Genomic DNA, 60948 nt, shown 5'->3' with positions numbered 1-60948 from the left:
ATAATGCTGAAATATTGCTAAAACCGACGTAAAAGTAAAGTCATGCACTCACTGTTTTTCATGACCTGGTTCAAAATCGCGTTTGAAACAGTTGTGTATTAGATAATGCATACGTAATTATACTTTGAGGTTGGATATACATATTCTGATTTGTTCCTTATGTCGGTTAAACATACACGCACATAACTAACTGAATTAATGTACTGAATTATATGCAACGTATAATAGATGATGACATACCTGTGGTTCCTCTGTCAAAGTCAAGGCCAGAGAAATGTGCAACTGGTTTCAACCAGATTGAGAAACTGCTGATCTGGATGGTCGTTCCCAGTATCATTATCATATGCTTGATAGGATTGTTCTGCTATTGAATAGAGTATAGGTGACTAATGTTGTTAAGTATGAGCAGATAGAGATGGTACATTCGTATATTCGGTTGTAATGAAAATATAAGATAGTGAAAATAGAAGTTATAAGCCCACAAGTGAACAAATTCTGACATTAAGTTTCATGCTTAATATAGTTTCATTCTATGCCAAGTCCGTTTTATGATTGCTTTGGAAAACAGGATATAACTTGATTACATAATAAAAATAATTATCGTGCATGGTTGGTATTTGGTACTTTCTCAGCGCTTCCAAGCCTAATAGATAAAATAAAGCTTGATTTGGACTCCGACCAGGTCCTGAAGCTCACCTCAAGCCAACGCATAATTGACCATTCTCAGAAAATTCACAGAAAACGATGTAATCAGGCCTATTTGTGTTATTTTTAACAGATATGTATTTTACTTTTTCACATGAACCCAGTCTGGAGTGAGATTTTATCTGTTTTGTTGTGAAAGCGTCACATGAGTAAGAAAAGCGTGCGTCTTAAAGCCAAATGCGTGATAATTGGCAGGTATGCTTTCCGAAATATTTTTAATACACATTTCTTGTAATACTTGGTTAAATCAATACAAGTATCGAATTCGACCAAGGACTATTTGATATTAACGGGTAATATTGTCAAGCTTGTGCTCGTGATATATAAATACACTCACAATGCTCTGTGGTCGAAACACCATTCATCACCAAGTTTTGGTACACCTAGACAGCAGACGATAAGTATGTGTCAAGATCACAAAATGAGTGTAATGTCTGTTTTATGTTATATTTAAGGTGTGACAGGTTTGGAGTGAGGACTTGCGAGCAAGAGCAGTGATGTAAGCGGTGAGCGATTGTTTGTGTTGGAGGTGTGGTCTCCCTGTCTAGAGGAGAATTAGCAAAAATTCAGAGAGAGTTTACCATGCTGAATAACACAAGATGTTTTTTCAAAGTCAATATATTTATCCGTCTTATCACTTCAGGACCAAATTCAAATTTATGTAAAACTAGGTTGATAAAATCTTTAGAAACAACAGTGTCAAATGCTTTTTCAAAATGAATCAGGATCAACAAACCAGGAATGTTTTTGTAGTTTTGTTTCGAACATAATGACATATAGCAGTCTTGTATTTTCGCTAATAGTCTTACCTGGTATAAAACAAGTTTGATTACAGTGAATAAGTTCATCTAAAGTAGCTTTTAATCTATGTGCAATACAGGAGCTGATAATTGGTTTTATGGTAAATATGTCTAAATACCTTATCCAGTGATAACTTCCATTCTGATCCTGTTCCGCTCTGTTTCTGGCTCCCAATTTCAATAACGAGTACTCCAACCAGTACGGCCATATCAAAGATGAACCAACCAGAAAGAAGACAGGTCCGCTTTGTGTCACGTTTTTCCATTTACAGTGACAATGCACTGAAAAGAAACAAAACACGTTTGATAATCTTAAGAACTCTATATGAACGGTTAACAATACCATAGTGTATGAAGTATACTATGAACGATAGACTATATGTGCATGATAAAAATAACTGTATGATATTGCGCAGCTTAGTACAATAACCAGTTCGGAATTTTGAGACCAATTCATTCAACTGGGTACATAACTTATAATAAATGGGGTGGGTGGGGTGGGGTTGGTTTGTCATGATGTTGCTTGAAAGAGGGTTTGAGGCGTAAAACAACAAATAAGCGACACAGCATACCATTATTATCATACCTTTTACGTTGTTAAACACTACGTCGGGCACGGCTAAAGCAACGCAATTCGCTAATGTCGAGTTGCCTCCCTTTATCGGGTCAGAATGTGATTCATGTGTTTCTCACACGCAGTAAAACCTACTTCACCCTCAATTGGCATGTAATAGTACACATGATACTGAACAAAATAGTAAAAAATCACGAACCTTCACCTAATCAGAACATGAAATAGTTTGAATTGTACATGTAAATAATTCATACTTACTTCCCAGGTTTTCTTTTCTTTGCCAAATCTGCAAAGGGTCATTAATGAAATTGAGACGTATGTATGGCATGTGTGCTGATAGCAAAGCTGAACGTCTTACCATGATTGGTAAAGATACAATCATTACGAATAGTGCCCATTCGGTCACGTTATCCTCAAACAACACGACCTAAGTCGGACTAGAGGCGCTAGAGAGTTTCTGGGACTTCAGTCCTGCCCCACAACGAAGCACATGTGATATGTGTGGTCTCACCCTAGGCAAGTGAGTTGGTGAAAATTGGCTCTGTCCACCCAGCAGTAAATTGGGTACCTGGTATGATAAGATAGTAGCCTGAATTTGAAGCCTGAGCGCCTTGTAGGCGACCGGTTGTATTCTCCACAGGGAGTGTTCTGTACGATAATGCGAGATCGCGAGAAAGCAGGATTTGGCCAAAATCTCGCGTTCTCGCAATCTCGCATTCTCGTGTTTTTGGTACATTGCACTTTTTGTCAAAAGTCGACAACGTGAGAATGCGACATTTGTACATGCTGTCAAATCTCGCAATCTCGCAATCTTGACTTGTCAAAAAAGGCCACAAAAACACGAAATCGCGAGAACACGAGAATGCGACATTTTATTTCTCGTGTTCTCGCGATCTCGCGCTTTAGACACTGTCGTTGCGCATGCGTAATATCATAAGGTCAAGGCGCATGCGCATCTTAGTAGTGCTGTGGTCATGCTTTTTCATGCTTTATATTTCCCAAGTAGCATTTACCAAAATTATGACATAGCTTGAAAATGCTATGTAATTTACATACACGATGTGTAGGGTAGTGTATATAAGCCCGCTCCCTTTGTTACAATTTCCTATGTACTTAAACATTCTCAACGTGTTAAATTTTATTTAACAAACGAAATTGTGAATGTGAATGTCAGTAAAAGTGAAAACTTGAAAGTGTCCGGAAGCTCTAAAATATATTGACGTCAGTGAGTGATAAAACAGTGCTTAAAGCCGCATCAATTCGCAGCTACACCGTCAGTTATAGAAATAATCACAGACCAGTGAGTTTGTCCATGATGCAATATCATATACGGCTAGCATATTCATTCAAACAAAATTCTAACAGGCCAATTTGCAGCAGTCGGCTAAAATGAGCGTGTCTGATGTTTTACTCGACACCATATTCGCTACTTCAATAGATTTTCTTCCGCACAATAATGCTTTATGCCATTCTTTTGTCTTCGAGTTCCAAGATATAAAAATACATTTGTATCTCTAATAGTTGTGTTCCTGTGGCAGCCATGATATAGCGGAGTTCCAATGTTATTAACCACAGACTACGGGTTATGAGTGACATATCTGTTTATTTCCATATCGTGGTCGAAGAAGACATCCTGTAATAACAATAATATACACGATATACATAACATAAAATCACATCTGATGAACATGTCATCATAATAAATATAGTGCATAAATGTGCCTGTCAACGATCATACACAGGTATTACGCGATGACTTACGCGATCACGTGTTTACAGTGATATGCAAAATGAGTGTTGGTAAAAAGACTTATAATAATACATAGCATAATGATTAAATAGACAATAGATACTATACAAAGAAACCTATCCTGTGGGTGACACGAAAGTGTATCTGCACATCCAGCAGCCGAACAGTCAACGCATGCAATAATCCCATATAAGTACCATACACTGATCAAATGTAATCTTTGTCAAGTACAGTAGTATATACAGTAGCGGTACGAGATCAAGCCTCTGAAAAGCTTCATTCACGAAATAAAGCTTCTGTCAGGCCCTCATCTCTCCCCGCTATTGTATATACCAGTTTTGCACCCCCAGTTAACTTTCTGGTCACTATGACCGTGAACCGACACTTTCCTGATCACGTGGCACTATTGTGATCGCCCTATGTCGTGTTGACCTCAATGAAACAGTTTAATGTGAATCGCCTATGATCTCTTTGGTGTTCGTAATGAAGACTTGCTGGGCTTTTCGTACCCCCTGTTCTATGTACTTTTTTTTCTCGTCTTCGCTGATAGCAGACTTACGAGACTTGGACCGGATTTCTTGTTTCATCTTATGGTACTTGTCGAGTTCAGAGAGGATTGAACGAAATTCCTCCTCTGAGATCTTACTGTCAGTGAGTGCCGTGGAAATACGCTCACTTACCGTGTTCAGCTTTGCTTCGGCTAGAACCCTGATCTCGTCGTGTTTCAATGCTTTCACGATGCAGTCTGCGGGATGCAAACTTAAACACCAACCCTACCACCCTACAACCCCAGCTGTTATTTCAATGCCTAGCACTATAGGTGCAGCCACGATGGTGGCCAACAACCCAACACCTGCCGCCCTTGTCCCATGCTGGTTGTCGTAAGGACAGTATCATCCCTGTCCACGATATTGAAAGCTCTATGGTACTTCTTACATAGTGCTTTCCGCGTGTCGCCGGTCTTGTTCTAGTTGGCGTTTTACATCACATAACTGTCTCAAAGCGGAATCCGTCTACGGTTTCCAGTGTCTTCGCTTCTTCCTCTACCACTGGGTACAGCCCCATCCTGTGTATATAATATATTCTAAAAATATCTTTAAAATGTATAGCATTTAATCTTTGCACAGTGTATTTGAAGCTTATAAGATCATCGTACAGGGGAAATAGGTGAGAGGCCAATAGGTAACATCATCAAGGCTTACTGAGGGCACTATAGAACCCGTTGAGGGTCCAGTCGTATGTATTGTCACCCGGGTAAAAGTTGCCGTTCCATTACTATCAAAATCGTTCCGAGGTGGACTTCTATGGAGAATGCGGAGCCTGGTTTCACAGTCATAAGGTCAAATTGGGAATCGGGTCGTCAAACCTTAATGCTACCACCCAGCCTGAAACTAACATGTTACCCGTGTGATCAGGCATTAGCTGAGTACTTAGTTTATAATTCGGAATGAAAGCCCCGAGCAAGATCCCATTGTTCCTAATTTCGGAGACATACCTATCTTTGTCTTACGAGATATAAGGTGCGGTGAGGGTCATGTTGATCAACCATTTGGGCTCTATAAAGTCGTCTGCCAGACGCCGCCGTATGTACACGCCGTTTTTTAAGTACGCCGGGCAGATCGAACCCCCATGTGTCTCCTAGGCCCCCGAGTGTGATGTTGGGTCGATGATCGCCATTGCCGCCCGCCGATACATGTTGTCTTTCAAGTGTAGGACGTACAAGGCATCTTCCTCGCCGGGCAGATCGAATCCCTCCGTGTCTCCTAGATCGTTAAGCGTGGCGTTGGGTCGATGACTAGTCATTGTTATATTACTATCATAAGATAGTTTCCAACTGTTTTTCTGATAACTTCTCAGGGGTGCACTTCACCCCCATGAAGTGTATATTGTCGGGTAAGAAGATCTTGGTGAGTGATATCGTGTCTTCCATGGTCACGGTGACCCCCTGCAGACTGGTGTGGGAGTCGACGCCCACCCGCACGTAAACAGTGCAAACGTCATACTGGTGTTGTTTCCCCCACCTGAGTTTGATCCCCTTCAACTTCACGCTGTGGTTCCCCTAGGTAGACTTGGATGACCAGCGTGGAGTTCGCCGGTAGACTCGCCAGGATGTTGACCACACCTTCGAATTCAGACACCACCTGCAATGCCACGTTTTGCACCCCGGGCTTGCTCAACAGCATGTGGGCTGCCATACTCGAGAGTGGGCAGATGATTACACTACGTCTCTGCGCCAGGATGTAAGCCACGAGCAGGGTTCCGTTGTTCACGACTTTGTTTAGGTAGTTGGCTTTGTTCTCCGTGAACACGTAGGGGGAGCTGAGACTAATGTTGAGAAACCAATCCACTCGAGAGGGCAGCAACACCCACTTGTCGTCGTCGGTGAAGACGAGCGTATATGGCTTGTTTCGGGCGACGGTCGTGCTCTCAACATCTTCTAAGTCGAACAGTTTGCCTCCGAACGATTGGTATACCGCCCATCTATCATCACCGATGTGGACTAGGTCGAACCGAGTGCTGAGGGCCTCTCCTGAGGTATCTACTATGTCACCTAGGGTTCTACCGATGGAGGGGACTTCAACGCGTTTGTAAATGCTGTTTTTAAGCTGCAAGGCGTACAATTTACCATCTACTCCGGGGTCGTCGAATCCGCGTGTGTCCCCGAGGTCGGAGATCCCCACATTGATGCATTGTTTCAACTTCATTCCGGGTCCTTGAGCGCTAGTCATTTTATGTGCAGCGTTATGCTGAGGTATCCTATATTCACAGGATTAGGCTTTATATCTAAAACTGATATTACCAACTCAGGGATGGTGCCCCGAGTTAACCTCTTGTACTGCCGCGGTGGAAACGACTCTGTTCTGCCGTCGTTGTACTTCTCCGTTTTCACCGGTACGGCTCTCAGTATCATGGAAGGGTGGCCACCTTGAATGTTGTCCGTTGTGCTCAGCTGACCGAGATGAATGCACAGCTCTCGGTACGGTACTAGGTCGGGTAACTTCGTGCCTGTGACGGTAGTTGTTGGTTTTATCTTGTCCGGCGACATCCCGAGTGTCCTCGCCAATGGTCGGCCGAGCCTCAATGGGTTTATACCATTGTTGGTTAACACAACTGTGCAGTTTGAGTCGTTCATCTTGAGTTCAGCTCCCAAGGGTTTGAAGACCTGGTCGCTTAGCGAGCACACACTGTAGTGGCCGTCAGTTATCTGGTTGTGGGCGCCACTGACGAACAGCTTGTTGTTGCTGGCATTGATGTTAGTACATCGCGGTAGGTAGGTGATATCGCAGAGTGCGACTTCGAGTTGGGCCGACGTGTTATCGATCACGTGCATCAGCTGAACGGACTCATTGCTCGTTATTCCTGGAAGTGTTACGTACATGTTAGAGTATATATACCCATAATATAATACTTTAAAAATGTACAAACTGGGAGTATTTTACCCTAAACCCACACATGAAGATCGTGGTCGACACTGCTGGGCTGTATTTCGGAGCCCAGTTTATAGATGTGTTTAACAGGTATAGGTTTTCTGTGACTAACTTCAAGGCAGTCCACGCCTGGTTTAACACCCTATGCAGTTCTGGCAGAATCAACTCAACTTCGCCGTGTGCTAACGCTACAACGACACTGGGTGTGGCTTGACGTTGACATGTACTACCAGACGTGACTCGGCGGGGACGCAGCAACCCATACGATAGATCAGTCTGTGTTCACGTTTCACATGTACTACCAGGTCCAGGCGTATCCTCACATCACAACAAACGAGATCAGACAGTTACGCTCCGCTCCACAGGACAAAGCATGGGATGCAGTAAACAAGCCTTGATTAAAACGTTGACATCGGGCCGACCACCAACACACAAAAATCGCAGGGAGCACGAGGCCTGTGGGTTTGGATACGTGGTCGTCCGATGGGGATTAAACGTTGATTATCGAAAGCTCCCTGTAGTGTACAGGGGGGAAACCGTCCCGACGCGGGGGTCCGAAAAGTTTCTAAAGTGTTTGCAGGAGGAAGAGAAAACTATCAGGAATACACTGTACACAGTAGCTCCCATGCGTATGACTCAAGCCGACCGGCTAGCTCACGGCTGCAGCACTCACTGTCATGTGTGTGATAAACCGCTGAACGGCGATTCGGTGAGGGATCACTGCCATGTCACTGGTAAGTATAGAGGCGCCGCTCACAGCACGTGCAACCTCAAGCTCAGAGTCAACCCCAAGACAATCAACATCCCCGTGGTCTTCCACAACTTGAGAGGGTACGACTCTCACTTGATCATGCAGGCCATCGCGAGGGTTGACGGCAACCTGACGTGCATCCCCAACAACATGGAGAGATACATCTCCTTCAGCTTGAATGGCCTGAGGTTCATCGACTCGGTTCAGTTCCTCCTGTCGTCACTCGACAGTCTGGTCAAGGCCAACGCTACCTTCCCCATCACTGATCGATACACCGACGCCGAGACTCGACCCCTGCTGATGAGGAAGGGCGTGTACCCCTACGAGTACATGGATGGCTGAGCCAAGTTCGACGAGACCCGACTGCCTCCCATCGGCCGATTTTACAGCAACCTGACCGACTCGACAATAACCCCAGACGATTACTCGCACGCGATTAACGTATGTAATAAACTGGGCTGTAAGAATCTGGGTGACTACCACGACCTGCACTTGAGAACAGACGTACTCCTGCTAGCCGACGTGTTCGAGACGTTTAGGAGGACGTGTTTCAAGCAGTATCAACTCGACCCCGCATGGTACTACACCAGCCCAGGTCTCTCTTGGGATGCCTTGCTGAAGAAAAAAGGAGTTAAGCTGGAATTGCTCACCGATTACGACATGCTCTTGTTCATTGAGAAAGGCTTGTGAGGTGGGATCTCCATGGCTGCCAAATGCTACACAAAAGCAAATAATAAATATGTGAAGGGCTACGACTCGAGCAAGCCAACCACTCACATCCTCTACCTCGATGCCAACAACCTGTACGGCTGGGCCATGAGCCAGTATCTACCCACAGGGGATTCGAATGGGCATCACCTGAGATCGATGTTATGAGCATCGCGCCAGATTCGAACAAAGGCTATATCCTCGAAGTGGACTTGGAATACCTCAAGGCATTGCACACATCGCACAACAGCTACAGCCTGGCCCCGAACGTTTGAGGGTTAACCCGGACTGGATGTCTGAGTACCAACATAATTTGCTGGGTGGGCGGGTGGCAGACGTTGAAAACTAGTGCCCAACTTAATGAATAAGACCAAGTACATCGTTCACTATCGCAAAATACAGCTGTACCTGTCGTTGGGTATGAGGCTGACCAAAATACACAGGGTGCTCGTGTTCGACCAGAGCCCCTGGATGGAGCCCTACATCAGAATGAACACGGACCTGCGAAAGCTGGCCACCAGTGACTTTGAGAAAAACCTCTACAAGCTCATGAACAACTCGGTGTTTGGTAAGACGATGGAGAACCTGAGGAAACGCGTGACCGTGAAGCTGGTTCGGTCGAAAGAGGAAGACAAGCTCAGGAAACTGATAGCCAGCCCGGCATTCAAGATAACACCGATGACCTGGTGGCACATGATAAATTCACTGTTTTACGAACTCAAATCAAACACCTGATGTATGACTTTACAGGTGTCAAGAAGTACGCTGTACACGGACACAGATTCCCTGCTGATGGAGATTCGAACCGAGGACGTGTACGAGGACATGAGGAAACGCCTCGATTTGTACGACACCAGCGACTACCCCAAGGACCATGCCATGCACAGCACGGTAAATAAAAAAGTGCTCGGCAAGATGAAGGACGAGTGTGCCGGCACGCCCATAGCCGAGTACATAGGCTTGAGACCCAAGATGTACTCCATCCTGAAGGCCGACAACGGTGAGATCCGAAAGGCGAAGGGTGTCAAGAAGTACGTGGTGAAACAACACACCAAACACGCCAGATTCAAGGAAGCCCTGTTCAAGACCCGCACCTTCAGACATCAAACGAACACGCTGAGAAGCGACGGGCACAGGATATACGGACTGACGATAAACAAGACGTCCCTGTCGCCGATGGACACGAAGCGTTGGATAGCCATCGACGGGATCAACACGTACGTGTACGGGCATGAGAAAATTGAACCAAGAACATAAGTGTATATATACGATGTCACGGAACCAGAGAAAGTTTGAGGCTATTTACTACAGCCTGCGTGGGTACTGGAAAGGAGCTAGCGCCGTACATAAGCAGGCCAAAGTGGCCCTGTGGCAGATCTATTTACCGGCACCACGCTACATGCCTAGAAGGAAGTTCGGCATTACCGTACCCAATAGCGTCCACCAGGCCGACCTCCTGTTCCTACCCCACGACAGGAGGTACAAGTATTCCCTAACCGTCGTTGACGTTGCCAGCCACTACAAGGAAGCCGAACCCTTGACCGCGAAGGATGCGGCCCAAGTAGCCCGCGGATTCAAACGCATATACAAACACAGTCCACTGACACTGCCCACAGAGCTGCAAGTCGATCCCGGGCGGGAGTTCATGGGTGCTGTGTCACAACTGCTAGCCAAACACGATACCAAGGTCAGGCGTGGCGCGGCCGGAGCCCATCGCAGCCAAGCCATAGTCAAGAGATTCAATCGGACTTTGGCCGAGCGCTTATTCGGGCACCAGTATGCGAGAGAGATGGTCAACCCAGAAAAACGATCGACGGAATGGGTAGCGCGGCTACCTCAGGTGGTGTCGGCTATCAACCACGAAACCACCCGTCTCACCGGCAAGAAACCAGCCGACGCTATCAAACTGAAATCTGTGGTGGCTGAGTCGGCTGCACCATCGCGTGGGAAGGAGAAACAGATACCCGATAGGGCCCTCGTGAGGTACCTCTACCAGCCGGGGGAACACTCGGAAACGAGCCACCGATCCGATATGGTCAGTCAAAGCTTACAACATAGATAAAGTAGACATCAAAGCCGACGAGCCAAACTTGTACTACTTGAAAGATGGGCCAGGGAGAGGTTTCGTCAGAGAGGAATTATTGGTCATACCATACGGCACAATGTTGCCACCGAAGGAAAATATTTAACACTTACCTTACCAAGTAATCCCAATAGTATCCTATCACCAACTGTTTCCTATCAACACGACATAGGGCGATCACAATAGTGCCACGTGATCAGGAAAGTGTAGTGACCAGGAAGTTAACTGGGGGTTCAAAACTGGTATATACAATAGCGGGGAGAGATAAGGGCCTGACAAAAGCTTTATGGTACTTTTTACGACCATCACGATTTGAGAATACTATTTGTTGCGATTTCGTAGGCTTTGAGACGTTCATAACGATCTGCTACCTTTTGTTACCGTCTGTTTAGACAAAGAAGGGCGATTAAACACGATTGTAACACGATTCTCGGACAGCATGAGTTACTTTGGAGCCCTTTCCTTTTCCCTTGCCCTTTTTCGATCCCATCTACCATATTTTTACAATGAAATAGTGTGATATGGCTTGCAGTTGGATAACAATGAATTTCTTCTGGCAGCGTGACACAATTTATAGGAAAGCACACCAAACGCAGAAGAACGTGTCGCAGCACAAGAGAGCGTAATAGATCGTGATAGATCGTGGACGCTATTCGTAGTACAGCGTGTTAAAAAGTTCATAGAAATGCATTGAATCGTAATTATTTTTAGAGCTATATAGATTGTGTACAACGTGACATAGAGTAGAAGATCTTAATAGAATCATAACAGATCGTAATAGATCTTTATAGAATCGCAATAGATCTTGGTAGAATCGTGGGACAATAGGACTAACATCTGGTACTCGTTATTACGATGTATTACGATCATCCATACACAATCCACGCTTTCTCACGCTCTTATACGATTTTTTCCATACTCTACTACGCGGTACCGCGTTCTGGAAGCGATAGCAAAAACTATCGGCATGATCGTACCAAAACATTAAACATGTTTAATATTTTGCCACGATTATCATGATGCCTCACGATCATGGATATCTCTTGCGATCACCACGATTTGGATCTGCGATCTCTCACGCTTTATGAGATAATCTATACTGAATACACCCTGTCTTAAACTGCCTGTGTAAAAACAACGTCCTTCCTTCAAAAGATTAACCGCCAATAAGTTGATTGATTGCTCATTATTGGCTAACTAAAGTATTTTTTTTAAAAGAATGGCGGACATCATGCAATTAGTTGCCAGGTGTTCTATCATGGGTGACCAATGAGACTGGTGTTCGGAAAAAAAGTCATGAGACTATACACCAATGTGAAAAACCTGAAACGATATATTGCTTTTTCGCATAATAGACTGTTAAAAGATACATGACATGGAACAGGATTCTTTGTCAGCTGCAGATGAATGGCATATCGTCCCTTTATGTGGATATTGATAGAACATGGTAATAACCTGGCATTGTTGCTGTAACTTTAGTCTATTTTAATTTTAATGTTTGTATTTTGCTTTTATTCATTGTTGTAGCATTCAACAGAATCACTTTTTTCGCCGTGAAGCAAATAAAAAAATTGATTACTCATTTCCTGCTGACTGGATTCCGTCCTATTGCACAACTTAGTACAATAACCAGTTCAGAATTTTGAAACCAACTCATTCGACTTGATACATGATATTAATCAGTATAATTTTTATGCATCTAATCACTTGTATATTAAAACACTATGCTCCTTCTAATCATTGCAAACACGTCGTGCAGCGTGTTCTGTCGTACAGCGTGCGGAAATCTGGAAATCGTGGAAATCTCAAAACGAGGCTCGGCCGCTAGAAAAGTCTGGTACGGACTTGATATTATATCAATCACATTGTTTGTTACAAAAATAAAGTCAATATGTGCAAAGAACACATAACAGGTGTAACCAGTCAGTCAGATGAATTGTGAATCATTGTACGACCTCTTATAAACCAATCTGATTTTGTCTGTAGTAAAGTATGATCCTTCCAGAATCAGGTAGACCTCTGCTGTGACTTTGCACAGATCATTTCTAAACCTAAGTTTTGAAGTACACGTTTCGAAACTGCATATCATGTCAAATTTCGACCATTTCATAATCTGGGTTTTGAAATGACCCTTATTTATGATTGATACAACTTTGTCTTGCTATCACTCATCGTAAAATATCACATTATGAAAATTTCCAATATTTAGTGGCGATAACTGGTTTCGAACCCACACTCTTTTGCTCTCTTGCTTGGCGGATTTATCCACTAGGCTACGAAGGATCGCTGTGAAGAATGAGATTATTTGTCAGTGTGAACCATGTGTTCCTCACAAAACGGGTACTGTGGGCAGTGCACGTGCAGGACACGGGTAGTGCGTGCATTGCGGACTGTTCCATCATTTGTGGGCTGTTCAATCAATGTTCTTCTGCTCAGTACATGAACACAAAACATTTGCACAAATTGAAAATATTACATATTTGTGTTTTACATTCAAGACGGTTCATAAGTTGGATAAAACACTCCTCCTCGGTTTTGGTAGCAAATGTCGACCCGAGGGATTATCCCGACTCTGTGGATTTACATTTGCTACCAAAACCTCGGAGTCGTGTTTTATCCTTTACTTTAAACAGGGACAGTCTGTGACCTCTCAGTTAACGACACGCTGCCTAAACCTCGACATAAAATATAGAAATACGCCTTTTTAAAACTTTAAAATTAAAATTAATTTGTAAATACCCTTTTCTTATGAAAAAAGGAATTGGAATCTAATGTAACTGTAGTTGTTTGTATCGTCATTTTACCTTCACAAGAGAAAATTCGGATCGGATGAAAAGTAGGTCATTGTCAGAATTGATTGATGAAACTCATGTTTCTGTTTGGTAATGATGCAACATACACTAGGTCGCACTTCGGGCGTGTGTGTGTGTGAAATATGATTCACGTTGGCAATCTATACAATGTCTAGATATTCCAGTCATGTTAAATATTCACGATAAGTGTATGCAGATCGTGCGCTTCTTAATAAGTTTCAAAATGCATAAAAATATGATAATAAACTAATAACGATTATAAAACAAAATATAAAGACGTACATTGACTTCGTTATTTTTCAGTCCTAACATTTTTACCACTGGTAGATGGTAAACTGCAAATGTTTTCATTTCTTATCATCATAATGAAGATGACAATATTTTCAAGTAAAAAAGATTTCATCTTTGTTCATCAATTTATACTTATCCCATCAATTGGGCATGCGGATGGCGCAGCAGATACATTTCTATGTCACGATTTTCAGAAACACGAGAACGCGACATTGCGACACTTGACAAATCTCGCGATCTTGCGATCTTACGTTCTCGTGCTTCTGTACCAATTGCCCATACAGTTCTATGTAACAATTTTTGGATTTAGGTCAGGACTATAGCTTGGCCAATCTAATAATGTCATATTTCTGGTCCGTAACCAGGCCTGTGAATGCTTTGAACGATGTTTTGGGTCGTTGTCCTGCTGGAAAATAAAAAAAATCCGTAGTACACGTGAGCAGATGGAAGTAAATGTCCCTCGAGAATATCTGTGTACCACTCACTGTTCATATTCCCTTCAAATACACAGAGGGGCGTTGCCCATAACACAGATATGCCACCCCACAAGTAATATATACAATGATAGTCCGAGATCAAGTCCAACAAAAGCCTCTGTAAAGCTTTATTTCATTAATAAAGCTTTTGTCAGGCCCTTAGATCTCGCCACCATTGTATATACTACTTTTGAATTCCCAGTTAACTTCCCAGCCACACGTGACACTATTGTGTCACTATAACCGCGAACTAGCACTTTCCTGATCACTTGACACTATTGTGCCAGCCCTATGTCGCGTTGACCTCGAGGAAACAGTTTTATTGAGAGCACAAAAATGGTCAGGACTACTAGATTGGTACTACCTTTTGCATTTTTTTCCCCGCAACAGTAGTCGAAAATTTCCAATTAGAGATTTGGTAGTTCCAATGTATAGCACTACATATAGCAGAAGATGGCAACCGAAACGACTTTCCAACCAATGGGCCTGCGGGTCGAAAAGTCTGTAGGAGCACATCTACTCCTAGAAAATACTGTAGACAGCAATCTTGTGTCGAATATCGCCAGCGCCGTCTATCTTGCTGGCCATCTTGGTAGAACAAATCTACAACCTTTGGAAGGTCTACCTACATTCGTAGACGATATTTACGTGTTTGGCTACCTCCAACGCAAAGACTGCATTTGCAAGAACGCCAAGATATCCTGTACGACTGGAAGGGAAGGTTCTGCACAACTCGTCGTTTCCAGAATCTCCATCGCAGTACAAGAGTCTTTGGCAAACCCCAAACATGTGCAAACAAATATCCTACACACGATAGGAATACGAGAAGACAACTGTGGAGCAATACGGAGCACCATTACTAGAATAGAGATAGAGACCGGAAAGAAAGCGAAAGACAAGTGGCAAGAACTATATCCGGAAGAGAAGGCATACGCTCTATTCGTAGGAAAGATAGACGTTTCCGAAATACCCATCGGCAAGCTACAAACATCGATTCCAAAACTAGAACGCCAACTACTAGCACACGGCTATGGGCTATATTCTATCGACTATACAAGAGATTTCTCTGGTGTACTGGACCGCAAGCGACTGGTGGAATACCTTTGGAAGAAACATGGTTTCCGAGAGCAAGGAGACTTGTCTTCTGCTATGCAGACGAACAGTCCAACAATTCTAGACAATACGGGTAGTGTTGGGGCCCACGTCTGTACTTGGGTCGAAACCTGGAATGGCTATACAATGTGAACGAAACTCTACAACAAGGTTGTTTCCAATTTCGAAGCAGGAGAAGTCCTGGAGCAAATCGGAGGACATCTGGCAGACTATGTGGATTGCCCAAACCAACACTTGCGGAAAACTTTCCTGCATCCAGACGTGCAAGCCCGTGGTTGTACTTGCATAGAAGTTTCGCTCTACACACATCCACACACCTCGGAAGAAATAGCAAACGATTTGGTAGAACAAACTCTAGAGATGGTATCTCCTCCAGACGCCAACTTGTTTGTAGTACAACCAGCAAAACAATGGGAAAACCTATCGAAATGTCTAGACCGCTGTCTCGTTCTGGCAGATCGCCCGCCCACAGGGCACCATCTTCGTAGTTTTGTATGCACATTCGGAGATGGGTAGAATTTCTGGGGTCCATATTGCTCCTACAAGAGCAGACGACGATGCTACGTGGGAGAAAGCGATAGAATGGGCTGCAGCAGATTTTGGGGGTACGAGATCACTTTCAAGAAAGGTCGCTGTAAAGCTTTTCTTCATTAATAAAGCTTTGTCAGGCCTTAGATCTCGCCCCCATCGTGTCTACTACTTTTGAATCCCCAGTTAACTTCCCGACCCCACGTGCCACTTCCTGATTACGTGATAGCTCTATGCCGCGTTGACAGGAGGTAACATTGTGCCGTACAGTATGATCAATAATTCCTCTCTAACGAGCCCTCTCCCTGGCCCATCCCTCAAGTAGTACAAGTTCGGCTCGTCGGCTTTGATGTCCACTTTATCTATATTGTAAGTTTTGACTGACCATATCGGATCAGTGGCTCGCTTACGACTATCACCCTCGTGCTCCCCCGGCTTGTATAGGTACCTCACGAGGGCCCTATCTGGTATCTGTTTCTCCTTCCCATGCAATGGTGCAGCCGACTCTGCCACTATTGATTTTAGTTTGATAGCGTCGGCTGGTTTCTTGCCAGTGAGCTGAGTGGCTTCATGGTTGATGGCCGACACCACCTGAGGTAGCGGCGCTACCCATTCAGTCGATCGTTTCCCCGGGTTGGTCATCTCTCTCGCATTCTGATGTCCGAATAAGCGCTCAGCCAAAGTCTTATTGAATCTCTCAACTATGGCTTGGCTGCGATGGGCTCCGGCCGTGCCACACCTGACCTTGGTATACTGTTTGTCCAGCAGGTGTGACACGACACCCATGAACTCCCGCCCGGGGTCAACTTGCAGCTCTGTGGGCCACGTCAGCGCACTGCGTTTGTATATGCGTTCGAATCCGCCGGCTACCTGGGCCGAGTCTTTCGCGGTCAATGGTTCGGCTTCCTTGTAGCAACCGGCAACGTCCCAGACGGTTAGGGCATACTTGTACCTCTTGTCCCGGGGTAGGAACAGGAGGTCGGCCTGGTGAACGCTATTGGGTTCGGTAATACCGAACTTTCTTCTAGGCACGTAGCGTGGTGCCGGTAATAGAGGGCTTGTTTTTCAAGCCACGCTTTGGCCTCCTCCGGGGGTACTCGCGCCATTTTAGCCAGCTTATGTACGGCGCTAGCTCCTTTCCAGTACCCACGTGGGCTGTAGTAAATAGCCTCAAACTTTCTCTGGTTCCGTGACATGTCGCCCAGATATATATACACCTATGTTCTTGGTTCATTTTGCTCATGCCCGTATGCGTACGTGTTTATCCCATCAATAGCTATCCAACGCTTAGTGTCCATCGGCGACAGGGACGTCTTGTTTATAGTCAGTCCGTATATCCTATGCCCATCACTTCTAAGCGTGTCATTTCTTGGGCAGCATCCATCTTGTATACTATTATTATTATTTTTCCCCTTCTTAAATTGGCAATGCTTTGCTGTGATAATTTAGTTTTAATAATATAATACCCGATGCAGGCGAAACACAGCGAAATGAAGGTTAAGTTGCACACGACTAGCACTTCAAAAACAACCATAACTATAACTATAACTGATAAGTGCTAAACGCTAGGCATTTGCTAAGCATTGCTAAGCTTTGCTAAGTATTTGCTAAGCACTAAGCATTGCTAAGCTAAAACACCCTATAGGCCCCTTTAAATTTGTTGTGATAAGCTTTCAACCAGTCCTGCAGACGTGTTTCCGGGTCGACTCTGTGTACATCCGGGACCGTCATCACCCAAGGTCTTTCCGTGTACGTTCTATTCATGTGCAGAGTAGGGCACATGATAATGATATTGTCGAACACATCCCGGTAGTACCCCTCCAACATATCCAGCACGAAAACGGTCTTCCCACAGCCCGTCTGCCCACACACTATGGCGCAGTGTGGGTCGCGGGGCAAATCAATACCGCCAGGCAGTGGCCTACTGCCATCAGTAGATGGCTTGCACGAATCTCCCATTGTCTATATTAAGTTGCGCGTCCATAATAACGTACAGATATAATTTCAACTTGCCCGTGGGTTGAGCCTTCTTGGTTATCTGTATCGTTATCCCCTCACTGCCGTTGGGAGTTTATCGTCATCCGTGGATCGCATGTCCAACCACAGCGCGTACTTGGTGGTCAGGTATTCACCGATCTGCACGGAGGATAGGTCCAGGTCTTTGGTTATGTGGTGTTGTTTGGCCGGTAGCTGGTATGCCCTCATACCATGACTGAACAGCTGGTTGGGCACGCCCCCGATGGTCACTTCCACCTTTTCAATCTCGGGGTTGAAAAACTTCTCGCTGTCCCTTCGGAACGGCTCGTAATCCTCCACGGGGACGACCAGGATGCCTTTCATTGATCGCGCCGGCAAGTTCAGGTTGATATTCCACACAGTGTCGCTCTTATCCCGCACGACCGATCTATGTCTCAGTATGCGGTCGTACAGGATGGCCATCTTCCCCGAGTACTGGTTTCGAACCTGCCTGGCCAGCTCCGGGCTAGTGACCATGTCGAACTCCAGAGAGATGTTGTCAATGGTGTAACTGGCCTAATCGCCGTTCGGCATACGCACGACTTTGCTGTAGTCGTTAAACATGAGCTCGTATTCAAGCCTATCACCCAGCGCGGCCTGGTAAAACGGCGCGTGTTCGGTGAGCAACTCGAAGTCGAGCGGCACGCAGAACCTGTTCCCGTACGCTTGGGCGATGGCCTTTTCAACTTCCGTGATCTTGTCTAGCTGGTCTGCCGTCAAGCTGTATCCCATGCGCAACCGGGTCGATTTGCTGATGCCCTGGTACACGTCATTGACGCATTCTCCCTCGCTTTTCCAGAGGTCCCCGTAGCAGTCAAAGACGTCGCTGTCGTCGATGCTCAGCACCTCGTTACCGCTGATCTTGTTGGTGGTTTTCTTGATGATGGCTCGACCTACATTCCGCACTAGCTCGCGTTTGTCGTTGTCGGAGGTCAGCGTGAGGTTGAACGTCAGTCGAACCGTGCCTGGTACGATGAGGTCATTCTCACCCAGGTTTGGGAATCTAACCAGCAGCGTTTGGTTCTGGTCTATCTTGCTGGGATTGTTGGTGATGGTCACCGACTGGCGCACGGCTCTGATGCCTAGAGGCTCTCTTGATCTTCGGAAAGGATCTAGTTTCCTACCATACATTGTTATATAGATAAAATATAAAAGTTTAATATAAATAATGGCTGAAGGCGGTCATGAGTACATCCCTATGGATGATATGTGGGATGATAGTGCCCAGGCGTTCGGGGAGGATGACACCACATTCACGAACAACCCCTTAAGTGCTGAACTTGTACAGCCGGCCGTCGATGATTATTACGCCGCAGTTGAAAAGAGAGACAACATGAAGCCGTTGGTACGAGACTATGCCAAGTTTACCATCGATAAGAAGGGCACGCTGCGATTGAAGGCTCACCCGGGGGTCGATATCATGAAAAAAGACGGGAAAGGACCGTATGCTTTGTCAACACTCACCAGTCGCCCTGGTGGGAGTCAACTGCTCCGTGATGAACTAGGCTTCATAGATTACGGTGGCGCACGGCCTAAGCTTCCCCCGAAGGTCGTCCAAGATCTGCAAGCAGCCAGGCCCGAACTCAGTAATACTGGGGACGTACCCCAACGTGCTAAAGAAACATCAGACAGTCTCGAAAAAATATTGGCCACGTACCATGCCAACCCCTTGCCGGGCCTCGAATTTACCCTGAGGGAACTGCGAGGCCTAGACGAAGCCTTGAAACATGTACGCGGAGAACTCGTGAACAACATGGGGAAACTGAACGAAGTCGACGAGCACATCGCTCGCGAGAAAATAAAACTCACCGAATCAGGACGGTGATATGAAACGTCGTATCGAGGAGAGAATAAAAAACTTGGAAGACGAGAGACGGACTCGGTTGGAATCCGCTTCCTCGAACCGGGAAGCCCTCCGATCCCAGATCAGTCGTGTACGGGAAACCATCGATCGAGTCCTAAATGAGGACACCACGTTGGCCAACAGGATCCGAATCCTCTTCCGAGAGCAAGGCATCACCATCGCCAGCATTCTGACTGCATTGGGCTTCATCATATCAACCCTGGTCGTGTCATTGATGCCTGCCGGCGGCAGTGGTACACCAACACCACCAAGGTGGTGGCGCCAGAGACTGGATAAAAAAACACCTGAAATCCCTCGGGGAGGCCCTGGCTAAACTGGCTGGTAAGGCCGCCGAAGCCCTGCCCGGCATCCTGGGTAGCATCGTCTCGTGGCTGCTGAGCTCTCTGGCTAAAACTGCCACGTGGCTCGGCCAAAACCTGTGGGCAGCCATCGTCGCCGTGGTGGGGCTGGTGTACGTAGCGGCTAAGGAATTTTTAACCAAATGAGTCCCAAACCGACCGCTACCCCACCAACCACCAGGGCTGTTTTACGATCGATGTGCTGCTGATTGGATTGTGGGGGTTGGGCTGTGGGGGTGTTGGTTGAACCCTGGGCTCCGGGGGTGGTACGACTATACCCGTTTCACCGGTCGTGGGTGGTGGGACGTGGGGGGTGTTAACATCGGGGTTGACGCCCAACTTTTGGTCCGCCGTGGCTATGACTATTTCGTTGTTGTAGCCCACCACTTTTTTTACTCTCAGTTGCATATCGCTCGGAGCCATGTACAGTCCCACGTCGAAGACGTAGTCGACTTTCGACCGGGCGTATTCCAACACGTCTTGGTAGCGTTTGATGGCACTCGGGAGATCAACTGGAGCATTGATAGCATCCTCAACGTTAACAACGAACTGTTTCTGAGCGTCGTAAGCAGTCCCCTTACCGAGGATGTTGGAACGCGTTTGCGTCTGCGCACCCAACAGCGCCCACACGTACGTTCGAATCGAGTCGTTCAATCTGGTGACACCGGCACGAGTAAACCCTTTCGACGTGTCCAGCATGAACATTTTCCAACCGTCTGCGGTTGACTGCTCCACTTTCTGGACGGTGAAAGCAACACCACCTTTAAAGTTCATACGGTCATCCCGCCATTCATTACTCGACAAAGCAAAGTCCTGGCGTAGTACATCTCGTTTCAGTAAATCATCACTGACTTCTTTCACGGGTCGCCCCCCATTATATGGAATACCCAACCCGTGGTTCGGCCCCGGCAAACGCCAATCCGTCTTCGGGTTTAGTTCGAATTCGTTGCAAATACGTTCGTAGGCCCGTCTATCGTACTGGTTGTTTACTGCGTCCCACGCCTTGTCCTGTGGGAGCGGGGCGCTGATCTCTTTAAGGATACGCCTGACCTGGTAGTACACGTGAAACGTGAACACAGACTGACTCAGCGATCCATGCCAAGTGTCGGTCAATGCCACACCACACCCCGTTGTAGCGCACCACACGGCGAAGTTGAGTTGATTCTGCCAGAACTGCATCGGGTTGTTGAACCAAGCGTGGACTGCCTTGACGTTAGTCACCGAAAGCTTATACCAGTCGAACACATCTATAAACTGGGCGTCGAAATACATCCCAGCAGCGACCACAATCTTCATGTGGGGGAAATCTATGTCCAGTTTAGGGTAAAACACTCCCGGGGAGTACATTTTAAAAGTATTATATAATGAGTATATATACTCTAACATGTACATAACACTTCCAGGAATAACGAGCGGCGAGGCCGTTCAGCTGATGCACGCGATCGATAAATCGTCGGGTCAACTCGAAGTCGCACTCTGTGACATCACCTACCTACCACGATGGACTAACATCAACGTCAACAACAACAAGCTGTTCGTCAGTGGCGCCCGCAACCAGATAACTGACGGCTACTACAGCGTGTGCTCGCTAAGCGATGAGGTCTTCAAGCCCCTGGGAGCCGAACTCAAGATGAACGACTCAAACGGCACAGTGGTGTTAATCAACAACGGAAGAAACTCCTTGAGGCTCGGTCGACCATTGGCGAGGACACTCGGTATGCCGCCTGACGAGATAAAACCAACAACTACCGTCACAGGCACGAAGTTACCCGACCTAGTACCGTACCGAGAGCTGTGCATTCATCTCGGCCAGCTGAGCACAACGGACAACATTCAAGGTGGGCACCCTTCCACGATACTGAGAGCCGTTCTGGTGAAAACGGAGAAATACATCGACGGTAGAACCGAGTCGTTTTCACCGCGGCAGTATAAGAGGTTAACCCGGGGCAACATCCCTGAGCTGATAATATCGGTGTTAGATATAAATCATAATCCTGTGAATATAGGATACCTCAGCATAACGCTGCACATAAAATGACTAGCGCACAAGGCCCCGGGATGAGGTTGAAAAATGCATCAATGCGGGGATCTCCGACCTCGGGGACACACGCGGATTCGACGACCCCGGAGTAGATGGTAAATTGTACGCCTTGCAACTGAAAAACAACATTTACAAACGCGTTGAAGTCCCCTCCGGTGGAACAATAGGTGATATAGTAGATACCTCAAGAGCGGTCGTCAACACTCGGTACGCCCTAGTCAGCACCGGTGATGATAAATGGATAGTATACCCATCGTTCGGGGGCAAACTGTTCGACATAGAAGATGTTGAGAGCACTACCGTCGCCCGAAACAAGCCATATACGCTCGTCTTCACCGACGATGACAAGTGGGTGTTGTTACCCGCTAAAGGCGACTGGTTTCTCAATATTAGGCTCGGTTCCCCCTACGTGTTCACGGAGAACAAAGACAACTACCTAAACAAAGTCGTGAACAACGGAACCCTGCTCGTGGCTTACGTCCCGGCTCAGAGACGTAGCGTAGTCATCAGCCCAGTCGCCAGTATGGCAGCCCACATGCTATCGAGTAAACCGGGAGTGCAAGACGGGGCATTGCAGTTGGTGTCTGAATTCGCTGGCGTGGTCAACATCGTGGCGAGCCTACCGGCGAACTCCACGCTGATCATCAAAGTCTACCTAGGGGAACCATCGACGGATGAAGTCGAAATAGTGAAGGGGGTTAAACTCGGGTGGGTGAAACGGCACCAGTATCAGGTTTGCACTGTTTACGTGCGGGTGGGTGTCAATTCCCACACCAGTCTGCAGGGGGTCATCGTGGCCGTGGAAGACACGATATCACAAACCAAGATCTTCCTACCCGACAACATACACTTCATGGGGTTGAAGTGCACCCCTGAGAAATTATCAGAAAAACAATTGGAAACTATCTCGTAATAGCATTATAGCAATGTCCAATCGGCATCGGCCCAACGCCACGCTTAACGATCTCGGAGACACGGAGGGATTCGATCTGCCCGGCGAGGAAGACGCCTTGTATGCCCTACGCTTGAAAGACAACGTGTATAGGCGGGCAGCAATAGTCGATCATCGCCCCAACGTCACACTCGGGGATCTAGGAGGCATAGAGGGATTCGATCAGCTGGCGAGGAAGACACCTGTATCCTACTCTTTAAAAACGGCATACGGCAGTCCCTAGCAGACTATAAAGAACCCAAATGGTTGATCAGCATAACCCTCACCGCACCTTATATCTCATTAGACAAAGATGGATATGTCTCCGAAATTAAGAACAACGGCTTCATCCTCACGTCTTTCATTCCAACTCGCGAAAAGATGATAGTTTCTAAAATACCATTTTACTTGGGCAACGTGTTAGTTTCATCCGGGTGGTCACAGTTAATGCCCAACTGCCCCGATGTCATAGCAGGGTTTAGGACTATGGCCCCAGGCTCCACACTCATCATAGAAGTTGCTTATAAGGGCGAGTTTGATGATTCAGGCCTGAACCCAGAGCTGCGACTTTTAGATGGGGTGAAAATAAGTTGGTAAACCTTCGCACACATCCCCATACGTTGCCGTATCGTTATACTATTGGGGAACCAGCCACTGAGATTACTGCCCCCCTTAATAGACGACTTGAATGTTAGTATACTTCAGAGTTTAGCTATTGATCCTTCCCGTATCTACACATACGAGAATCTAAGCATTATTAGCCTCAAGTACATTGATCAGCTATTAACTGAAGCCCAATTAAAAAATATCTAATAGGATATATTATATGCACACAGGATTGGGCTGTACCCAGTCGTAGAGGAAGTAGCGAAGACACTGGAAACTGTAGACGGGTTCCGCTTGAGACAGTTATGTGATGTAAAACGCCAACTAGAACAAGACCGCGACACGCGGAAAGCACTATATAAGAAATACCATAGAGCTTTCAATATCGTGGACAGGACTGATACTGACCATATGTCAGCCAGCATGGGACTAGGGGCGGCAGGTGTTGGTTTGTTAGCCACCATCGTGGCCGCACCTATAGTGCTAGGCATTGAAATAACAGCTGGGGTGGTAGGGGAGGCAGGGTTGGTGTTTAAATTTGCACCCTGCAGACTGCATCGCAAGGCATTGAAACACGACGAGATCAGGGTTCTGGCCGAAGCAAAGCTGAACACGGTAAGTGAGCGTATTTCCACGGCACTCACTGACAGTAAGATCTCGGAAGAGGAATTTCGTTCAATCTTCTCTGAACTCGACAAGTACCGTAAGATGAAACAAGAAATCCGGTCCAAGTCTCGTAAGTCTGCTATCAGCGAAGACGAGAAAAAAAAGTACATAGAACAGGGGGTACGAAAAGCCCAGCAAGCCTTTATTATGAACACCAAAGAGATCATAGGCGATTCACGTTAAACTGTTTCATCGAGGTCAACACGGCTAAGAGCTATCACGTGATCAGGAAGTGTCACGCGCGGCCAGGAAGTAAACTGGGGATTCAAAAGTAGTAGATACGATGGGGGCGAGATCTAAGGACCTTTCTTGAAAGTGATCTCGTACCCCCATTACTTCTACTACTGAATGGGCTGCAGCAGATTTTGGTTTCCGAGCATGTCCAATATTTCGGGTAGATATACTCTCCACTACAGATACTGGTGTACGGGAGAAAAAGGAATACACAAAGCGATCGGAAGAAGCTCGCAAAGAGGTAGAAACGGCCCTACGAAATTCACAAACGAAAAAAATAGCAGACGTTGCAAATACTACATGGTCCATTCTAGGATACCGCAAACAACCAGAAGGACAAACATCCAGCAGAGTAGTCTTGTTGCAAAAAGGCGTAGAAATGCCTACGGACAAATACGGACGAAAACCTGTTGGATACCAAGAGGCTTGGCCAGCAACGAAGAATACCCTGTTGGCCTGCACATCCACGTAGAACCCACCAGAACTTTCCAGAAAGATGGAAGGACCATATTCTGGAATCCTATTGCCGTAGTAGTTGCCCCAGATCCTTGAAAGCTATCTTCTATAGAAACCGAAGAGATAGAGAAAGACTACAACGACCTGCTAGACGAAATAATGCAAACCATTGTGGTAGAGACTGCAATAGCCCCACTTCCAAAGGATACAACCAAACTTCTAGATGTCGAGCCTGGAAAATACATGTGCAGAAAGTTTGCCGCTGCAACATTCCGAAGGAAAGCAAGAATTGTATTGTATCTGCTGCCAGTGGGGGAAGATGGGAACCCAACCACAGACATCGAAATACCGACTTATGGATACTTTCTAGAGAAGGAAATAGAAAAACTTGGCGGAGTAGAAGCCCTGCGGAAAGGAGACAGCTTGCTTCTCTGTAGAGTAGGTCCAGAAAAGACAACACCACAAAAAGACAAAGATAGACTGGTGTTTGTAGTATACAGCTAGAAACAAATAGTCCCACCAGGAATACAGAATAGAATACCTCTCGCGTACCCAACGATATACATTCTGCTACGATTTGCAAACTGTTTTGCTGTATGTTTGCCAAAGTGGCCTAGTATATGAGCTGGTTGGTCTATTGGGCCTTCCCCAGCCATTTCTCGTAGTTTTTCGTCCACAGAAGAATACTCCACAGGGTCCTCTTTCCAGTATGCAGCCTCTGCTTTGTCGAATTACTCGAATGGAAAGCGAGGTGGATTTCCTCTGCTGTATACAATATGCATGCTCGAGATGTATACACAGTACAGTATATACTTCGAATTGTGCACAATATATTTTTTTTCTAGTCCATGTGGAAGAGGTCCCTATGTTTTGGCGTTGCTGTTGTCGTACTCCTCTCGTGGGCCTGCTTGTGGACCAGCGGTGGTGGTGTGCTGTGGTGCTTCCAGGTCTTGTGGACGACCTTCCAGAGAAAAACCTACCTAGCGAAAGGTAGGTCCACCTTTGGGCTATTTCTAGCATCTGCCGCACCTTCTGGATATCCAGACGGGTCTCTTCTTGTTCCTCCTCGACGTTTTCTATTTCCTGCCGGAGTTCTTTCTCATCGTCCTTGTCCAGCATCAACAAGATGTCGACCAACGTGGTTTGCTCCACACGAGCCGGCAACGTATTTGTGGTTTGCTCCACACGAGCCGACATCGCCGCAGTTTGCTCCACACGAGCCTCGAGCCTCCCCGAGCGGCCGTAGAAGTCCTGACGGTGGGCGCAGTCGACGGTTCTGCAGCAGGCAATACGCTGCTGGTAGACGGCTTGCTGGGGGACAAGATGGTCACAGACAATACGCTGCCAGTAGACCATGCGCTAGCGGGCGAGATGGCCGCAGGGAATGCGTCTGTGCTGGGACTTGATGCCGGATTTGGAGCTTTCTCTCCAGTGGTGTTGGTTCTGTGGCCGTATTCCATATTTTGCGTAGTCGATTGGAAAGTATCCATAAGTCGGTATTTCGATGTCTGTGGTTGGGTTCCCATCTTCCCTCACTGGCAGCAGATACAATACAATTCTTGCTTTCCCTCGGAATGTTGCAGCGGCAAACTTTCTGCACATGTATTTTCCAGGCTCGACATCTAGAAGTTTGGTTGTATCCTTTGGAAGTGGGGCTATTGCAGTCTCTACCACAATGGTTTGCATTATTTCGTCTAGCAGGTCGTTGTAGTCTTTCTCTATCTCTTCGGTTTCTATAGAAGATAGCTTTCTAGGATCTGGGGCAACTACTACGGCAATAGGATTCCAGAATATGGTCCTTCCATCTTTCTGGAAAGTTCTGGTGGGTTCTACGTGGATGTGCAGGCCAACAGGGTATTCTTCGTTGCTGGCCAAGCCTCTTGGTATCCAACAGGTTTTTCGTCCGTATTTGTCCGTAGAGGTCTCCACAAAGTCGTGGTTCTCTTCCAGCACGCCCAATCTTTGTTTGCCCAAACCACAATTGGCATTTCTACGCCTTTTGCAACAAGACTATTCTGCTGGATGTTTGTCCTTCTGGTTGTTTGCGGTATCCTAGAATGGACCATGTAGTATTTGCAACGTCTGCTATTTTTTTCGTTTGTGTATTTCGTAGGGACGTTTCTACCTCTTTGCGAGCTTCTTCTGATCGCTTTGTGTATTCCTTTTTCTCCCGTACTATTTCTCCTAGTCGCTCCAGTTCTTTTTCTCTACGCTGCTCTTGTTCTATCTGCCGTGCTGTCTTTCTGCCTTCTAGGACAGCCCATGCTTCTCTTCTCCATTCTTCCACGCGTGCTGCTTCTTGTATTTCTTGCAATCGTTTTCCTTGACCCCTAGAAGATCCAGAATATACTTCTCTGTCTTTTGCAATCTCTGGTACTTCCTGCAGTTGGAATTTGGAAGAAACCTTGCCTATGGTGCTACATTTGGCTGTTCTCCATTCCCACTCTACTGTCTTGCAAGAAGGCAATAGAATACTTGGATCTGCTCCATTTGGATGTAGCTGGGTCGGTCTTCTACTCGCAGACAGTATCGTTTTGGCATCGGGATCCTTTGTATAGCAACGTAGTGGACCTAGCTCCACACCAGTATCTGTAGTGGAGAGTATATCTACCCGAAATATTGGACATGCTCGGAAACCAAAATCTGCTGCAGCCCATTCTATCGCTTTCTCCCACGTAGCATCGTTGTCTGCTCTTGTAGGAGCAATACGGACCCCAGAAATTCTACCCGTCAAATATCCGCAAGGGGAGATAACTGGTGGGTGATGGTAAATTATTGTTCTGCATGGGCTAATTGCTATATTGGCATGGGGGCGGCATGAGTGTTTCATGGGGGGCATTATGGCGACTGGCGGTAGTCTTTGATGTTTGGTGTTGTTTTGGTGTCCTCCCATTTGTGGGAACTCCCAGTTGTGAGACACATTAATTAATGGTTCAGTGCACACAGGTGGTGCTTCCCCATCCCTACGATGAAAGTGGGAACAGCCCTGTTGCTGAAGAGTACCCGCAGGAGGCATAGTTCATTAATGAGTTAATTAACACAGAAGACATTGTTCGTTGAAGAGCATTTATTGTTTTCAATAGATACTGAAATACTGAAAAAGATTATCGTGAACTGGTGATATATTCTACTTGTTGAAGGCCTGCCATAATGGTGATCGGAAAGAGCAGTCAAAGATTAATAAATACATTTGGATTAATTATAGTTACAACAGTTATTGCTAGATATTTCAAACACGTAAATCTGAGTAGGTAAATTAATTTCTCTTTCAAATGATCACGAAGTTACCTACACAAAATGTTTATTTTTTTAAAGCCATTTATCTGAGTAGGTTAATTGCTTTATCTTTTAGAGTTACATTAAATTACCTCCGCAAGATTTAGTTAAATAGCTAATCCATAATTAGCTGGGGTTAATCCATTCTATCAGATAGGGGAGTAAGGTGTGTTTTCTTTCCTAATTACCTACTCCACTGTCTCACAACTGGGAGTTCTCACAAATGGGAGTAGACCGTTGTTTTAGTAATGATTGTTTAAGGGATTAACGAAAGGATTATCGACTTGACTAGTCGAAATTGCAGTGGTGAACACATTTTAAATGTTCAATGTTTTGGGTGAAAAGTGAATTTTGTCACGTTTAGTTTAAGTATGTGTCATCGTAAGCATATATCTAGTGAGTGAGAGTTAATTTCGTACAAGGGCCACCGACCCGTTATACAATTATAAAGATGACAATACAATCCAGCGCCATATATGATATTAAGCTGTATGCTAACATGTACAATGTCTCATTTAACTTATACTCTATATTCAAAAACTTCGCTCTTTTTGTCAATGCAAGAAATATAAACTTAGCAAGATTGTTAACAGTTGTAGAAATGCAAGACAATAATAAGTTGATAAATTTAGTTTCACATGGATTATTTATGTAGTATTGTGGGAGCAGGCTGTTTCTCAGATCACAGTAAAATTAACATTCAATAAAGAATTGGTACTCTGATTCAATGGTAAGTACAATACATGGAGGGCAGAATCGCTCATGTTGTTTTATATTTACTTTTCGCCCATATTCCAACATTAAAGGATGGTCTGAACAACGAAACTTACTCAAAGCAAAACGAATCGTTGCGTTGCCGTCAATCGTTGCGTTGCCCTCCTTGGGGGTCGAGTGATGGTGTCACCATGCACTAATTTCCACCGGACCCCGTAGTTTGTGCTAAATGGGCTATGTTTGTGAGTGCGAAGCGAGCGTTGTGGAAGCTTGGAACGATATCTTAAATGTGTTTAGATCGCTTCGCGGAAGTTAAAGAATCAAAACTACTTACTAGTTGTTGTACAATAAATATATGATTGATGACCAAAAAGATTTTCCATGAAACAACTTGAAGCATAACGATTTCTTGCTCGGAAGCGAGGTTGTGGTGGAAGTGACAATAATATTTTAAGTAGTGTTATATTGACACCCACCTCGCTTCCACGAGAGAAATTGTTATGTTATAAGATATGTCATGCAAAATCCTATTGGCCATCAATCAAATACATATTTTACTACCAGTAGAAAGTAGTTTTGTTTTTGTAACTCGGTGAAAACAAACCTAAATAGCATTTATTCTCAGATTGGCGGATGTTCGCGACAGGGCGCTGCCATTTTTAATAATCGTAACATCACGGGCTAAAGTCTGTTAAAGAATCAATGAGATTATGGTTTGTTTTCATCAAGTTAGAAAATCAAAACTACTTTCTACTCGTAGTTAAATATGTATTTGAATCATGGCCACCAGGATTTGGCATGACACAACTTGTAACATAACGATTTCTTCCTCGGAAGCGAGGTGGGGGTCGAAGTGACAATACTGCGCAACAAATTTCTTGCTACACTCACGCGGTTAACGTCCACTCACCAGTATGTAGATACTAATCAACGTGCGTCTTTATATTTGGTCTTATAATCCTAATTAGTTTATTATCATACTTGTATGCATTTTGAAACTAAATAAAAATCAGGCGATCTGCCTATACTTATAACTTGAATATCTAGACATTTTATAGTTTGCCAATGTAAATCATAATTCGCACACACGCCCTAGTGTATGTTGTCTGTCTCATTACTTAACGACGAAAACAATGATTCTGTTGAATGCCACGACAAATGAATAAAAATAAAATGCAATTATTAAAATTAAAACAGATAAGAGTTATAAGAACAATGTCAGGCTATTACTTTGTTCGAGGAATGTATCCATCAATATCCACAAAAACGAGTGATATGCCATTCACCTGCAGCTGTTCCAAATGATACATCTAATACATGTTTACGAAAAGTGATAAATCTTTTCAGGTATTTCACATTGGTATATAGTCTCATTGGTCACCCAAGATAGCATACCTGGGAACTAATCGCATAATGTCCACCATTCTTTACAAAAAAGTAATTTAGTTAGCCAATAATGAGCAATCAATCAATGTCTTGGCGGTTAATCCTTTGAAAGAAGGAAGTTGTTTTACGCAGACACCGACACGACAGAGTGTATTCAGTATAGATTAGTAAATCTACATACATGAACACTACCTTTTGACAAATCTTCTGTGTAAGATAAAAGTAATTAATCAATCAGCGTGTTATCGGTTAATCCTTTGATCGATGTTTATAATGTTGAGTATTTACTCCAGACACAAGAAATGCAAAATGGGAACCTTTGTCGGGTTATCCAAGTGGTGTTACCACTAATTATACCTGTTTTAAATTCATTAACTGACCATCAAGTGAATGATGACAAATAACATGTGTAGGTTTATACCACCTAACACGGGTTACAACAAGGGAGTATTAATTGCTGTATTGCATGCAATTTTAATTGCATGTGAAAACCTATGGGCCGACACTATTTTGAGAATACGGACAGAACTTCATTGTTGCATAAGAAATACACATAAGCATTTGCTGTGTGCTAAAACTGTATGTACCTATTCACCTAAGTAAATTTTCAGAGTCTTCTAGCAATGGCAAAGTGGGGTTGTTTAGTTTACGGATTCAAATAGATCAAATGTCATTTTTTAATATTATACGTCATATTTTTAAATGACGTGAATAAATATCGAGGTAAAAAACCCACAGAAATGGGATCAATTATGATCAGTCATTATACCATCCAGGCATTAGAAAACCTGCAAAAGCCCACACTGCTTTGATACTTTAATGCAATCAGACAAGAACTACCGGGGAAATTTTCAAATAACGGCATCTGATGGGCATCCACCCTTCCTAATGTCGCACTGTTTAGGTTGAAGTAATTAACCGTAACCGAGATGAGCGAGGCTGATCATAGATTTCACTATCACTAGCGGCTGGCTCGAACAAATAAGGCCCAACGACACCAGGCAATTACGACAGAATCGTCTATGAAAACAAGTTGTAACTCGGAAGGGGGAGCAGGACAAAAGCCACCCGGACAAATGCCACCCAGTTATTTTACCATTACAGAGAGGACAATTACCACCCATATTGATTTTAATGTTGATTTTGTTGTAAAATTATGTAGACTTTGATGAATAATTTGGGTTCTTAAAAAAATATATTCACTTTGATAAAAAAGTTGATTTTCATGTAAAATTTTGATTTCATAGTAATGTTGACTTTTTAAAATGTTTATTGTGTTGGTGGTTTTATTTTTATTTGGGTGGCATTTGTCCTAGGTGGCATTTGTCCGGGTGGCTTTTGTCCGGGTGGCATTTGTCCTAGGCCCACTCGGAGGCTAGGCAAAGCAGGTGACAAAATTAAATGACAGCAGATTGTGAGAACATATAGCTTTCATTTTTCACAACAATTGTCACGATTTCTGTTCCTGCTGAGCTGTAGGCTCGTTCGATATCTCGCGATGTCATTATCGCGATAATGCACCTAGGAGATCATCAAAGGAGTGGATTGCTTAAAGGTCACATGCAACCCAAAAATCAAACATAATTAAAACACAGTTATCACTTATTTATGGCATATAATATACATTGCTGATTATGAAAAAACATATAAACAAAATTAAAAGCGTACAATCGCAAATCAAAAGTGCAATATTTTGTACTTGGGTTTACTTCCCTAGAAACGAAGCAGCCGGGATACCGAACCCAGTCAGAGCGGGTGGGTGTGCACTCAAGTGTAACGGCTGGTTCATTTGCCGATACCCTCACGGCTCATTGTGTGTGTATATATATAGATGTTAGGTTTTGTAAATACGGTGTCGTACCGGGAAGGCTAAAATGTATTTTTCAGATGTCCCGGGAAGGCTAAAATGTATATTTCGGATTTCCCCGGGAGAGCTAATTAGGGGAGTACCGCCAAAGCTAAAGATACGGTGCCGGGAAGCATAATCCATGCCGGGAGTAGATACATTTCTTTTCAAAACATTGTTATAATAGAGTATTTATCAGAACAGAATAGAACATAGAATTTATTAAGACTTGAACCAGTCTTCTATTCGATTAAGATTTAAAGATAAACAATGGACACATATTATTTCTTCCCTAGGTACATTATGGTATCTTCCAACTTCAATATGTAGCAGGCATCTTTATCTTCTTCGCTTGTTTAGACCTGTATTTAAGTGGCGTTTTTATTTGAGATGTATTTAATTCGAAAAACATTGCTATAATATACTCTGCAAAAAGAAACGCAACGTCCCAGGTCTTCGCCGCGTCTCCGCCCAGACCATCAGAAATCGCCTCAGACAGCACGGGATACGCCCTCGACGACCTCACGTAGGATGCACACTACGACCTCATCATCGCCTGGCACGTGTTCGATGGTGCAGGAACGTCCAGAGATGGAATTGGAGACATTGGCAGCGAATTTGGTTCAGCGACGAATCTCGTTTCCTAACTTCAAAGACACGATGGTAGGACGAGGGTCTATAGACGGAGAAACGAACGTTACGCCCGTAATTGTGTAGTTGAAGCGGACAGATTTGGAGGGGAAGTGTGATGGTATGGGGGCCATTTCTTACAACGGGAGAAGTGACTTGGTGCACGTCCGTGGTAACCTGACTGCAATTCGTTACAGGGATGAAATTCTGCAACGTCATCTTTTACCTGTCATCAACCCTCAACGTCACGTTTTCCAACAGGACAACGCCAGACCGCACGTGGCTCGCATCACGATGGACTACCTGACGAATCAGAACATCACAGTTCTTCCTGGCCTTCAAAATCCCCGATTTGAACCCAATAGAGCATTTGTGGGACCAGCTTGGGAAACGCGTTCGACGTCGTCAGCCTCAACCCCAAACGTTGCAACAACTGTCTCAAGCCTTGCAGGAGGAATGGAGGAGGATCCCCCAAGCACGGATTCAAAGACTGATCATGTCCATGGACAGGAGGTGCCAAGCTGTGTTGCAAGCTCGAGGTGGTCACAACAGGTACTGACCTCCACGCCATCTGTACGCCCGGTGCAATGGTTTCAGAGACAAATGATAGCTGCATGTTGTAAAGCTGACTCTTGACAACATCCATGTGAAATTTTACGTTCGTGCGATCATTAGTTAAAGTTTTATTTGGAAACAAAATAAAGTGTTTACATTCCTGAGTTTTCACCTGTGCGTTTCTTTTTTTGCAGAGTATATTTACACCGAAACTGACACCGAACTATCGTACACATATTCGTGATGGCAGGTTAGCGTTAACTTAATCCTGAAGGGCCTTGTGAACAACATCATCGGGGACATCGCCTACACAGACCACGTGTCTGAACTTCTTAAATTGTCTTAAGCTCGACGTAGATTGACAGAAATGTGATTTACTATGGATAATGACAATTAAATGTCGAATTCAAGAAAATGTATACTGAAAATGAAAACGTATAGCTATATTAATATTTTTGTATGTGCCCAAATTAAACAGCGTCCACGTTAATCCTGTTTTCTTTGTAATTTGTCAGAGCCTCCGAGTGAGGCGCCCCGTGTTCATTTAACCACAACATTGCATTGCAAGTACCGCGAAGGCTACGCTCATTGAACCGAGAAGCGTCACGATTTTAGCCTTCCCGGCAATGAACCGTAAATACATGCTCATTTTCTTGTCTATAACAATTTGCAATCAACAAACATCATAACATGTCATGTGTACAAGTATCACACCTGCCTGTCTGTCTAATTACATAATGTGACAGAGACCGAACTCGGGCCATAAATCAATGCGTTTTGTTTATGGTGTATAGCCTGATAGGTGTTAAGTTCAAATTGCATGTGGTCAGTGATTGAAATTGTGTATTGAATATTGTCATTAGCAGATGGGCAGGCAGACACATGGGTGCCAATAAAACAGACATTGAGTTTTGTCTGTGACAACGACATATCTATATCACAGTTAGAAATTCTGTCGACGCTAAATAATGACATTGCTTTTAAGTATCGAACTGAGAAAGTGACTCGGTAAGAACGTGTGGTGAAATAGACAAATGAAATTATATAAACAGTTAAATCGGTAATCTACTGGTATAACATATAAAAAGCTCGCGCCTGTGAAATATCAACAAAACATTAAAAAAAATAGCTGACACCAAAGCCTTCACCGAGTATACACCGGACAACCCCGCTGCGCGAACCTATTTCATTGCGCATGTGCTATGAGCGCAGCCCAGCTGTTGAAACCACTTTGAAACCACAAAATTAGTGAATCGTTTGAACTCCGATTTCGCGCGTTTTTTTTCCATCGCGTTTTTTTCCAACTTTATAAGTTGAATTTGCATTTTTGATGATTTGTTTCGGTAAGTCCATACCGAAAGGTATCAGAATCTGCAAAGTTGTGTTTTACTTTGCATGTGACCTTTAACATAACGTTAGGAATACTTCTTACCTCTTTTTAAAAGATATTCCTCATTTTGTTACAATCTATTTGAGATTTGATTTTCCTTGACTTCGTTGTGGACAGGTCCGTGGCTGTGGTCTCCAGGGGCCCGTTTCACAAAGCCCTCTTACCGGTACGACCTCGTAAAGCAGGTCGTAGACCACCTCTTACTTTTTTAACCTGTTTCACAAAGACCTCGTATATTTACACTGTGCCGTAAACGGCCCAAAATGTAGGACCCCGATTGACCTGTCGTAAATGCTTTAGGAGGTCGTAAACACTACCAAGATGGCGTCAACGATTATGGCACTGCAAGTGATTAAAACGTGCTAACAAAGAAGACCTGAGAAATTTTGAGACAGGTCGAACGTGCTCGACACTCATGTTGTTTTCTAACTGTGCAGAAAGTTAGAGCCTCAACTGAACAAACCTACAAACCGACCTCCCTGCAAGTGTTGTGTACACAGAGGTATTTGGCAAAAGGGGTTTTCCTCAGTGAAATCGGGGATCTCCATGGAGTATCCCGAGCTAGTGTGTTAAGAATACTCCGCGACACCGCTAGTGCTCTGGCCGTGTATCTGGACTTGATTAAAAACCCCTGGGTGCTACAGGGACATATGTCCTTCCTCTTCAACCCTCACTTTGAAGTCCAATAAAATTCTAAATATATCACGCACACAAATATACTTCACAGTTTTGTATTCTGCGGGAAATTCCCTGTTTCTTGATACCATCCACTAAAATCTCAGACAAAGCTAAAGTGCTTAAAATAACCTTTCAAAATAGGCTTCATCGTAAATGTCGCCATTTTATACACAATACGAAATCACGATTCACAGCATTATTTGCTGTACAGTGTAGACAGTATGTTTTCAAATGTGAAAATCGGATAATTACTGGGAGTACTGAATTTCAAAAATAACATATTAATGATAACTGAAATCAGTTTTTCATGATATCACTAATGATAATCTGAAACGCTGCCGATGAACCTAGAATCGGTTTGGATGTTTTCGAAAATATACTTACACGAACGCCGAAGTGCGCTTTCCGCCTTATTGGATAGTGTTTACAAAATCACGTCTCGCAAAGGACGGTATTGAGACGCCTATTACACCACGTACTAGTATATTTCATAGTCAGCTGCGACAAATGCATCAATAAATTCCCCATACATTTTAAAATCAAATCACAATTGGTCTTTGTTACCAATACCATCTGGATATTGGGTGTGAAAACAAACGCTGTGCTCGGAAGACTGCGCTACTGTAGTTGAAATGTAAAAAAAAAATAAAATCGATTTATACTGCGTAGCAGCTGGCTATTCATTGCTTGCAATGGCTCAATACCTTTAGAATATGTATGGAAAGAGTATCATAGCAAGAAAGAGGAAATTAAAAATAGATACAATGCAATGATTTGATTTGATACTTCATAAGAAATTGTCAAAGTTTCCGTGCAGCGTGACGCCATAACAGACGCAAAATCACGCAGAACGACAACGGTAATTATCAGCATTTCTGGCTTCTTCTCTTACTTACAAAGAAAACATATAACAATACACAGATAGTATGAGTCACTCTGATTACTTACATTTCATATTTATGTACAAACGATCCCTGAAGCAAGGGAAGAGTCCTCGCCAAATCCTGTGTACCCTTGTCAGCGAAGCCGCCATTTTGTAAGAAATCGGTCATCGGTTGTGATGTCACACGTCAACAGTGTTGTAGTACTACATATTAGGCAATATCTTTGAGGTGAAGGTCGGATGAAAAAAAAGTAAACACAATCGTCCTATCCTTCTGATTACACTTTCAGTACTATGATGTATATTTTGCGTATCATTCAGATATTTTTTTTCATGAAACCAATTTCAGTAGATTCTACCTACATTTAGCCTTGTTCAATATCATATCATATGTGGATACAGGGTATACGTTTTTATTCTTTGAAGTTTTGGATTGTTTGAATAAAAGTTACAAAAGAAATTGACACATTTAGAGTATCACACCACATTTTAAACCTTTACACAAGTGTTAGTAGATCAAGCGTAGCCATAACTGCAACATTGACTTTAGGTCCTATAGTGTGCAATATTCAATACATTGGGACTAATATTGCAGTTTCATATGAACAAGTTAATGGACAGCGATTTAATTCAAACCTTATAAGTAAAACTGATAATATTAATGGAAATGATTTATACATTTTATCTTGTAATTTTCAATGAAATTTAGTGAGAGAATCCAAAATAATTCATTTATTGATATTTTTTTACTAAAAGATAACCTGTACATTGAATTAAAAACATAACATTTGCATTGTTATTCAAACTGTATTTCTATTTTGAAATACTTTGGGAATAACAAGATAAGCAGGTGCCCGTTCGGTCTCGCTTTATGCGTTGCTATGCAACAAAGTACCTCTTATACAATGTACGACATGGATTTAGGACCGCGTCGTACGACATGGATATGACGTCTTTGTGAAACGGTCGTAAAGGAGGTCGGAAGAGGGTCGTAAACAAGGTCGTAGGGTCTACAACCTCCTAAATTTAGGAGGCTTTTGTGAAACGCGGGCTAGGAATTTTAGACATTATGTCGTTCAATGTTGAGACTGTTGCTCTGCAGTCTTTCTGACTGCATCTCCATGAGATCCATTCTCTCCTTCTCTCTTGTTCAGAATGAACATATACCGGTAACCATTTACACATAGATATCTTCAACCACGAAAAGTAGGAAGAAACTTCAAGTCTAACTGTGCATTTACCATAACTGAATTTGTGGAAATAATGTTGAAAACTGTCATTTCCAAAATTCTTATAGCAAGTTTCTGCAAGAAAATGAATAACTCACAACTTATGAATTGAGTGAACTAATTTATAAATCAAAGTGACTGTGTGAACTCACTAACATGGATTCAATCTCATACTGGTAGTCTGGTATACATGTCTTATTTCATTCCTTGAGTGAACACGTTTTTTCATCATGTAGAATCCCCTAAAACAACACCGTTGTCAAAACATCAAACATCAAACGATTTTTACCTTGACCCAAATGTCTAACCTACCCTTTATCTCGATATATAATGATACAAGAATGAATATGGGAACCCTTCTCTATGCATCGACAAGAATACCTATCAAACAAGCAAGGAGTTGCTATTGGCGTGGCGTCGTGTTCTCATTGCAGGTTTTAACATTTTCAAACGTATATAATTGTCACCACAGCGACAAACCTATTTTACAGTTTAGTAGAAAACTTAACAGAAGCATCCAACTTGACCTTGCAATGAGTGGTGTGATAATTCAAGACATAGATAATCACAAGCATCTAGACTTGACCCTTCAAAATAACTGTAACTGGGATGTGAACATAAAGTCTATTGACTGGCTTATTATGAAACTAATGTCTTGTCTAAACTGGAATCTTTCAAATGTTTCTTTGTCTCTGGAATCATCTGTGAGCTTGTTGGCTGATTTCTCTTGATCTATAATGAATGTTTTATTAAAACATTCTGTAACGTACTTCTTGTAAATGATCAAATTAATCTAGATACACTTATGATTCAGTAAAAAGGGAATTCATTTGAGTATTTGCTTCAATCCGCACATGTTTGGACAACACAACCAATTTTCTATTGACAAGTTCATGAGATTTTCGTGAATACGCAAATTGCAGAAACTCAAATGGCCTCTCCCTTGTGACAGGTGTTAATTGGAGAATCTATTCTACTACGGTTAGTTCCCATGAAGCAGAATTGTAAAAACATAGGGTGATTACCTCCAAGACCTGCTGATCTCGAACAAAGGCCCGTTAATGTTTTAACAGGCACAAGGTTGATACGAAAAGTTGAATGGGTAAAGAAATGAAATAAGCCTAAACTGATATTTGACATTTTCATGACATAATATATTTGGTGTTGCCACAATTAATCATCACAAGATGAAACATATCATGTGAAATATATCTCAACTATCATTTGGAGGGTCTTTTCAACTATCTTCTTATATCTGCCATGCCAACACGCCAAGTAATAATAAGATACATAATTTGCAATGTATGACCTATTTCAACTTATTACTGACCCTACGAAGGTCACCCAAAACTCTATCACTTTGTTAGATATTAGTAGATTAGTGGATTAATCAATAACTTTGGCGAGACGTAGAACGTATCATCCCCTTAGACGTTGAGTGAACACATGAATCAGTATCATTATAATCTCAGTGAGCTAAACTCAGTAAATTAACTCAGTAAATTCGATCATATTTCAAAACAAGTTCAGAAATTTATAGCACCCAGTGTCTTAATCCCGTATAACAACACCGACGCAACATGAACGAGATTATACTGTAATAACAAAATCCTACTTCACGGGAATACCCCATTACGCCATGGCACGGGTTCACTTTTATGGAATGTAATACACTCAGTCAGTCAGTATATCTGTACACTGTTATATAGTCCATATAGCGTAGGTGTATGGAATTTGTATTCATACGAACATTGAGAGGGGGGATTAAACATATTTGCGCTTTTGTGGATAACAACTAAAACACACACTTAAAACTGACTTTTGAAAATGCTCGCCATACTAGCGGTAAATAGAACAGTCAATATCAATTTTTGACACATAGAACAAGAAGAATGCAGATGAGTGAAGTTAAACTAATATATAGAATTGGTTCCTAGTTGGTCGCATAGGACGGCGAATAGTAAACGCTTAATCTAAACATAATCCCAACTTTAAAAAATGTATCACTTCAAGCGTGAGACGCAGTTGCATTGATATCAAGCACAAAGGGATAATATGAAAATATGGCTTATTCCTGCAGGTTTCATGAATAAACATGTCACATGCAAGATACATTATGTATATCAACAATAAAAACTCTAACGGATCAAAAGATTCGTGAAATAGTTCAGTCTATACACTCATGGGCCGGGGATCCCTGGGAAAAAGGAGAAATTGAAAGAAGTAATGGTAAAATCCTTCCTAAATTTCCAAAAGTTTCCAAGCCTTGGAAACATCATTTTCCAATTTTGGAAATTTTTGGAAATATGATATTTCCAAATTGGAAATTTTTGGAAATCACCATTTTTTTCCTTGTGCTGTACACTAGGGGTTGTGACAACACAGAAAGAGTCTGCACACAAATTTGACTGCAAGGCTTTTACACCCGGTCACAGATGGGCTCGATCCTGACACCTCAACCTAGCTGGATGACTAGCCGGCGCTTTAACCAGCTGGCCACCGCGCGAGTGGTTGTATATTGTGTACGTACATGAATAACAAATCATCATTATCTTATATGAGGATATTATGTATTTAAGTTGCAATTAGTTGTCAGTTCAGCTGCCTCTTGTCTTTGTGTTTCAGTGAGTGAGTGAGTGAGTTTAGATTTATGCCGCACTCAGCAATATTCCAGCTATATGGCGGTTGTTCGGGAGGTTTTGCGCGCCCAAACGCGCCAGATGCGTTTCCGGGTGTAACGTGTTGAAAAACACACCTTGCTTCGCGGAAACCACGTGCTTCTCGTGGGGAAACCGTCGACGAGAGGACACGTGACTGCCCGCGAGGGTCAGTTAGATAGCAGAGCTTGTCAGTGTAAGAACTTACTTTGAGACAGCTGAATAAAGTTTGAAACTAACATGACATTTTGGCTTTTCCTTATTATCAGCGGTTGTCTGTAAATAATCGAGTCTGGACCAGACAATCCAGTGATCAACATCATGAGCATCGATCTGCGAGATTGGTAACCGATGACATGTGCCAACCAAGTCAGTGAGCCTGACCACACGATCCCGTTAGTCGCCTCTTACGACAAGCATGAGTTACTGAAGATACATTCTAACCCGGACCTTCACGGGTCTCTTTGTGTTTCATGTACAGTTCTTGGTCACAGTTTGGTCAGAATCAAAGGTTAGTTATTATACATTTTAATTGTTACATCCATAGTAAATTAAACCCTTATATTAATCATTACACAAAATAGGTATAAATATGCCCATGATAACAAAATAAAAGTCAATACACAGTATACCATTTAACTTGTATGAATGTGCTTATGGTTTGTTTTCTATATGTGTAGTCAATATGCTGGCTAGTAGTTCTTGTTTGGTAACTATTTTCTGTATCATGTAAGATTGATATATCTCATCTATCGTGTATATTGTATGTACTTGACAAAGATTGCATTTGTTCAGTGTGTGGTACTTATATGGGATAATTGCATGTGTTGACTGTTCGGTTGCTGGATGTGCAGATACACTCTCGTGTCACCCACAGGATAGGTTTCTTTGTATAGTATCTATTGTTTATTTCATTATTATACCGTGTATTATTATAAGTCTTTATGTCAACACTCAATGTGATATTGCATCGCGTAATACCTGTATATGATTGTTGATAGGCACATTTATGCACTATATTTATTATGATGACGTGTTCATCAGATGTGATTTTATGTTGTGTATATCGTGTATATTATTGTTATTACAGGATGTCTTCTTCCACCACGATATGGAAATAAACAGATATGTCACTCAAAACCCATAGTCTGTGGTTAATAACACATTGAAGCTCCACTATGGTGTGACGGATATGTCAACCCGTCATATGTATTTCTTACTAGAATACACAGGTTTTGCTCGGTTAAGTATGTTACTTGTCCGTTTTTTATGATGAAAAGGGAGAAACCTCCGGCCAGTCTCGTGGTGAATTGAGAGTTTGGCGCCATGTAACACTCACTGCGAATAAAGAAGAATGTTTAACTCCCCAAAACGGGTTGAGGTTTATGTGTTCACAAGTAAGACAGCAACACAGCTGTCACATATATGGTGGAGATGCCAACGATCCCGATAATTTCAGTATGAAGGACTTTGATTCACTCTGTTTACGTTAGTAAACCCTCCTTGCCTTGTATATCTTTAATTGCCGCCATTTTCCCAAGCATGCCGCCCAAGAAATCCAAAGATCAAGAAATTAGCGATGAAGATAATGAAACATGTAAAACCACTAAGCCCTTTTCTGGTGTAGGCAATTTGAAACCGCATTGTTTTACCGGGGATGTGTCAGAAGACCCTGAACTATGGTTGGAAAAATTCGATGCATGGCGCCAACTGTCCCGCTTATCTGACAGTGATACACCAAATGTTTTTCGTCTTGTGCTGGACGGGAGGGCAGTTCAGTGGTTCAAAACCCTGTCGAAGGATGACAGGAAAAATAGAAAAACTCTTTACCATCGGTTTATAACAAACTTCAAGAGTTCTCAACAACCTTGGTTGATTGAGAAACAATTATTTGAAAGAGTAATGGGTGAGTGTGAACCACTGGAGGACTATATAAATGCCATTGAAAGCAAATGCAGCACACTGTCTAAACCGGACGATGAAAAGATGCGTATCTTTGTGAGAGGCCTCTTGCCTCATTTACAAACATTTGTAATTCAACAACAACCCACAACATGTGGCTATAATAACTGCCGAATCTATCGCTTATGGGAGAAACACCACCCCACAGGACCAAAGCTCATTTAAACTTAAAAAGTTAGAGGACCAGGTGAACAAGCAGGACCAAACTTTAGCAACCATGCTGGACCTTATCATGTCCTTGAAGGGCAAACCCCAAAAACAGTGCCCTGTGAACATGGTGAATACCGTGACCTCATCCACAGTTACGTGTCAACTGTGTCTCGAACTTGGCCACACAGCGAGAAATTGCCCTAAGTACATGAAAAAACCAATGGCGAAAGTAGTTTTTCGACGTTGCCAACAGAATGGTCATTTCGCAAGTCAATGCACTTCTAATCAGGAAAACTTACAAAGTCCACCCAGAACGATGGGTCTCTAGGTGGACTCGATGAAAACAATGATACCATTAGGCTATCACCGATTAGCTATCAGGCTTTACCTGTCTTAAAGAACTTTGTCCCAATTTCCATTGGTCAGAACAAACATTATGCCCTCCTTGACACTGGTGCAGATTTTTGTGTAGCAAAATATGAAACCATTGCCAACAAATTATTTCATTTTGCACAAATTCAGAAATCAAATGATGAAAAGGAAGAAATTCAATGGACTGTTACTTTGCAGGTGAGGTTTGGCCAGACACCATTAAATGTAAAGTTTTACCTTGTTCCAGGTTTGAACACAGAATTTATTTTAGGTCTGAACTTTCTGTCAAGTCACAACGCACTGCTTGAATTTAGCAACAATAAACTGTCTATAGACCCTAGGAGACAGACTGTTGCAGCAGAAAATGTAACTATCCCTCCACGCTCAGAGATAGTTATTCTTGTGAAGCTTAAAGGTAACCCTCTTCCCAACACTGTGTTAGGCATTAGTGAGACTGGAAATTGTGCTTATGCTGAAGGTGTTTTATGTGCCAAAGTGTTATGTCATGTACATGACAATCATGTATATCAGCGCCTAGTGAACTTGTCTGATGAACCAGTTGGGATTTCAAAGGGAACTTATATAGGAAAGTTTGTGTGTCTCAGCAAGGATGACAGTTTGTACTACCTTGGAGAAGAAGGTGTGGATGAACAAACGCTTAGTGTAAACAGAGTTGCGAATGAAACTATACCTATCTCTCATCGTGATAAAGGTTCAGATAAAGCTTCTCAGTTCGTCAATCTTCCTCCAGACAACAGTGAGATAACCGAACATCAACAACAGGACCTCACATCTTTGATTGATGAATACTCGGATGTGTTTGCTCTTCATGGTAAAGTTGGATCATGGGACATTATTACCCATAAAATTAGAGTGAAGCAGGAGCAAGCTCCAATTAGATCACGATCATACATGCATCAATGATTTGAAGGATCATGAAATTATTGAAGATTCAGTGAGTCCTTGGGCAAGTCCATGTTTTCTTGTGACAAAGAAACAGAAGAACCAATACAGATTTGTTGTCGACTACAGGAATTTGAACTCTGTCACAGAGCTATTAGCCCATCTTTTGCCAACCACCGATGAGTGCCTTGAAAGTCTTGGTCATGCACAACCCAAGTTCTTTACCACCTTAGACTTACAAAGTGGGTTTTACCAGCTCATGATCGACTCTAAATCCAAGGAGTATACTGCCTTTACTGTCATCTTGGACTATTCCAGTTTCGAAGGCTTCCTATGGGGCTCAAGAACTCTCCTGCCTTATTTCAGAGAGTGATGGAAACAGCATTGAAAGGCTTGACATGGAAATCATGCCTTATCTATTTAGATGACGTCATCATCTTCTCAAAAGACTTTGCTCAACACATGACTCATATCAGAGAGGTTTTAGAAAGATTGCGAACTGCAAACCTGAAACTGTCTCAATCAAAATGCTTCTTTGGTCATAATAAAATACAGTATCTTGGCCATATCGTCACTCCACAAGGCATCGCTCCAGACCCTGACAAGCTAGCTGCTATTCATGACTACCCTCAGCCAACTACCTTGAAAGATCTTCGGACATTCTTAGGCCTCAGCGGTTATTACAGAAAATTCATTGGTGATTATGCAAAACTTGCTCATCCTTTGAACCAGTTGACTAAGAAAGATACACCATTCACCTGGACTACAGAGTGTCAAACATCATTTGAAAGTCTCAAGCAGAACCTCATGAGAGCACCTGTAATTGCATATCCAGACTACAATGCCCCCTTTGTATTATACACAGATGCCAGTTCCTTTTCCGTTGGATCAGTTCTGTGTCAAGAACAGCAGGGAGTGGAAAGAGTCATTGCATATGCGGGCAGGTCTATGAACAAACCTGAGCGAAACTACACTATCACAGAAAAGGAATGTTTAGCCGTTATTTTTGCAGTAAAGCATTTTGATTATCTGCTTCGACATGCTCAATTCACAGTGGTAGTTGACCACTCAGCGTTAAAGTGGTTATTGTCTGTGAAAGAACCAACCGGTCGCATTGCGCGATGGGTAACATACCTTATGGCTTTCGATATGACTGTTGTTGTGCGACCAGGAGTAATGCATGGCAAGGCTGACGCCATCTCAAGACGAACATATTCATATGCCGAAGAATCCCTGGAGAATGAGGAAGGTGATCACTCTATCCTTACCTGTGACGTTCCTGATAACACATTAGACTCGCCCATGATTCAAAAACAACCATTGCAGGAAATCAAACAAGCTGCAACATATGAGGTACATGTCAATGTACTGGAAGCACGACAGGAAAACCCTGAACGTCTTGTGAAAGGAATTCCTCAAGTAGCGACAACTGGATATACTTTTTAAGTTGAGCCCCATCCAGGATTCGAACTCACACCCTCAGAGTCCGGCACCTAATCGCCAGCACACAAATTCAGCCGCCTAACCCACTCAGCTACCGCGACCCGGAATCCCGGATGGGGCTCAACTTAAAAAGTACTAGAATTTGTACTTTACTAAGAAGGTGTAATCCCAAATATAACATTTGTGACATTTCACCACTTTCTAAATGGCATTGTGTAATCATAGCTTTCGGACGTGGGAGCCGTGCCAATTAACACTTATGAGAGGGGTACACAAAGCCCGCAGTCTAGACTACCAGTTGTCCGACTTCCATTTTTGTGAAGTAAAAAAGTACTAGAATTTGTACTTTACTAAGAAAGTGTAATCCCAAATATAACATTTGTGACATTTCACCACTTTCTAAATGGCATTGTGTAATCACTGACAAGGATAGTCAAACTGCGTGTGACACTCCACAAACAACCAAGAGTGCCCAGGACACTTCTGACAATCCAAAGTACTATGCGATAGAAAAAATCATCTCCAACAAATATCAACATGGACAATGGTATTATCGCGTCAAATGGTTATCATTTGTCCAATCCTACAACTCTTGGATTTCATACAGTGATCTTTCTCCTGATTGTCAGAAAATGGTGGATTCCATACATTCTCAGTTGAGAACAGATAAAAGAAGCCAGCGTAAGCAGTAATACTGAACTCTGAACTAAATAATCATTTGTGAAGTTATTTCAGTGATGTGAACAGACATGTGTATGAAGTGGCGAATTAATCATTAACTGTTAACCCGAGAAACCATTTGTAGTGTTACTTTAGTAGTTCATTCAAAATTACTAGTGTTAGTTCAATTATTGTGTTATCTTATTCAATTGTTGTTGTTTATCATGCTAGTTCAAATGTTGTCATTGCAACATTAGTTTGCAAGAAAATACTGAAGTGTGAATTTAAAGGTATATTCATGTTTTAATAATTCTCGTGTTGAAAAGGAACAGAAAAAAGAATTATAAACACATGAGTAATGATGAATTGGTTTTCCCTACCCGAAACACAAAGCTAATGAATGGTATTTTGAATATGTGAAATCTTTTTTCTCAAAAGTCTATGACTTTAAGACGAATATGATGGTACAAACAAATACCAAAATCAGCGTTGTATTTTGTTTTCTTGGACCACAGGGACTAACCATGAACATATTGAAACCTTGTGAAAAACTGCAGTTGTGAACAATTTTGGTGAATATTTTATTATGTTATACTCTGTTAGTCACCTATGCATCTATCATGATTCTGGTTACTTATACAGTGTATGTTCTACATTTTGGTATATTATGTGTCTAGTCAATTTGATTCCTTTGAAACGAAACACTATCTCAGGATTTTAGTACATGGTATTACTCCTTTTAATAGTATTATTATTCAGTATTATTGTTATTATTATTATTCAATATTCAGTATTAATCACTTTGACTTTGCATTTTTATGCATACTTGCAGTTTTACTTCAAACATGTAGTTTAGTTTATTACATATATCACATATTCTTCGTAAAGGAAATTTCATAAATATATTGCATTCAGTTAAATATTTCAAAACATTTCATCGGTAATTCAGCATGTTTGATCCATTTATGTATCCTACTTATCTCACAGTGGTGCCAGGGCCCTGCACTGTTGTTAGATTGGTATCATACTTACCATTTATTATCAAAATTTTGTTACTCACAAAACCTTTCTTTAGGGGGAGGGTGATGTGACGGATATGTCAACCCGTCATGTGTATTTCTTACTAGAATACACAGGTTTTGCTCGGTTAAGTATGTTACTTGTCCGTTTTTAATGATGAAAAGGGAGAAAACTCCGGCCAGTCTCGTGGTGAATTTGACGCCATGTAACACTCACTGCCAATAAAGAAGAATGTTTAACTCCCCAAAACGGGTTGAGGTTTATGTGTTCTCAAGTAAGACAGCAACACAGCTGTCACAATATCATGGCTGTCACAGGAACACAAATATTATTGGTACAAATGCATTTCTATTTTTGGGGACTTGGAGACGAAAGAATCATGTAAGACAAAGTGTTTTGTAGTCAGGCGGGAGCGGAAGAAAATCTATTAATTAATATTTATGTCCTAAACTAGCGAATATGGTGTCGAGGAAAACATCAGACACGCTCATTTTAGCCGACTGCTACAAATTGGTCGGTTAGAATTTTGTTTTAATGAATATGCTAGCCGTATATGATATCGCATCATGGAGAAACTCACTGGTGTGTGATTATTTCTATAACTGACGGTGTAGCTGCGAATTGTTGCGGCTTTATCACTCACTGACGTTAATATTTTTTACAGCTTCCGGACACTTTCATGTTTTCACTTTTATTGGACATTTATGTTCACAATTTCGTTTGTTAAATAAAATTTAACACGTTGAGAAGTTTTAAGTACATAGGAAATTGTAACAACGGGAGCGGACTTACATACACTACCCTACACATCGTGTATGTAAATTACATAGCATTCTCAAGCAATGTGTTAAGTTTGCTAAATGCTACTTGGGAACTGAAAAGCATGGAGGAAGCATGACCATAGCACTACTAAGATGCGCGTGCGCCTTGACCTTGTGATATTACGCATGCGCAACGACGGCGTTTAAAACGCGAGAAAATGAAATGTTGCATTTTCGCTTTCTCGCGATTTCGTGTTTTTGTGGCCTTATTTGACAAGTCGAGATTGCAATATTGCGAGATTTGACAGCATGTACAAATGTCGCATTCTCGCGTTGTCGACTTTTGACAAAATGTGCTATGTACCAAAAACACGAAAATGCGAGATCGCGAGAACGCGAGATTTTGGCCAAATCTCGCGATCTCGCATTCTCGCACTTTTGGCATTTTTAGCTTGTTTCCAAAGGTCGAGATGGCGAAAATGCAAGACCGCGAGAATGTCCCTTACAGTATTCCATAGTTATAGCAATCCCCATTATCACTCATATAACATGTTTGATACATTAATCTCACACTATTCCAAGATTGGGAACTGGTCTGAGATTTGGGATTCCTAGATGTACTCAGATTAATTACTCATGTGATAATCAAGACAGATAAATATAAAGTTAGATAGTAAATTAGGAAATAGTAATTAGAAAATTAACCTCCACAAACTCATGTACAATGTGGACAGCTACTGATTCAGTATGTGCAATAGTCAACGTGGGTTTGTTTCCTCAACATTGCCTTGTTTATCACCCATTGAGGAAATGAATTAACGAGAGGGAAAATATTCTGACTTTTAGATTGTTATCTTTATGGGTTTACAATCCAATAACAACCAGGAAGGCCCAGTACTTGCCATAGCTATCATTACTGTAAACTGTATAATTCAAATCCGCAATTTTCACAATCTAGATTATGTTACTCGGGACGTACCATTCGTCACCACTCGCCCCTTTCCGTGCGTTTGTTGACATAACTGCTCTCGTGGGTCCAACTGAGTGTATTTCTGACGATCTTGCGGGCTTGTTATGGAGATTGTACGTGCGCTTCGACCAATTTTAGGAAATGTAATTATAATCGCTACGAGTTTCAAAACAACAATATCGTATTTATATGTAACTAATCAACCTTAATCTTTAATATTGGGCTTATATTTCATAGCTCTGGGGATATTTTAGTCTGACTGTTTTTTGGTCATTCATATTTTTTTTCAGCAAATTCATTTAAAATTCCACCAGGGTTGTGACAGCAAGGTCACATGAATGTTCAGTTTGAGAAATATTTTCAAGTCATTTTTGAGTATCTGCTTTGGGATTTAATGTAGATGAAAAAAATATTATTTTAATGGAATATTCAATAAGACAATTTCCATTTGTGATGATTAAACCCTATTAAGAAAATTAACATAATTAGAAATATAAGGTGAACAGCTGGTCATAATTACATTAGAATATGTCTTTAACATATATGTTTTTCTCCTTCTTTTAGTTGTATCAAAGAGGTTTAATTCTTTAAAATAAATAAGTAACAAAACCCCCAAAACAACAACCTAGCAATGCAATGTAGATGTGCTTCGGTGATTTTTAGAAACATTAGAATCAAACAGGGATAGAGTTATCGTTCTTGTTTAAAGTAGTTCTGATGTTCATGCGCCAATATGAAATCCTTCAAGAGGGGCACGGGTCGCTATTCGGCATGTCCCGCAATAACACGAGTTGGTCACGAATGAGGACGTACGAAACACTCGAACGCAACATGGATACGTGTCAAAGTACATGGAACTTCATTGTTACAGGAGCAGCTATTAGAGAAAAGTGAAAGTTGAAGATGACGTGGTTCGTTATAGTACAGGTTCAGGGGTCATGTTACAACTTAGTCAGTGAAATACTTCTCTACACCAGCATACATCTGAGCGCCTTTCACTATGTTTCATGATGATATGTTGTGCGAAGTCAACGCGTCTGCATAATCTGAATCCTGGGGTCAGCCATAAGGTATGTACTTCTAAGTGAATGGTGAGTGTTGAGATATTTATTACTCACCTGTAACACCTCCTCTCCAATGTAAATGTAAATGTAAATGATGCGAAGTAGTGTTCATGAAATGTAATAATGTATGAGACATTAATAAACATAATGTTATCACTGCCAGCTATAGTAATAATACCTGCTATATTAGGTAACGCTACATGCTGTACGAAGATATTTCAACAGCTGACTTGTATGATGTATGTACACATTGTTGATAATATTATATACACATATATACATATATCCTTAATGATGCAATGTGTGAAGTCAATTGTCTGGTGATATTGCTGTAGTATTGCCAATACTGCTTAAATGCTTAAACCACTAGGTCATCCCACCGCCCCAAGTCCTATTTGTTTAAGAATGTATATCAAATTACAGCCATTAACACACCTATTTGACTGTTGATTTAGGAAAGAGATTTACATTCAACACTCATATCAGCTATACGATGCACTTTTCTTTATGAGGGACGTTAAGGTAGCCTAGTGGTTAAACCGTTCGCTCGTCACACCGAAAACCCGGGTTCGAAGCCCATTTCTGCTGTCCCCCGCCGTGGTATTGCTGGAGTGCGCAACCCCCACCCCACCCTTTTGTGCTAAAAGTTTGTTAAATGACAATTGAAACTCGGGTGAAATTGAAGTGTGCATCCCTCCTTTTCTCAAAAAGCTGTATCCGCCCTTGATCTGGCATTTGTAACTGAAAGTGGTGACTACAAACAGCGAAAAGAACGTTTCAATAATTGCAAGAAATCTATTACCAAAGGTCGCAAAAATCGTTTAACTTATATGGTGTCGACAACCGGAAGTTCATAGTCTGAGCGAAACCCGACATTTGGCCTTGGTATATATCACAACTGACCAGCAAATTGGGACGCCTCAGAAAAGTTGGCCCCATTCCAGGATAAAAAGTAGGGTTCAACTCAACTCCTGCTCTGTTACAAATTATTTATTATTATAGGATATTTATATAGCGCACATATCCAAGCAACTAGTACATCGCCCCTAGTCCTAATCACTGGATTTTTCACTAGATCAACGGATGTCATTTTAGCTGGTATTGTTTTAACCAACTCAAATTCTTCATCACAGCTATACAACAGCAGACAACAAACCCAAGCATCACGTTCAGAGCACATCCAGAAGCATGATACAACATATAGTATTGCAACAGCAGTTATAAAATAACATGTCTTTAAGCTGAAAATCCAAATAGCTGTCTAAATGAAAGCATTGAACCCTTGTTATAACCACGTAAAAACGAGGGGGTACGGGGAACGTTTCAGTCCCTTGGGCGTCGAAGAAACCTACATTTTGGGGTCCGAATCCCAGTTAGCCCTGACTGCTTCTTGGTTTGTCAGCATTATACCCTTCCTTGTGCCTTTCGGGCGGTGGGGTAGCCTAGTGGTTAAAGCGTTTGCTCGTCACGCCGAAGACCCGGGTTCGAATCCCCACATGGGTACAATGTGTGAAGCCCATTTCTGGTGTTCCCCGCCGTTATGTTGCTGGAATATTGTTAAAAGCGGCGTAAAACCAAACTCAGTCAGTCAGTCAGTCCTTGTGCCCTTTCACCCTAGTGGTACACGTCTGAAACCTGCATCACTTTGGCCTTTACTCAAACACTGAGTAATAACGCGGAAAAAAATACAATACAGTTAAAATCGTGTTAACACACCCACCTGACAGTCACTCACACTGAGTGGCATGATCTGAACATTATCTCAAAGTCTCTCTCCCCTCGATTACGATGGAAGACAGAGTACAGGATGAAACGTTTATTCAAGCAGCCAACATTACACACTTAAGCATTAAACATGGCTGTGTGTTAATGTAAAAATAATAATAATATATCAATATGAAGCAAATTCACGTTACATTTATCCCACACAATTTATATGAAAACGACAGAACATGATGAACAGGAATATAACAGTAAACGTTAGAATGTTACGGGATAGGAAACATGCCATATTTACAATTCACAAACATATCCTTTAAATAGACGTTATATACAACAGAACATAATGAACAGGAATATAACAGTAAACCTTAGAATGTTACGGGATAGGAAAAATGCCATATTTACAATTCACAAACATATCCTTTACATAGACGTTGTACACAACAGAACATAATGAACAGGCACGTTCCACCATGGCTATAACAAAGGTTAGAATGTTACCCAATAGGAACAATGTCAAATTTACCCTTCACGTACAATTGGCTTCTTCCAGTTGTAACTGTATTAATCACCAATATCCATGGTGGTTGTTAATCAGTCTCATGCATACCCTTATGTTATTTTTCCTACTCCCAATTAAATGTATATAATATTATAGCTGTTGTGTGCTAGATTTAGACAGAAAGTTCTGGAAGCTGTTATAGGGTACTACAACCTTATGTGTCGTAGTAGCAATTTCTAGAATCTTATTTGTGTGTACATAAGGGGATATCCATTCATAAGAAGGCCAGCATTTTGTGTGATCACTCTCTACCCTAAGATATTCTGCCTAGACCTAATTTCTTAACAGTTGAATTACTGTTACGGAGAGGTGAATATTACCATCATTGTCTTTATAGCTATACTCACTGTTCTTGGATTATATTACCTTTGAATTTGTATGGCTACGCTACTTTGTACTGTCATTTGATATCTTTGTGCTAATTTGTGAACTTTAGAATAAATTGTTAATTACATCCAATTGGTTCATTGTTTGTTGGTTTCACAGCTAGCTGCTGTAAAGACCGATTCCCGGATAATTTTTTATTTTCAACTTGTTAATCGATACGTTGCAATAAGCTTGGTCGGTGCCCTGATATTCCGTGTGTGAAATACACATCATGGCGGAAAGCGCACATAAAATCAGTGCAATGGAAGTGAGGTGAAATTGGGTTTAACGTCGCGCTGGTGAATATTTCGCTCGTATGACGACGTGCATACGTGTGTATGTGTAGATGCGGCTGCATGTACTAGCCCAGACTAAAGCTAGTTTTATGGTGCTAGCCCACTGAGGTACCACGCCGCAGTGAAGCATGAATACCCCACTCAGACACATTATACTGACTCCGAGCGGACCAGTCCTTGTTGTAACCATTAATGCCGAGCGCCAGACAGGGACCAACAAGTACCATATTTTAACGTCTTTTGGTATGACGCGGTAGGGGATCGAACCCACGACCTTCCGCTCTCCGGGCAGACGCTCTCACCACTACACCGCGGAGGTGTGCGGGTGGCATTGGCGGAGGTTTTTTTTTTTTTAAATTTTTTTTTTTATTCCATTTCAAGTCTCACATAAAATACATATGGCAAAGAGGACAACATCCAAATTTATATGTATATAGCTTCAGTAATGTTTTGCAAGGTTCTATATGACATAAAAGACAGTATTGCAAACATATACACACATGCGCACACATACATATATACATATACATACATATGCACATACATACACGCATGTATACATATATATAAATATAACATCATGAGGTTACAACAATTATATAGATACATAAGATGTCATTAAAGTTTCTGTGGAGGGAATATGAAATTGGAGGGGTAAGGTTGAATAGTATGGTTGTAGTGAGTAGGGTCTGGAGGTCTCAGCTGATATTATATGTAGAATTTAATGTTTAGCACATAGTAAGGTATATAAATGTTTCCATTTCCTTATAAAGGGATCTAAGCTATTGTTTTTCCTAGCTATATATTTTTCAGTTGTATATATATCTTTTAATAACTTAAGAAATCCCTCAAGGGAAAGTGTTTGTTGTTTTATACTTGAAACATAAATGAATCTTTTGGCAAGAAGTATAATATGGTTAGTATGTTATTGTTTGAGAACATTCCAAACACGATAGGGAATTTTGTAAATATGACATCACACTGGAGGTGGGCATTTAGAAATTGTTCTACTTTTCGCCAAAAGTTTTTAACTAATTCACAGTAGAAAAATACATGCAATATGTCTTCTGAGGTATTTTTACAAAAAGTACAAGTTTCATTATCAACTAGCTTCATCTTCAATAGTTCTTTCTTTGTATAGGTTATTCTGTAAATAAATCTGTACTGAAAATCTAACAGCTTACAATCATTTGTGCATTTCCTGTAATATCTGAATACATTACTCCACATTATATCCTGCTGAAAGACAGTTTTCCAATACTCTAGTACTTTAGGGGTATTGTTGGTCTTAATCAATTTATCATAGAATTTCCTTGAACCTTTAATATGTGAGATCATATCTAGGTAAACTCTATTAATGTTTAATTGATTTAAGCAGAGAGTTCTGTTTCCTACAAGTTGTCTCCAGTTCATTGGAATGTTATTTAACAAATGATGATAGTCTAAGAAGGTCCCGCTTATTTTGTACCCCTGTTTTACATCTTCAAAACTGAGAAATCCATTTTCATTACAAATATCGCTGACATAATGTATACCGCACTTAAACCAATTTCTTATCATGTATGAAGATTTAAAGAAATGGTTTAACCAGAGTGGCTGAGCTAAGATTTGGTCTAAGTCATCGCTGTCAAAGGTGTGTTTTTTATAAAATATTTTCCAAGCAGATAAAACATCTCTCCAATAGGGATTATCTTTGCCAGATAAGCAATCAACAGCATTAGAACCTAGAAAGTACAGTTGATTTAAGGGAAAAATGCTATTAAAATTTGAAGTTTTCTTTAAGTGACATTTCAGTGATGACAATTTCGAAGCGTTAATAAAACATTCAATGTCAATCATTCTGAGGCCTCCATCTTCGTAAGTTCTACTGATATTAGACCTTTTAATCTTATCATTTTTATTATTCCATATGAATCTATAGATTATTTTATTGAGTTCATCGATGAATGTTTTTGGCGGGTTAGGAAGTGCTGAGAAAATATGTACTAGAGTAGAAATTGCTAGAGTATATACTAGAGTAGAGTTTTGATAACAGTCATTTTCCCGATTAGAGTCAGGTTTCTTCTTCGCCAACTAGCAAGTAATCTATTAATATCTTCTAGGCGTTTTCTTGTGTTAATTACCCAAAGGTCTTTAAGAGAAGCATTAAGTGTTATTCATAAGATTTCAAAGTTTCCAATGTGCCAGTCAAGATAGGGGTCATTGGCTAAAGTTATATTACTACCTGTCATTGAGCCTATCCAGATAGCTTTTGTCTTGTTTATATTCATTTTGAGTCCAGACATTTGATAGAATTTATTCAGTGTTTCAATTGCAACATTGAGACTTGTTTCAGATCCGTCTAGAAATAGCTGTGTATCGTCCGCATATTGTCCGAGTTTCTGTTCTGTATCATTAAGTGTTATACCCTTTATATTAGGATTCGACCTTATCATAATACCTACACAGCAAAAATAACTTAGTTTCCGTTCTTGCGGAAACCTAATGGATACCGGGTAATGTAGGTTTCCACTAGGTTTCAGTATGCGGAAACAGACAATGCGAGTTTCCGCATAGTTTACAAAACTGAAACTAACAAATCTAGGTTTCCGTCAGGTTTCTACAACTGAAACTATCATTATGCGTTTCCATTTAGTTTCAGTTCGCTGAAACATTCATAGCAAAATGACTTAGTTTCCGTTATTGCGGAAACCTATTGGATACTGGGTAATGTAGGTTTCCGCTAGGTTTCTGTTGGTTTCAGCTTAGATGAAATGGCAAACTTAGCTTTGTGCTGTTCCATTGGGGGACAATATTTACTTACTGTTACATTTGCAAGATAATTTCTATATACAAAATCCAGCTAGGGTCCATGCGGGAAGCAAACGTACTGTACGTTCCCGTAGTCCCTAGTATGTTGATCAAACTTCAGGTGTTTGCAATCTATAGCCCATTTTTATACTGTACTGTTAAAGTGTTTATGGTTACATGCCAGTTTTCAGTGTACATTTGTGATAGACTGTCCTTCGAAGTTTTTACTGTCCTTCGAAGACAGGTAAGTACATAAGTTTGTTTTTATTTCATGTACACATTTACAAATTTAGATTTACGACTTTCCTAGTCACGATATGGCTGCCGATGTGACTTTGTAACTCACTACCATTCTGCATAACTTGTGAATGTACCATTTATTACATTGTACACGAAAAACAACAAACACAGTAACACAGTCACTGATATGATTCATCTGTTTCATTATTTTGAATGTATGTATGTATGTATGTATGTATGTATGTATGTATGTATGTATGTATGTATGTATGTATGTATGTATGTATGTATGTATGTATGTATGTATGTATGTATGTATGTATGTAGGTAGGTAGGTAGGTAGGTAGGTAGGTACGTAGGTAGGTAGGTAGGAAGGTGAGAAGCCACATCAAGAGGGCATCTTCAGCATTGGAGAACACAACTTCTGCATGAATATGCAAATACAAATATGTCAAAACCCTACAACATTTTATGCATATGATGAAATGATGTCTACTAGTGCAGGCATAACATACTTGCTGTCGTATTTATTAAACAGATTTCAAATTCAAATGTTTATTGTATGAAAGGTCATGGGCCAATATACATGAAATGTACATTTGAAGCTGCCTCAATGTATCTTAACATATACACACTAACAATCTCACATAGTAAAGACTTGGCAACTTGCTGACAATCATGAAGCTTCTATTGCACTCATAATGAGCAGACAGCCATCCTCTGATCTGGTACATATGAAACAAAGCCTGAGATGAGACATTTGTTTTGCAACACAGAACAAGGGGAAATATAACCAAGTTGATTACAACAAGGCTTGAACCAGTCCACAACCACAAACAGATGGTGTATGCTCTACTTAAGATCTGTGGGTGAATATGAAGATTTCCTGGTTGATGTCTGGCACAACATCGTTGCCATGCTCATCGTCCCACACAGACTCTGCATCATCCTACAAATACAATACATGCAATGCTTAGTAAAACTACAAAAACAGCCAAAGTAACTCATGTATACATATTCAAAAACATGCACAGTGGTACATCTGATAACAATGAATTTATAAAATTAGAACGACTAATTTGTAGATGTAACCAAAAGATCTTTTTCACAATTACAAAGGAAAGATCTATAGTATACATGTATATTGTATCTTCCATTGGACATGTCACTTATTTGATTGATTGGTACCAGAAAATAGTAGCCAACCCAGTATTCTGAAGCAAATTGTGGTAATATTTATTACTGTTACTGTACTCATATTCAAGGTAACATCTACTACCAAATCGCCAATTGAAATCTAAGCATAGGTAAGAGGGTACATACATATTTTAAATAGATACGAATTATGTTTAAACACTGAATGTAACACCTGATTATATATGTGATCTTATTCATTTCAAATTGAAATGACCAGTTCAACTGAGAAAAGCATACAAAACATTTCCCATGAATGAAAAAATCGTGGGTATTTCTTAGATTTATCAACCCTCTAAGGAAACATTCACAGCAATATAATAACATATAATATTATTTTTTAATGTGACCTTTACTTTAATTTATAAACTGTAAGATGTGTAACACAACTTATTCACTTTCAGTTTCAGATCTGATATACAATAATTAAATATATTCGTTATTGATATATGATGGATAACAAAGGGACAGATCAAACTGAAGTCGTTATGTTAAACCTATGAAGTGAAGCATCTTTGACGACTAACCTGGTGAGAAACTGCCGACCATTCCAGACGGATTCTTCGTTTCCTTGAAACAAACGACTGGCAGTGCGGACAGAAAACTGGTCTTTTTTTCTTGGAACTGAAAAACATATCAACTTATAATTACACTGGAATCCACGCACTGTTACATTTTGAGTGATTATATTTTTCACAAAGATAAAGAAATTTATTCTATGTATCGATTTAGTGTTTATTTGTTTTTGACTAAATGCTGATGAATAAAAAGTATTGTTTTAAGATTTCCTTTAATGATATTAGGAGCATGGTATGGTGTAACTATAAATGATTACCAAGCCAAGCCTCTTGTCAATCTCCAACAAGTCAGTGGATCCACAATACGTATCTGTAAATTGAAAAAATGATTATTTTAGAAATTCTATACGTGAATTGTGTCAATGCATTGTAAGGCTAAGAGGTTTAATAATTGATTACACAAATTATTACACAAAGCTATGAGTGTAAAGTATATGTAATAATTGTTTTAATGGTTATAAAATAGATGAGTTGCTTGCTTTCCTATCATGCTGCATACTATTTATTATTTGTTTTGTTCGTGTATCAATGGAATAGACAGGTATTCAAATAAGCCATTGCGGCTTGTTTACCAATCCTGGTTCAATTGGTTTTGAATAAAATATGTGTACACTAAAATAGATGAACTGGTATAACTGGATAAATACCTCCATATAGCTGGAATATTGCTGAGTGCGGCGTAATACTAAACTCACTCACTCAGATATAATGAGCTGACATTACATATAGAGTAGTAATAAGTAAACTTATAATGCATGGGAATAGTATACGTAGATCTAGGTGTAGAACTGAAAGAATGAACATGATATAAGCATGTCTAATACACTTGCATGTTTTGAGCTCAATAGGTAAATTACTTACATGATGAAGCTTTACGTCCAGCAGAAATATTTTCGTATATTGCCTACTCCTGACAGGGTTTTGAAAAATCACCTATTTGCCACTAACACAAGTTCTCATGAGTAGGACTCATGAAGCTCGAGCTTTAAAATAACGTGAATATGTTTTCAGATTTATTCACTGTTAATTATCTCTAGGCCTACATGTTGATGCTTGACACTGAGGAGGAGCAATTAGTGCCCATAATGCGATGAAAAGACCCTTAAGCCCATAACAGCCCACTGTTGTCACTTTGGGTACTCACATTCAATCTGCTCATTTCCATAATATTTCAACGGCAAGCATAAATAAATACGGTGAGACCGGATCTCCCTGTCTACACCCTCGTTCCTGGTGGAAAAAGGAAGAGATGTGCCCGTTTTGTATCACAGCTGCTGTATTATTACCGGTTAGAATTTGAATCCATTTGATAATATTGGGCCCAAACCCAAACGCTTTCATTACCTGTATTATAAATGTTTTGGAGATAGTGTCAAAGGCTTTTTCAAAATCTATTAGTAATAATAGGCCGGGTTTATTTAACCTTCTTGTTTCAAAGACAATATCATATAGAAGTCTTATATTTTCACTCATACATCTCCCAGGTATAAAACCTGTTTGATTTTCATGTACAATTGTATCTAATATTGATTTAAACCTGTTTGCAATACATGTGCTTATTATTTTGTAAAGGGAATTTAGTAATGAAATATGTCGCCAGTTCTTTAGGAATTTTCTGTCTCTATTTGGTTTAGGTAAACAAGTAATAATTCCCCTGTTCATTGTAATAGTTAATTCATTATTTGTAAAGGTTTCTTTTATAAATCTATAAACCCAAGGGCTTAAATCTTTCCAAAAGAACTTAAAGAATTCAATGGGGTAGCCATCAATTCCTGGGCTTTGATCATTCTTCATGGATAAAACAGCCTTATTTATTTCTTCTAAGCTAATTTGTTTTTCCAAATCCTCAAATTCTTTTTTAGTTATCTTTGGAGTGTTAATAGAACTTAAATCAATATCATTTTGATCCTCATGTTGGTGAATATCTCCATACAAATTACTGTAAAATTATTTCAGTTCGTCTAAAATACCACTACCATCAGTTATCAGATCGCCATTATCTTTCATAACACTTCCTATAAGCTTACTGGTAAAATTTCTGTTTTCCAGGTGACAAAAATAGCTGGTGGGTTTTTCTCCTTCTTCATACCATTTTGTTCTTTTTAGAAATTAAGTTCTTCTTACATCTTCCTCATTAATATGCTCCAAACGTGTTTTCTTAGCAGCTAATTCTGCTAAATATTCTTCATTTAAATTGTTAAAGTCGCTTCTTATATTTTCTTCAAGAATTTGTATTGATTCTTCAAGATCCTTCCTGTTTTTTTCTCTATTTTTCTTAATGTATGTAGAAAATTAAATTGTTTTTCCTCTCAAATTCATTAAGAAAGTTTGTAAAAATAAAGATTCAGATATTATCAATTCCTGCATTCCGTCTTTTATAAAGCTGTTCGATTTGTCTTCATTGTCAAACAATTTTATATATTCTTCGTTGTGTAAGAGTGGGGTGTTAAATTTCCAATAACCACGGCCTCTTTCATTACTTAATTTATTTGAAAATGATAGTATAATTGGGGAATGGTCTGACTTATAACCTGGGACAATATCAGTTTCCTAAGATATATTGAATAAGTCCTGAGAGACTAGGAAAAAATCAAGTCTTGCTTGCTGCATAGGGTTTCTCTTCCATCATGTAAATTTCTTACATCCACTGTTTTGTTCTCTCCAAATGTCTAACAGATCTAATTCTTCAATCTTTTCCAGAACAGTATTTCTTGCATTGGGATTGTTTATGTTCTTGTAGTTTTCAAGATCCACCGAAGGATTAAGCACCAGATTCCAGTCACCACATATCATAATTGATTCATTTCCAAATTCCATGATATCATCAAATAATTTAGTATAGAATTTAGGTTCATCCTTATTTGGGCCATACAGGTTAGTTAGGGTAATATTCAGTCCATCCATTGTTATGTCAGTTATTATGAAATTGCCATTTTCATCAATAAGGGATTTATTAACCTTGATTTCAACGTTGTTATTAAACAGAATTGTTACACCTCTTGAGTTAGTTTTAAATGGGGAAATAATACAGTTTAACCCCCATTCATTTTTCATAATATCTCTATCTTTTTCTGAAATATGTATATCTTGGAGGCAGATAATTGAGTATTTCTTTCTTTTCCATATTCTCATAATCTCTTGCCTTTTATTTCTTTCTGCTAACCCTCTGCAATTAGCTGATACTATTTTTATCCTATCCAGGTCCATTGAAGTTGTAATTATTGCAGTTGTTGTCCTTAATGGCATTATTTACATTAGAAATGGTGTTTATGTTTTTTAAACGTAAAACAATGAACATAGATGCAAAACAAAGAAGGTTTCCACTTCCATCCACCGGAAGATATAATCAAGTGAAAAATTATTTGTCGACATATAGTCAAGTACAATACTGAAGTACCAAATATGTACGGGTGAGATTTTGGAGCTTTAATTTTACACAGCACAAAAGTCAGAACTATAGTATTCTCTTAACAGAAGTT

The 60948-nt window shown here is 41.3% G+C and overlaps 2 long non-coding RNA genes across 4 annotated transcripts; both read right to left on the bottom strand.

Annotated features, from left to right (window-relative positions):
* Window positions 1–293: 293 nt before the first annotated feature.
* LOC124273582 lies at window positions 294–48555 on the bottom strand. 3 transcript variants are annotated; one of them, XR_006897692.1, is made up of 4 exons: window positions 48393–48555; window positions 1625–1787; window positions 1043–1088; window positions 294–364 (listed from the first exon to the last, which is right to left on the bottom strand). It is a non-coding gene; the product is annotated as an uncharacterized LOC124273582 (long non-coding RNA). The 3 variants fall into 3 exon arrangements; XR_006897697.1 differs by lacking the exon at window positions 48393–48555 and adding an exon at window positions 2338–2367; XR_006897702.1 differs by lacking the exon at window positions 48393–48555 and adding an exon at window positions 2279–2357.
* An 8045-nt stretch (window positions 48556–56600) lies between these two features.
* LOC124273648 lies at window positions 56601–57769 on the bottom strand. Its single transcript, XR_006897707.1, has 3 exons — window positions 57727–57769; window positions 57419–57515; window positions 56601–56646 (listed from the first exon to the last, which is right to left on the bottom strand). It is a non-coding gene; the product is annotated as an uncharacterized LOC124273648 (long non-coding RNA).
* Between the last annotated feature and the right edge of the window lie 3179 nt (window positions 57770–60948).

This window comes from Haliotis rubra, unplaced genomic scaffold (genome assembly GCF_003918875.1).
Source record: "Haliotis rubra isolate DU_JTF1 unplaced genomic scaffold, ASM391887v1 Scf1035, whole genome shotgun sequence".
NCBI classification, from domain to species: Eukaryota; Metazoa; Mollusca; class Gastropoda; order Lepetellida; family Haliotidae; genus Haliotis; species Haliotis rubra.
Note: the sequence above shows the minus strand (reverse complement) of the source record. Positions and strands in the feature narration are given on the sequence as shown.